Consider the following 72089-nt stretch of genomic DNA (forward strand, 5'->3'; position numbering starts at 1 on the left):
GTTCTTCATCTTCAGTCATTGCAAACTCATCAGCCTCATCTTGCACCACTTCAAAGTTTGAGCGTTGAATGCTTGCGCTTCCCTTGTACAAGGAAACAACATGCTCCCATGCTTCCTTGGCCATGATGAAAGGTCGGAGGTGCGCAATATCTTCAGGAGGAATGGCTTCTTGGAGAATGAAGAGCAGACTCGTTGAATTGATGATCTGCGGCTTCTCTAGGAGTGAAGTTGCTTGGGTCGTGCGGGTAGAAACCTTGCTCAATAATTCTCCAAAGATTAGTAGAACTATGATTTAAATGACGTTTAAAGCGATACACCCAATAGGCAAAATCCTCATTTTTCACAAGCTTAGGAGGAGGACCAACATGATTCATATGCGTGGAGGGAACCGGTCCTCCATAGGTAAGGGGTGGTTCAACATGGGCAATGATGCCACTCCCACTTCTACCACTAGGCAAAGGAACTTGATCACTACTAGCTTCCCCCTTTTTGGAGTTAGCATCCGCCACCTTGTTAGTGGGATCAACCACTTCCAACGGTGCGGTGGATGATTTAAGGTCTTCAAGAAACTCCTTAAACATGACTTTAACCTCGGCCGTCATGGAGGTTTTCAATGTGTCCAAAGCTGCACTGAACTCCTCACGAGAGATCGAGGATCCCCCATCGGCCGTAGACAAGGACAGACTCACACCGGGGTGCTCCCCCCTTGTCTACGGTGTCACCCATACTCTTCGGACGGTAAAGTCCTTAATAAAGAGACCAGGCTCTGATACTAATTGAAAGGATCGATATGGTTGACTAGAGGAGGGGGTGAATAGGCAACTAACAATTTTTTGCTTTTCTTGACCAAATTAAACTTAGCATCAAAATAGGTTGTCTAGATGTGCAACTAGGTGAGCAACCTGTATGATGCAACAACAACAAACATAGAAGCAAGCAAGGGATACAACACAATAAAAGCTTGCACAAGCAGGGGCGGAGCCTGAAATTTTGGCCATTGGGTTCACTCCATGACTCATTATGAGAACTTAGTGCTAATATGTGAAATGTAAAGTCTAATTTTAAATTATCTTACAACAAAATTATAGCACCCAAAAACAGTATAATTAAAGAACACATTCTGTTGCATTTAAAAACTAAAGAATGCAAGACATATGGGTTCACTAAAATTATAAAATCACCTGCTTACAAATTATAAATAGAGTAGTATCGAATAACTTTGTAGCTCTAGACGTAGCTCCTCGTCTTCCTGGCACATTGAGAAAATGACAAGTTAGTTTGAAAAATTTAGAATAAGTACTATCAAGTGAAAGAATCTTGTAAAGGCACTAACATTTTAGAGTGACCCCTTTCGATCCTTCATCGCCTTAAAAAGATTAAACGTTGCATCATTGTTAATGGTAGAAAATATATCTTTCTCCACATCGCAAAGTAAACATTAGATTAAATCTCCGTTGAGTATCTCCAATCTCCCTCTGTGGGCAATCAAAATTAGACGCTGTCCTGTAAGGTCCCCTCGCTAAATTACGCCTAATCTTGTCTTGCTTCTTTGAATTTCTTCTGTGCTGTGTAATTCTCTTCCAATCAACCGAATCATAAGGCAACTCATCTAAGATAATTTATGTATGAATACTAGCGTTCGGATGACTAGACATTTGATGGACTTAGCCTGCATTTAACGGGTGACCTTGATGTGCCTGTATCATTCTCTCAATCTAGTGACCGAGTTTTCTTCAAAATAATACCACTCCATTGCCTAGATGAATCAAAGTCCATGAAAAACAAATCAAAAAACTAGGGCAAAAAATCACTATCGCACTAGGCTATTAAGCTAGATAGAACATACACAAAAGAGAGGAGATGAGGCAATGTAATCTAATTACCTTAAATTTTAGGGTACAATATTGTTGTTGTCGATCTGCCTGCGGCCGGCCGAGAGGCGGCGTCGCAGCAGGCACACGGATAGACGAGAGGAGAGATGCGAATTGGAAAAGGAAAAGACGACGAGGCGTGCGGCCACATATGTGACTAATCACGGTGATTAATTACGGCAGGACTCCTCGTGGGCTGTTCATTTTTTGGGCCCTTTGTTTACTCGCTCACGTCACAACCTTTCGTTGATGGGTTTAGTCACAATTTTTTAATGGGTTCATGCCAAGTAAATATGCACCTGCATGCACGTAAATAGCATAATCCGCTGGGTTCAGTTGAACCCCACGCTTGTACGTTGGCTCCGCCGCTGTGCACAAGTAAAAGTAAGAGATAACCAAGAGTGGAGCCGGTGGAGATGAGGATGTGTTACCGAAGTTCCTTCCCTTTGAGAGGAAGTGCGTCTCCGTTGGAGCGGTGTGGAGGCACAATGCTCCCCAAGAAGCCACTAGGGCCACCGTATTCTCCTCACGCCCTCACACAATGCGAGATGCCGTGATTCCACTATTGGTGCCCTTGAAGGCGGCGACCGAACCTTTACAAACAAGGTTGAGGCTATCTCCACAACTTAATTGGAGGCTCCCAACGACACCACGAAGCTTCACCACAATGGAATATGGCTTCGCGGTGACCTCACCCAAGAGTAACAAGATCCGCAAGGGATTAGTGGGGGAATCAAATTTCTCTTGGTGGAAGTGTAGATCGGGGCCTTCTTAACCAATCCCTAGAAAATCAATAAGTTTGATTGGCTAGGGAGAGAGATCGGGTGAAAATGGAGGTTTGAGCAACAATGGAGTTTGGGGAGGGAAGAGGTGGTCTTCTTGGGGAAGATGACCCCCTTTATATAGTGGGGGAAAAGATCCAACCGTTATCCCCTCACTCAGCCCGCGCGGCGCGGTACTACTGCACACAGTCGCGGTACTACCGCAAAGGGTTGCGGTACTACCGCTGCAGGGTGCGGTACTACCGCTTGCACAATAGTGACCAGACGAGGGCCTGTTGCACAGGGCAACACGCGGTAGAACCGCCGGAGCGGTACTACCGCGCGCCCCTACGGTACTACCGTAAGGCAGGGCTCAACTGGCGCTGGAAATGCACGGAAGTAATAAATTACCTCCGTAACTACTTCCGCTGAGTTTGGAGCTGTACAAAAATCCGGCATGGTACTACCGCTCACAGGGAGCGGTACTACCGCGTAAGGGCGGAAGTAAAAAATTATATCCGCACCTACTACTGCGTGCGTCAGCATCAGAGCTGGAGGCAGCGGTACTACCGCTCACCAAGAGCGGTACTACTGCTCCCTTGAGCAGTACTATCGCACGCCACAAACGCTTTAGCATTTGGCAGCCTTCATATCGCAGAGACATGGATAAACGGACGGTGCTCCATCGAAGCGAAGGAAAGACGGTGCAAAGGAACAGATGTGTACGTGTTGATTCCACCCTAACTTTTTCGAAGCGGACATCCTCTTAATAGTACGTCTTTCCTACGACTCAAATCCACCGAAAAGAAGCGTGGAGAACAACCGTCTTCGATAGGCTCCGAGGGCACCGAATCGTCTTGTGCCTAGACATGAGATATCTGAAATGCTCAATGCACACGATTAGTCCGCAAATGCATTATCACCAATCACCAAAACCACTTAGGAAGAAATATGCCCTTACAAACAATTTATATGAAATACCGATAACATAACAATGAAGACATCTCTTTGTAAATCATAAAGTTGGGTCTATCTAACTCCATTGTTAGCATGAAAACGGTGTTCTCATGTATTGTTAGCATCCTTGTTACACTCACAATGCTCATTATCAGGAAAACAAGATCATCATCATACATGAGCTAGTCATAGAGGCTAGACCAGGGATCAATTGATATTTATATTATCACACATGTATTTGAGTATTACTCTGAATCTCATATTCAAGAACCAATACAACTGTAGCACAAAAACATAAACTTAATAATGAACATGAAAAATATAATAATATATGTATTATTGCATGTAGGGCATATTTTCAACAACGTATCGCCGGAGCACGGTACATATAGCCGCTGCGAGGCGAGGCGAACAAACGACCAGTCCAATTCAATGCAGCACAACGACCAAAGTAGGTTCTTGGGACGACACGTCCGCATTGAAGCGGCGATGCCCGTCTGATCGCGTTGGTCAGCGCCGCCCTCCCGTCCGGTCACATCACGCGGCATCAGTGTCAAGCGCTCTAGGCCGACATGAATGCGGCGTGGGAAGCGACGCGTCCATTGGCAAGAAAGCACGGGAAAGCATTCTGGGTGGGGTCAGGTTGTCATACGTGTGTGTGAAAGTGGTCTGGACATCCGCAAAGCCCCTCTGGTTTGCTTCCGGTTTACGAGAAAAAGGATGCCCGGCCGGTCCGCGGACGGATGTGAGACCGTATTGGATGGCAAAACATGTCCGGACCGCGTGGTCCAGACGAATGCGGAGGTTCGAGGGTCCATGTTGGAGATGCCCTTAAACTCTTCATTAAAACAATGAAAACCAGTATTTTTTTGAAAATAACCCCACTTCAACCCATTGACTCTATGTAATTATTTTATTTGGCTTTATTATCGACTGTTACCACTATAAAATTCGTTAAACATAATCTCATCTCTTTGGATTTTGACTTCCCATTTATTATATTTTACTATACATGCTCACATCACAAAATGCTTGATTTCCACAAATTATAGTAAGAGAACCCCCTCCCTCCCCCCACCCCACACACTTTTAGGAGGAAGTTCCCACTTTTTTTTATTTTGCTAACCACGTGTCCCGGTCCCACTTTCAATCCTTCTTTCATCCGGTTGATATTCTTGTGAAGAACAACACATGGTTACCACCTCCGTCAAGATGGCCTCTAACAAAAACCAACGGCTCTTTGCTAGCTCGGGTGACAACGTGGAACAAGAGAAGATGCATGACGACTTAAGATGCCTAGGGGAGCAGTGTTGAAAGAGGTCCTTTTTCATGGGCACACTCGTGCATGTGCAGTCTGCACACGTAGCAACTCAATGTATTTTTCTTTTGCAAATGAACTCGATGAAAATTCAAAAAAGAAAAGAAATGGAGCACAGAGAACAATGGTCGAAAAACTAACGATACATGAGACACGGGGAATAGCAAGAAAATGCTGTCGATTGTAAACGGGAAATCATACTCCCATCAAAATTTCGTTCTTTTCAGGGGCGGGACATGACGCGAGCCTCGAGAGAAAAGAAAAACAGGTCTGGTCGAACGCGTGCCGTTTCTCGGTCGTTGGTTCGTGTACCCCGGCCCGAGTCCCTCGGCGCAGGCACACTCGCTCACGCACGCACGCACACGGCACGAGCTTCAGCTCACGCCGAGGCAGTCGCGCACACACCAACCAAGCACTAGTCAGCAACGCAGCCCACCCAAGTTGACAAACGTCACTCCCTTGTCTCCCCCACCCAGCAGCTCCCGTCTCCCCCTCTCGCTCTCGCTCACGCTCACGACACAGGTCCGCACAGCCGCACGGAGACGAATCGAATCGAAGCCCGAGCGGAGGACAGGCGAGGCCGTACCTAGGGTTTCGCTCGCCGGCGAGGATCCCGACGCAGCGCCGCCGGAGGCGGCGCCTCCGCTGAGGTAACCGCCCCTCTGTTCCGGGCACCCTCCACGCCGCTGGGTCTAGTCGAGCTCAAGCTAGGGTTTCCGCGACGGAATTCCGGGGGGTTTTCGGCGGGGTTCGCCGGATCTGGAGGGGCTCGGGGGGCCGATTGGGAGCGCTCCTCGCGGGAATTGCGGGCTCCGGAGGCGCCGCATTGGCGGGGGTTGGTGGGGGGTGGAATTGGGGACGCTTCCTGCGCGTAGTGCTTGTGGCGTACGCCACGGGATTCCACTTTCCGGGGAGCTTGTATGCATGTACGAGGCGAATGTTGAAGGTTTTACATAGGGGTTTTGGGTTGCGGTGGCTGCTCTACCTCTCCCCGGAGGGAGCCTGGAGTGATGCCGCCTGCTTAGGAGCTTAGGAGCACCGCGTTGCTGCATGTGATGCTTTAGTTGCCGTCTGGAGTGGTGTTGATTTGGTGGCCATTTGGGGGACTTTGTAGCAAATGACTTGGTTAAATTTAGTTGTCTCTACAGCCTAGACACACTGGGTATAGACATTAGGCTGGTACTGCTTCAGATATAGCGTGGATAAGGTGATCCGGGCAACGGTTGGATTTGGCGCGTTTTGTATGTATCTTTGAATTTGCGAGACGTATCTCTTTCCATTTTTGCTTGCCGGGCAACGGTTGGATTTGGCGCCTACATGACTGATGTGTTAAAAGATATTAATATCCCGAATATTCGGTGTAGCTTAGTTCTTGGTGATTTAGGCTAAGCCTCTGATTTTGGTAATTCTGCATTAATGAGTAATTTTTGGTTGGACTGCTGAACTGGATGTGCTTCAATACATTTTAGAAGCGAATTTCCGTTGGGGTCAATTAGAAGATTCACTGTAGTGATCAAATGTAGTACGCGATGTTAATGGGTTAACTCCAGTTCATTGATTGGACTTCACTGATAGGCAGCAATTGGTCCTGTGATACTGTATTTGTTATGTTTGATGGAATTGGGATTACTTTAGGTGATGACGTTACTACTGGTCCTAGCGCTATTTTTATTTTATTGAATTTTTGGCACTATTCTCACGGATCTAGACTTAGTCTTCACCCGATTGGAGTCGGACAAGTGAGCTGTCCTACTAATCGTCGGGATTTTCATTGGTTCATAATGGTGCTGCTTAAGGGGCAATCATTTATTGGATGTGCGCTACCGTTTCGCTTTTCTAGCTGTCACATAACGGACTCCTTAAAATGATGTTGAAATATTATTTTCCGTTCTTGATGCTTTTCTGGTTTACTAATGAAATCCTGAAGTCATGTCGATATTGTGACTTTGAGGCTGCGATGGTATTGTTTGGTATTCCTACATATGCATCACCTTGTCTCTATGTGAAGTTGTGCTAGCGTAGGGCAGCATGGTGAGACAAAATTTATTCTATGGGCTGTGATTGAATACACTTGAGTGACGTGTAGTAAACACTAAACCTGTATACTCGAGTGACATGTAGTTATTTTTGGCATTGTAATTTCTAATTATTGGATTTATCATGTTCTACTTGTTTGGCAGGTTTCTTCGGGCTTGTACCCATGCTTTCAGCTTTCAGAAGGTGATTGTAGAGGGGGAGGATGGAAGAGGAGGAACATCGTGGAGTTGTTCTGGTATGCAGCGTCTGTGGGTTCCTCTTCGCTGTCCTTGGCCCACTCAGCTTTTGGATTCTATGGGCTGTGAATTGGAGGCCATGGAGGTTATATAGGTATGCTGGTGATTGAATATACTTTTTTGCGAGGATTATGCTTTTATTTGCATGTATCATTTGTTTGGTTCTTACTTGGGATTAACTAATAACCTGCTATGTTAAATTCGTTGTTTGTGCGCTCTATTTTTTCCTATTCAAATTCCATGCATTTTATCTTTGTGTACCATTGAATGTTGCCATTGATATAAAGCTTGACGCACCAGTCTAATCACATGCATCATACGCAAAGTAGCCCCCCGGCCCTCTCCCCAATTATTCTTTACCTCACTGTGATATTTCTAATGTTTTTACGAGTATCCAGCTAGTAGTTTGGTTGTTACATTTGCAGATATTTCACTCAATAAGAATCATTTTTATCCTATTGATATCAAGACAGCAAAGTAGGTAGGTTTGGTATCAGTAACACACTAGCGCATGAAACTATTCTTGCAATTCTATTATATTTCCATTCTAGCTTCATACTTTCTGATTACTTAAAGCCTGCTGTCCATGCATGGAGTAGTGTTTTTTTCTTTCTGATCCTGTGTTTGTGGCAAGTAGCGGATGGGCAAATATGCATCCTTATTTAGGCTCATTGTGTTCACAGTGCATTGACTTCTGGTTTCACTTGTTTGGCTTTCCTAGTTAGGTGTTAATCTTTTTCATCCTATTTTCTTATTCAGCTGGATATACGCAAGGAAATGGCCAGCCTATGCGCAAGGACCTCAGCTAAGCACACTCTGCAGCTTTTTGACCCTTTTTGCATGGCTTGTCGTCATTTCCCCTATAGCCGTTCTGCTAGTGTGGGGAAGCATCCTTATTGCTCTTATGGAAAGGAACATAACTGGTTTAGCTGTTATAATGGTTGGCGTTGCTTTGCTTCTATCATTCTACTCTATAATGCTCTGGTGGAGAACACAATGGCAAAGCTCAAGTATGTTTTCAATCCTTTGTGTTGATTTTATAAATTGGCATTTCTTCCAGAATTTTTGCCCATGTAGTTCTCATTCCTTTTCCAAACGTCATCATGCTTGAGTACGGTTGCTCCTGAAATGCATTGGATTTTTGGTGGGCGTTATAATTATCTCTCTAGAACATGAATAAACCCTCTGTCTTCTGGCTATAAATAAACACTCAATTCTTTTTAGACACTGATAATAATTCAATGTTACTTGCCCCCCATATATTTGCCATGACATGGCGTTTTGTACTTCTGTATCCAATTTGCATGGTGTTTGGTCCCGACATCTAGCATTCTACCCACAATAATTGGCCATACAACCGTGATTATTTCATGTCAAAATTTCTTCCAGAAGGACCTGACTAGTCACATTAGAAAATAAAGATACTATGGGAATTATTTCAAAACATGTTTGACATAAAAGTTTTTAGATCATCACAACCAAAGTGTGGCTAAATCACTTTCGTAGCTAACCACATTGTGCCTAAGCTAAGTTAGCCGTGAACCAAACGGGCGGCTTGCATAAAGAGAAGTTCTAAATCCCTGTGGACCGTGGAGGTTCAAAATGTTATCAGCCGTCTCATCTAAAAAAGTTGCAGCAGTACTTGTTCCAGGATTTCTTCACTTTGTTTTGTATTAGATGTTTCTGCTATTGGGTCAATACTATCTTTTTGTCCTTTAGTGAGCTGAGACACTGTTTTCTTTTCGCTTGATCTATTAAAGATATTAACAAATGGAAATCCCTGTGGGCTGTGGAGGTTCAAAATGTTATCGGCCGTTTCATCTAAAAATTGTTCCATCATTTCTTCACTTTGTTTTGTATTAGTTGTTTCTACTATCGGGTCAATCAACTATCTGTTTGTCCTTTAGTGAGCTTTTTGGTTGATCTGTTAACAATATTAACATATGGATTGTTTGTTGCAGAGGCTGTTGCTTATCTTCTCCTCTTGGCAGTAGGTCTGCTGTGTGCCTATGAATTTTGTGCTGTTTATGTCACAGCCGGTGCTAGTGCTACTGAGATCAATTCTCCATCTGGATTCTTCTTTGGATTATCTGCAATATCATTGGCCATCAATATGCTCTTTATATGTAAAATACTGTTTAATGGTAAAGCCACTCTTCTCTCAGCTTAGTTGAGCCTTATCTTAATATAAAAATTTATGAAACTTTTGAAATTCCATACATATTATCTGCAGGAAGTGGATTCGATGTTGATGAATACGTCCGGAGGTCGTACAAGTTTGCATATTCTGATTGTGTTGAAGTGGCCCCTGTCTCATGCTCCCCTGACCCCCCGGATCCTAGTGAGTTATACATGACAAAATCCAGCAGGTGAGTCCAGCATTTTATATTCTCAAAATATCTTTTACTAACTTAACTAAACTGCGGTATACCAGCTTCAGTAAGTTTTATGATGTTCACTTGGCTAATCTATTTTTCTTTCAAATTTACTAAGATGATGAGTTAAAAATGCAGGGTGTTGCATCTAGGGCTTCTCTACCTTTGCTCCCTGGTTGTGCTTGTTGTCTATTCCATCTTGTATGGTGTGACATCAAAAGAAGCACGTTGGTTGGGCGCTTTAACTTCAGTTGCTGTAGTGATTCTTGGTAATGCTTTTTCTGTGGACTATCGATTGTTTGTGCTCTGTATCTGTTTCTTTGACATCCTGGTTTTCTGTTGTACAGACTGGAATTTGGGCTTGTGTTCATTCAGGTTTGAGCTTCTTAAAAGTCGGACGCTAGCGTTATTTGTGGCTGGAACATCGCGCGTTTTTCTCATATGCTTTGGGGTTCATTACTGGTTTGTATTCATCTTTGTGCTTCTTTAGTTGATCATATTTAAGTCCTAGTACTTCTTCCTACTTACTGACTAAGGTATTAAATTAGGTACCTTGGACATTGCATTAGCTATGCTTTTGTGGCATCTGTTCTTTTAGCTGCTGCTGTCTCTGGCTGGCTTTCTATTTCCAACCCCTCAGTTGCAAGGATTGATGCACTAAGAAGTACAGTTATAAAGCTGCGAGAAGGATTTCGAAGAAAAGGACAAAATAGTTCTTCAAATTCATCAGAAGGTTGCGGATCTAGTGTGAAGCGTAGTAGTGGTAGTGTTGAAGCATGTCAACATGGTAACACTACCGATTCTATTTACAGAAGTAATTCACAGAGTGATGGGGTCCATTGGAATAGTGTTCCTTTTGATCGATCCAACAGTTGTCAAGAAGGCAGAAGCTCTGACAAGAACATAGATAGTGGACGTGCAAGTTTAGCACATCGCAGTAATTCGTGCCTTTCTGCTGTCCAAGACTCTGAAACTGCGATCATTTCTGCAGATAGACATGGGGATACCACTGCTTCACTTGTTGTTTGTTCTAGCAGCGGTTTGGAAAGTCAATGCTGCGGGTCTAGTGGATCAGCCACTGCCTCGGGTAATCAGCAACTGTTGGATTCGAGCTTAGCTGCAATTTTTCAAGACAGGCTGAATGACCCAAAGATCACATCTATGCTAAAAAGGAATGGTGGACTTGGAGATGTGGAACTGGCTAATCTTCTACATGATAAAGGCCTGGATCCTAATTTTTCTTACATGTTGAAAGATAAGGTTATGGATCCACGGATTTTAGCTTTGCTACAGAGAAGCAGCCTAGATGCAGACCGGGAACATCAAGATGATGCAGATGCTACTGCTACTGAGGAATTGGATACGACTATTGCAAACCAGATCTCTTTGTCAGAAGAACTCAGGAGAAACGGGCTAGAAAATTGGCTGAACATTTCAAGACTGATTTTTCATCAAGTGGCTGGTACTCCAATACGGTCCTTTGTTGTATTTACCCTAATATTTATTGTAGAGACAGTTACTGTTGCTGTCCATCGACCAGAGCCCATCAAGGTGATAAATGCAATACATGAACAGGTAATATTTGTCGCAGAAGCACTATAGCAGCTTTGAAAGATTGATTTAACATTGATAAAAAATGTGATAGTTTCCCCCCCTTTATTTGGCAGTTTGAGTTTGGTTTCTCCATACTGCTTTTATCACCAGTCGTCTGTTCCATCATGGCATTCACATGGTCCCTGCATGCGGAAGAGATGATGATGACATCCAAACCACAGAAGGTGATTAGTGATATACAACAAGAGAACTTTTCATTCTTTAGTACCAATTATCATGCCATGTCAGATTATAACCGTCATACTAATACGAGGTTCTTATCACCATATCAGAACAAGTACTTTGTACTATTTCTGTTTTAAAACTTACCATGAGCCAGATGCTATGTAATGCAAAAGGAATATGATGCTAGAGGCAAATTGAAATGCTGTGCAAGAATTTTAGCAATACATGTGCGTGCCTCTGGATAACTCTGGGTATCTTTACTAGACATGCTTTAGTGCATCAAACTCTCTTATGTAAAGGCCATCTGTGCTTATCTTTCGAAAACAAATAAATATGTGCTCACATTGCACTGAGTATGCTGGGTCTGTCCTTTTATTGCACTGAGTATGCCGTTATGTTGCTTAATTTTACTTGAAATGCAACTTCATTCTCAGCTATAATGACTTGCCATTGTTTTCCACATCTTCAGTATGGCTTCATCGCGTGGCTGCTGAGTACATGTGTTGGCTTACTTCTCTCTTTCTTGAGGTACACTCACTGCTTAATATCTGAAATATCAGTAACTATTATAATTTTAACCATATGCAATACTGCTAATTAATTTCTGTGCCTGTTTATTTTCACTTAAGACTAAATATTTTCAGTATAAAATGATAATATGAACATCATGCTAGTCATAACCATTTGTTCCACATATGGTTTTAAGGGCACTTTATTATTTATATACGTTTCATACATCATTTCTTCAAATGGCTTCTTCTGTACAAGAGGATCATTTGTGTATGTGATTTCTCTTAAAGAAACTTATGGCTCTTTATACTTGCGGAAGGGATTAGTGTATACTAGAAATCCTGAGTGCGCCATCCTCAGTTGGCAAGTGACGTGACCTATGTCTATTAGTTGTGTTACATGCATGTTTCACTTTAGGTGGCATGAGGTGATGATACATGCTCAAAAATAGATCTCCACTTTGTTTCTATGTATATCAATTTACATCCGGTTCTACTATGAGGTGCTTTATCCTGTAGGATGTTAGAGAAATACAGATCCGAATTTTCGCGCTCCAGTTATCCAGTGAGCTAAGATATAATGCAATAAAACATGATTCAAGCAAGTACAATAATTATACGGGATTAAGCATTAGGCTAGCACACAGACACCCTTAACAAAGTCTAATGGTGGTGTCACTGCTGAAGGTTTTCTATTGTTTGTCAGTTTGTCTTAGGATGAGCTTCATTATGTGATTGATTAACTAAATTTATTTTGGGTGCAATGTGCAAGACTAAAGCTTTAGGTTGACTGCTATATTTTAGCTGGGTAATGATGATGGCTTGACATATTCAAAATCCGCTGTCTATAGTCAAAACCTGTCTTACACATAGACTCTGTGGCAGCTAGATATCTTCAATGAGAAATTCCTATTTTCATTGGTGAAATGTATCCTTTTTTGGTTCTGAATGTTACCTATGCTATTCTGCAGCAAGTCATCAGTTATATTGGGTTTGTCTCTCACGGTCCCACTTATGGTGGCTTGCCTCTCATTTGCTATTCCTATATGGATGCGTAATGGTTATCGTTTCTGGATTCCGGGAGGGGAACTTGATAATCGTGAAAATATTCGTCAATCTCCAGGGAAGAAAGAGGTTTGTTTCTCGTATCTTCTTAAAATTTAGCAATGGGTATTATTTATATATGTGCTAACCAACATGCAACGTTCATCTATCTAAGCTCTTTGCATACCTGTACTTATAGTGTATGCCACACCCTGACCCAGCTTCGTGTTATGTCCTGAGCTGTAGTTTTATTGCATGCAACATGTTCTGCAGTATATATATCCAAACATGAACAATTTTTTGTCCTATTTTACAGTATTACTCCCTCTGTATCATATTAATTGTCGCTCAAACGGATGTATCTAGCACTGAAATGCATCTAGATACATCCATTTCAGCGGCAACTAATATGGGACGGAGGGAGTATTATTATTCTAGATACCTTCCAGTCCAACAATGGTATTTGAAATTATGTTCATGTTGCTCATTATTAGTCTTTTGTTGTCAGGGGACTCTCTTCGCAATCAGCATAGTTGTTTTCATTGCATCAGTTATTGGCCTTGGTGCAATAGTATCAGCGAAACCTTTAGATGCTTTGGGCTACAGAGGATGGGACGCTGATAAAAAGAGTTTTTACTCTCCCTATGCAACATCTATGTATCTTGGATGGGCATTATCTTCCACAATTGCGGTGCTTGTTACTGGGGTGATACCTATTGTTGCTTGGTTCGCCACATACCGATTTTCGCCTTCATCGGCCATATGTGTTGGCCTTTTCGCAAGTATGTCGTACTTGATCTTTTCTCAATTTGATATTGAAGCTGATGCTTTCAGATATAACTGACTCCTGAGTTGTTACTTTTTGTAGCTGTTCTTGTATCCTTCTGCGGTGCATCCTATTGGGGAGTTGTAAATTCACGTGAGGACGGGATTCCTCTTAAGGCTGATTTCCTGGCAGCACTACTCCCCTTACTTTGCATTCCTGCAATGTTTGCTCTGTTCACTGGGCTGTATAAATGGTATAAAGTCCACCTGTAGCATTTTCATTTCTACTCATATTTTTGTTGTGCTGAGATGAAACGCACAAAATTGCAGGAAGGATGATGATTGGAAGATCTCCCGAGGAGTTTACCTTTTCGTCGGCATGGGAATGTTGCTATTGCTTGGTGCTATAGCAGCAATTATTGTCACAATTAGACCTTGGACTGTAAGTTAACCTAAATCATGGAGAAATCTTCATATACATGTTTAATTCATCTGTGTATAAGTTATAACGGAGTATAATTGACATGCCATCTTTATACAGGTCGGAGTCGCATGCCTCCTAGTTATCCTGTTCCTCGTATTTGCTATTGGGGTCATTCACTACTGGAAATCTAATAACTTCTATTTAACAAGAACACAGATGCTACTTGTCCGTTCCCTTGCTTTTCTCCTCGTGCTGGCTGCCTTCCTTATGGGTCTGTTTCAGGGTGAGTACAGGTTCTCCCTTCGCTGTCTTCCATTCTGCTTTCACTAGTTTAGCGGTTTGGTGCACTGTACTACTGTCATCATTTCATATTAAATGTGAATATCTTTTACAGGCAAACCTTTTCTTGGAGCATCTATTGGTTATTTCTCATTTCTGTTTCTTCTCACTGGAAGGGCTTTGACTGTAAGTTTGATTTATGTTACTTACTTGCATAACTATTAGCCATCAGATGCTAGTTTTGATGTTTGCTGATCATCTCGTAACACTGAATGAATATAACCTTCTCAGGTCCTTCTATCTCCACCAATTGTTGTTTATTCACCACGGGTATTACCCGTATATGTTTATGATGCTCATGCAGACTCTGCCAAAAATGTTAGGTATGGCAAACAACCTTCATACCATAACCTTCTGAGATGAACCTAATCTTTCTTATGTTCAGTATTGATCATAATTTATTTTTGTTTCTGTTGTGTCCTATCCTATAAGTGCTGTTGTCATCTGATAAAATACCCTAACACCACTCTCTTTACAGTTACGCCTTCCTTATCTTGTATGGGATTGCATTGGCAACTGAAGTTTGGGGTGTTATCGCCAGTCAAATAATGAATCCACCGTTTGTTGGGGCTGCTATTTGTGCTAGCACTCTTGTAATTGCCTTCAGTTTCGCTGTTTCTCGTCCATGCCTAACTCTTAAGGTTGGTACTTTTGTACAGTATAAGCAAACACTGAACATTCTTTGTTTTTGTCCTTTTTTCATCTGTCCATGTAATAATCTCTATGAAACTTGAATCAGATGATGGAGGATGCCATTCATTTTCTCAGCAAGGACACAGTTATTCAAGCAATGTCACGGTCTGCTAACAAAGTAAGTCGATTTATATCCTACTATGAAGATGCTACTTAACAAACTACTGATTTGAAAACTGGTCAATATAGCAATTTTTTTTCTGCATACCACTGTTAAGCCTGTCTGAACCATCATTTCCACTTTCTTTTCGTTAACAACATTTGTTGAGAACTATCACCAAATTTGTGCCTAGATAGTGTGTATTCTATCCCGTTGCATACCTTTCCTACCCGCGAACTTTCAGAAGTACATAAATGTTACCGAGATGGCATCCTTTTGTAATTACGTGCCAATAGTTCTTCCGAAGTAGGCATGGTTATCTATCAGCTGTCAGTCTAGATGAGAATCTTGTTAGTGAGTCCACCAATTTCCAGGATATGCACATAACAATAAGAGCACCATATAACAATATAATATTGTTGTTACTGTATCATTGACCATATGTTCTTTGTACAACTCAGACAAGAAATGCTATATCCGGGACTTACTCAGCACCTCAGAGGTCCGCAAGTTCTGCTGCTCTTTTGGTGGGAGATCCTGCTGTTACTCTGGATAGGGCTGGGAACTTTGTGCTTCCTAGAGCTGATGTTATGAAACTGAGGGATCGTTTGAGAAATGAAGAAGTCACTACAGGATCTTTCTTTTGTGGAGTAAAAAATTGTTTCATGGTTTGCCCTGGATCCCCAGCAGACGTTGATTATCGGAGGAATATGTGTGCCCATGCACGCATCTTGGCTTTGGAAGAGGCAATTGATACTGAATGGGTTTATATGTGGGACAAATTTGGTGGTTATTTGCTTCTGTTGCTTGGATTGACTGCCAAAGCTGAACAAATACAGGTAAACTCAATATTTTCTGCCATTCTTGTCTCTCCCTAATTCATGAGCATTTTTAATGCTGTATATTTCTGTTTGTTTCAGGATGAAGTTCGTCTTAGGCTATTTTTGGACAGCATAGGCCTTTCTGACTTAAGTGCTAAAGAAATTAAGAAATGGATGCCTGAAGATCGAAGGCAATTTGAACTTATTCAAGAAAGGTAATAAGTGATATTTTTACATGATACCATAGTTATATGTAGGGCTCCCTGGAAGTCATGAGCTCATCATCAAAATTTTGCTTTTATTTGTGTCTGCAGCTACATAAGGGAGAAAGAAATGGAAGAGGAGGTCTTGATGCAAAGGCGAGAGGAAGAAGGGAAGGGAAGGGAAAGAAGGAAGGCATTGTTGGAGAAGGAGGAACGCAAATGGAAGGAGCTCGAAATATCATTGCTGTCTTCTATACCTAATGCTGGAAGCAGGGATGCTGCGGCTATGGCGGCAGCTGTCAGAGCTGTGGGAGGTGATTCTGCTCTGGAAGACTCTTTTGCCAGGGACAGAGTCTCGTCAATAGCCCTTCACATACGAAAAGCACAATTGGCACGACGAGCAGAGCAGGTGCTATTCCCATTATACTTATATTTATTTTTTATGGTGCTATACGCAAAATATGTACTTTTTGGGTGCACAATTGCGGAGAGCCATCCTTTGTGAGTTTATTGAATGTTTCGTGGTTCACCTTGAACTGGTAACCTGACAACACAACAGTTTAATGACTTCATGATAAAAAATAGCATCTTTAAATAAATTATATAGCACATGCTACATGCACATTTCCTTTAGTTACAGTTCCTGCTGATACTACCTAGATACCCTATACTGTTGTGAACTGTTGAATAGACTAGCATTCCTGTTCTTGCTGATACTATTTAGATATCTGACATTGTTATGAACTGGTGAACAGACTAGCATTCCAGGTGCTGTATGTGTACTTGATGATGAACCAAGGAGTACCGGACGCCATTGTGGAGAAATTGACCTGTGTCTTTGTCAAAGTCAAAGAGTGAGCTTCTCCATTGCAGTAATGGTTCAACCGGTATCTGGTCCAGTCTGTCTTTTCGGAACCGAATTTGAGAAGAAGGTTTGCTGGGAAATCTTGGTGGCAGGGTCAGAACAGGGAATGGAAGCGGGGCAGGTTGGTCTTAGATTAGTAACTAAGGGTGAAAGGATGACCACTGTTGCTAAAGAGTGGAATATTGGTGCGTCAAGTATTGCAGATGGCAGGTATGAACTTTCACCACTTTTATATTTTGTGTGGAAACAAAAGAAAATCAAAAGCAGCTAACCTGTTCAACTTTTCCTTGCCACTGCAGTGACCGCAAGCATTTACTGTCTGTTACAGACTTACCGTGTTGTTTTTCTGTGGGGTTCCACCTTTTCTTCTACTAGTATCTGTATAGAAAGAATGTAAATCTTAACATCTGTGGTTCAGACCAGACCTGTTAACTCCTGCTACATTATTAGTGGTTTTCCCCTATATAGTGTTGCTTTAGTTGTAATGTTTTCAATGAATAAGTAGGCGGTAGTTCCACTGAAAAATCTTTTGATGCAGATTTAGTTTCCTCTACTTTCTTTTACTAGTTGTCTCATAGTCGCCGATTTGATTTTGCAGGTGGCATATCGTCACAGTGACTATAGATGCTGACCTAGGTGAAGCAACTTCTTTCATAGATGGAGTTTATGATGGATATCAGAATGGATTACCGTTGCCTAGAAACAACGGCGTATGGGAACCTGGGGCAGATATTTGGGTTGGTGCGCGGCCACCCACAGACTTGGATGCCTTTGGTAGGTCAGACAGTGAAGGTACAGACTCAAAGATGCAGATAATGGATGCTTTCTTATGGGGAAGGTGTCTGACTGAAGATGAGATTGCTGCGCTATATACAACCATGAGTCCTGCGGAGTATGGCTTTTTTGACCTTGCAGCTGAAGATGCTTGGCATGGAAGCTATTCTGCTAGGGTATATTCTAGTTTCTAATTCTTTATTTGTACCCTTTTGTAATGTCATGATTTTGAAGGTAATATGAAATTACAAATGACATTTTCTTAAATTTACTGTATTTTCATTCAGGTGGATGACTGGGAGAGTGAAGAAGCAAACTATGAGCTATATGATCAAGAGGATGTTGAATGGGACGGGCAGTATTCAAGTGGTAGGAAACGTCCGGTGCGCGATGCAGTAGCTATTGACATTGATTCCTTTGCTAGAAGACCCAGAAAACCGAGGTTTGAGACACGAGAGGAAGTCAACCAGCGTATGCTGTCTGTTGAAAGGGCTGTCAGGGAAGCTCTTAGTGCAAAAGGGGAGAGGGCATTTACTGATCAAGAGTTCCCTCCAGATGATAGATCTTTATACGTGGATCCAGGGAACCCTCCTCTAAAATTGCAGGTACTGTTCATGCATATATGTGCTCTTGTGCACTAAATATTGTTCAAGTCTTTACAATTGATTATTGTATGAGTTCAGGTTGTTTCTGAGTGGACGAGGCCTTCTGACATAGCAAAGGAGATATCTATTAGTTCTCAGCCATGCTTGTTTTCTGGTTCCGTGAATTCCTCGGACGTATGCCAGGTATATAGTTTTTGGTTTGTGCCGGTCTGGTATTTTTCCCTACAGTAGAACTTTTTAGCAAGATTAAACCATGTTTTGATAGTACTAACGAATTTCCCTAACTGTTCTTTTCAGGGTCGGTTGGGAGACTGCTGGTTCCTGAGTGCAGTTGCAGTTTTAACTGAGATGTCTCGTATATCTGAAGTTATAATCACTCCAGCATACAATGAAGAAGGGATTTACACTATCAGATTCTGCATTCAGGTATTCGATATTCTGAACCTATCTCTGATACCATGTGAGGAAATATTCAGCTTCTATTTCCATGAGGCCATAGACCGGTATATATACGCGCACATGTGAAGTAAATAGATGGGATATTACACCACTCAGATTATTGGCGTTTCTCCTAAACCTAGAGATGTTAGCAAAAGTCCCATATTATATTTGATGCCTCTTTGTTATCATATACTCCAACAAACTAACAAATATGAATTACCTTGCTGCCCATGTGGGCTAGCTGTCCCAATTTACATATAGTACATTATGCATGTATTGCAGTAAAAAAGATACCAAAATTATTCATTAGTGCAGTTTAATCAATTTAGCACATGCCTGCAGTCCTGCACAGTTCTGTTCCCCATTTAATTTAGTAGATTATGCATACATGTATTATAGATCAATTCATTAGTGATCACACAATTTCCCGATCAAACTCAAAAGTATCGAAGAGAACGAACTAGTGCACACAGAGATTTGTCTAGGGTGCATCATAGTTTCTCTAGGGTTTATGCATTATTTTCCACCAATAATCTAATTCATTTTATGAGCACTAGAGCATATGCATTATCTTCTGACTTCCGCTAACTTGACTCTTTCTTGATCACGCTTTTCCACTAGGGTGAGTGGGTGGCTGTGGTCGTGGATGATTGGATTCCCTGCGAGTCTCCTGGAAAACCAGCATTTGCTACGAGTCGGAAACAAAATGAGCTATGGGTATCCATTCTTGAGAAAGCTTATGCAAAACTTCATGGCTCTTATGAGGCGCTAGAAGGCGGGCTTGTGCAAGATGCTCTAGTAGACCTCACAGGAGGAGCTGGCGAGGAGATTGATATGCGGAGTCCCCAAGCACAGATCGATCTTGCTAGTGGAAGATTGTGGTCTCAGTTGTTACATTTTAATCAAGAAGGTTTTCTTCTTGGTGCTGGAAGTCCCTCTGGCTCTGATGCTCATATTTCATCAAGCGGCATTGTTCAGGGACATGCTTACTCCATTTTGCAGGTTTGCTCTCGTTTGTTTGTTTTAACTTTTGGCAGTCTCCATTCTACGTTGATACATTTATACTGTATTTTCAGATAAGAGAAGTTGATGGCCACAAGCTTGTCCAAATTAGAAATCCTTGGGCAAATGAAGTTGAATGGAATGGGCCATGGTCAGACTCGTCACAGGAGTGGACTGAACGAATAAAGCATAAGCTCAAGCATGTTCCACAGGTACTAATCTTTTCGCGGCTATAATTTTGAGTGAGTAAATTGTACTCCATTAGCTTTCATCAGAAAGGATTAACATTGATTTTTTTTGTATTACCAGAACAAACAATATATTTTTATTATGAAAAAATGTTCCACACAATTTTTACCATCTCAATGTCTAAGCAATCAAGTAAACAGAGTGCAGTTTATTTTAAAATAGTTTGAAAATTAAAAATATCTTATTTATCAGTACTTCAATAGCCACCCCCTGCAATCTTTGGTTATAAATTGTCTCTTTCGAAAAATAGGCACCTGCATTTGAATTTATAACCCTCACCACTCACCACAGTATCTTATTGTCTATTACTGTTGTTGCAGTCAAAGAATGGTGTATTCTGGATGTCTTGGCAAGATTTTCAGATCCACTTTCGATCAATATATGTTTGTCGTGTTTATCCACCTGAGATGCGCTATTCTGTCCATGGGCAATGGCGTGGCTACAGTGCAGGTGGTTGCCAAGATTATGACTCGTGGCATCAAAATCCTCAGTATCGACTAAGGGTAACAGGACGTGATGCACTGTATCCTGTCCATGTGTTTATTACCCTTACACAGGTATGTGCCATCTGCATGTTAATATAAGACTTGAAGAAAGCACTTTGATGCTGATTTTGACACGGACTTCTGCTTGTCAGGGTGTTGGTTTCTCTAGAAAGACAAATGGTTTCAGGAATTACCAATCTAGTCATGATTCTTCCATGTTTTATATTGGAATGAGGATACTCAAGACAAGGGGCTGCCGTGCTGCTTACAATATCTACATGCATGAATCCGTTGGCGGGACAGATTATGTAAACTCAAGGGAGATATCGTGTGAATTGGTCTTGGAACCTTATCCGAAAGGATACACAATTGTGCCAACAACTATCCATCCAGGGGAGGAAGCACCTTTTGTTTTGTCAGTTTTTACAAAAGCACCAATCAAACTAGAAGCTGTTTAGGGCAAGATTGAGACTCCATGCGATTGCTACTGGTTGCTGTGCCTCACAGCTGTTTGGGGCCGAGTGACACAGAGTCCCAGCTGTGGGTTCAAGAAGACCAGGAAATGGGTAAGTGCTTAATCCTTGCAGTTGTCTATGTTCCGATTTTGCATATTTCCACCGGCAGTATGGTCTAATGCTGCAGTGTTCTCCAAACTATAAACAACCTAGGTGTGCTGCTACATGCTGCTGCATTAATTTAGATAAAAAGATGGAATTCAGATAACTGACGAACCTTATAACCATTTCAGGGTATTTGCTAAGAGCATTACACCTATAGCTGGGATTTATGATGCAGCAGCTCTGCACTTGGACCTGAATGTGCTGGAATCCATCAGGGCGCTCTACTTGCAAGCTGATGAGAGAAGGCAATGTTTTTGCTAGCAAAGAAAGAGGAGGTAACGTTTCCAGTCAGCAGGTTGCATGGCGCGAATTGATCGGTGCATGTGCCGGATGAGAAGAATCGTGGCGTTTTGTGTCCATGCTTGTAGATAGCGGTGACAGCTGACATTTAGACCTAGTAGCCCAATCCTGTGTATACCTGTCCGTGTTACCCCTGTACATACTATAGAGTTAGATGAGTTTAACCTTGCGCCTGTCGTTCTTAAGCGCATATCGCTCTTGTGCAGCTTGGAAATGCCGTTCTAGCAAGCTGCAGTTTTGCTGATCCATAACCTGAGGGTAGTCTGGCCATAGTTGTTTTCATTGATTGCCTGTATGTAATCCAAATCTGATCTCATTGAAAGGAAGCGATTTTTTGGTATATGATGTGAAGCCTCTGTTCCTGTGCTCGTCATTCACCCAGTGTTGCAATGACTAAAGGGATTCTGCTTTTCCCCTACTAAAATGGATTCGGACACGAGCAGTATTACTGTACTATTTAGACTTCAGAACTTGTAAGGGAGGTTCGACGATGTGGATCATGAGCAGCTGGGCAGAGCACGCACGCCGTCTTGATCTCAAAACTCTTTGAGGTGCTCCTCGTCTTTACGCCAATCTGGCAGTGGCCGGCATGCAATGATCCGGCGCCGTAGAGGTGGGTGCTTCTGGGGGACCGCCACCTGAGTCAGTGAACATAGCCTGAGCTGCGTATACGTGCGGGAAGCAAATCGTCCGTAGTAGGTACGTACACGTGCAAGCAACGGTTTTACTCACGCGCTAGTGGTTTCTTGGTAGTCGCTGCGCTACTTTGGTCGGCACGGTCGATCTACGGGGTGAGCCCTGGGTCTCCGAACCGATAAACATTTCCATTGTTCATGTCACAACCGTTGTCCCCTTCAACAAGCTGCACGTTTGTAGGCAACAGCGATGATTATCAGGCCAGAAAGGAAAAAGGTGCCATGGACTTTTACTGACGCCGAGCCCCGGTATCACGTCACCTATCGGTGTCAACCATGGAACGTCGACACATGTACGCTCACGCCCTGTGGCCTGTGTGCTGTGCCCTCTCACATCCGCCGCCCCGAGACACCTGCGCGACGCCCGTACGTGCCCTGCCTGCCCGTCCGGTTGCTCGGCCGGCCGGTCGGTCCGTCAGGCGGCCGTGTTAATCGCATCGCACCGCACCTCACCGGTCATTCCCCCTCGTCCTCTCGTGCTGGTATTTACGCCGCGCCGGGCAGGGTGTTCCCCGCGCGAGCCGCTTTGCGGAAAGCGTACCGCCACCACCCCTGCCGCCCCCCTGCCAAGTGCTAACCACCTTAAAGCAGGCGGCTTTGCCACTAAAACCCCGTCAAATACTCCACCCAGCGGCCACGAATCATTAGCATCGCGCACGCACGGACGGGCGCGGCAAAGAAAGGCAGAGAGAGTGCGCGAGCTTGCCGGCGCTGGCTATCATGGCGAGGGCCTTTCGCGCGGCATCCCCGCTGCCCCTCCCCTCTTCCAGCTCCAGGAGCGCCACCGCACCGAGCGGCGGCGGTGGCAGCGGGAGCTTCACCTGGCTGCTCAAGAAGCGCTCCAGCAAGGCGCCGCAGCGCAGCGGGCCGAGCGGCCAGGAGGCGGAGGACGAGGGAGACGAGGAGGAGGCTGGAGCGGCCGCTCTGTCCACCGCGCAGTCGTCTTCCACCGACGAGCAGTCCTCCTCCTCCTCCTCCTCGTCCTCGTCGTCGAGGAAGAAGCGCGCGGACGCGCTGGCGCGTCTGCGGTCGGTGTTCCTGGCGGCGATCACGCACCGGCGCCGGCGCCGGCAGCTCGGGTCGTGCGTCACGGGCACCATCTTCGGGCGGCGGCGCGGGCGCGTGCACGTAGCGCTGCAGACGGACCCGCGATCGGCGCCAGTGCTGCTGGTGGAGATGGCCGCCTACTCCACCGGCGCGCTCGTCAGGGTGTCCTCGGGCCTCGTGCGCCTCGCGCTCGAGTGCGAGAAGCCGCCGCTCAACGCAGGTACGTCCGCCGCCCGTACAACCACAGCGAGGGCAGCTCAAGCGCCAAAGCTACAGATTAACACCGGAGGCACGTGCAGGGGAGAAGCGGCGGCCGCTGCTGGAGGAGCCGACGTGGCGCGCGTACTGCAACGGGCTCAAGTGCGGCTACGCGGTGCACCGCGAGTGCGGCGCCGACGAGTGGCGCGTGCTGGGCGCCGTGGAGCAGGTGTCCGTCGGCGCCGGCGTGCTCCCGGACGACGGTGCCGCAGGCGGCGCCGGCGAGGGCGATCTGATGTACATGCGCGCCAAGTTCGAGCGGGTCGTCGGATCGAGGGACTCGGAGGCGTTCTACATGATGAACCCCGACGGCAGCGGAGGGCCCGAGCTCAGCATCTACCTGCTCAGAGTCTGACGGCCGGTCGAGCAAAAAATTCTTCCTGTATGGACTTTGTACACGTCCTTGTGCATGCATATGTTTTTTTTCTTTCTTTCTCTTGGGTTCCATGTATTCCGGTGCAGGAATTAATTGGCTGGCCTTGTACAGTATGTAGTACGTACAATAGTATCATTGCTCACTCTAGTGCTTAATCAAAATCAATATTGATATTTCCTCCATTTTAACATGCAGTGCACATTAGAGCAAAGCTTAACCAAATTTGTAGAGCAAAATATAATCATCTACAGAACCAAATCAATATTATTAGACTTCATGGTATTGTGGACGCAATCCCATCCATTCGATCAACCCCTTCCGCTCTCCTTTTTCGAGAGCACATAAATTGTGTGCCCTTTGTTTTATATTATAAAAGACAGAAGATAAAATACAGAAAATTCAGGCAAACTCTCACCACAACCGGGTGAGAAGTAAACACACACACACACACGCACGCAAGCACGCGCACACACACACAATACCACCCCAACACATGAGGGTCTGTCCTAAATTGACCAACAAAGCCGCGTCTTGACCAGCACTGTATGGACTTTGTACACGTCCTGATCAACTCGAAAGAGCGGCAACTACAAACGAACTATCCTTGCCGATGCACCAACTATGCTTGAGTGCCTAAAAGAGTTGGCAGGTGGGTGATAGGACTCAAATAACCCCGGAAATGTCATGGTCTTGGACTCATCCATGATGGCGTACATAGCTCCCGTGAAGAACAATCCAGAACAGCGGTGAGCACCAGCAGAGGAACAATGTCGAGGGCGTCGCCATTACCGATCTGGAACCGAACCTGGGCAGAGCAAAGCTGATGACTACTCGATAGTTCAGTGTGCCATGCTTTACGGCTTAGAACCGAGACTTCAACGACGTGCAATGACGTTTTGAACGTCATGGAGCATATGAGATGTTTCAGGAGTTGAAGTTAATATTTCGAGCAAATGCCTGAATTAAGAGATATGAAGTCTCCAATAAGTTCTACAGCTGCAAAATGGAGGAGAATAGTTCTGTCAGTGAACATATACTCAGAATGTCTGGGTACCACAACCACTTGACTCAACTGGGAGTTAATCTTCCTGTTGATAGTGTCATTGACAGAGTTCTTCAATCACTGCCACCAAGCTACAAAAGCTTCGTGATGAACTATAATATGTAAGGGATGGATAAGACAATTCCCGAGCTCTTCGCGATGCTAAAGGTTGCAGAGGTAGAAATCAAGAAGGAGCATCAAGTGTTGATGGTTAACAAGACCACTAGTTTCAAGAAAAAAGACAAAGGGAAGAAGGGGAACTTCAAGAAGAACGGCAAGCAAGTTGCTGCTCAAGTGAAGAAGCCCAAGTCTGGACCTAAGCCTGAGACTGAGTGCTTGTACTGCAAAGGGACTGGTCACTGGAAGCGAAACTGCCCCAAGTATTTGGCGGATAAGAAGGATGGCAAAGTGAAAGGTATATTTGATATACATGTTATTGATGTGTACCTTACTAATGCTCGTAGTAGCGCCTGGGTATTTGATACTGGTTTTGCTGCTCATATTTGCAACTCGAAACAGGGGCTACGGATTAAGCGAAGATTGGCTAAGGATAAGGTGACGATGCGCGTGGGAAATGGTTCCAAAGTCGATGTGATCGCCGTCGGCACGCTACCTCTACATCCACCTTCGGGATTAGTTTTAGACCTGAATAATTGTTATTTGGTGCTAGCGTTAAGCATGATCATTATATCTGGGTCTTGTTTGATGCGAGACGGTTATTCATTTAAATCAGAGAATAATGGTTGTTCTATTTATATGAGTAATATCTTTTATGGTCATGCACCGTTGATGAGTGATCTATTTTTGTTGAATCTCGATAGTAGTGATACACATATTCATAGTATTGAAGCCAAAAGATATAAGTTTAATAATGATAGTGCAACTTATTTGTGGCACTGCCGTTTAGGTCATATTGGTGTAAAACGCATGAAGAAACTCCATGCTGATGGGCTTTTGGAATCACTTGATGCTTGCGAACCATGCCTCATGGGCAAGATGACTAAGACTCCGTTCTCCGGAACAATGGAGCGAGCAACAGACTTATTGGAAATAATACATACTGATGTATGCGGTCCGATGAGTGTTGAAGCTCGCGGCGGGTATCGTTATTTTCTGACATTCACAGATGATTTAAGCAGATATGGGTATATCTACTTGATGAAACTTAAGTCTGAAACATTTGAAAAGTTCAAAGAATTTCAGAGTGAAGTGGAAAATCATCATAACAGGAAAATAAAGTTTCTACGATCTGATCGTGGAGGTGAATATTTGAGTTACGAGTTTGGTCTTCATTTGAAACAATGCAGAATAGTTCCGCAACTCACGCCACCTGGAACACCACAGCGTAATGGTGTGTCTGAACGTCGTAACCGCACTTTATTAGATATGGTGCGATCTATGATGTCTCTTACTGATTTACCGCTATCGTTTTGGGGTTATGCTTTAGAGACGGCTGCATTCATGTTAAATAGGGCACCATCTAAATCCGTTGAGACGACACCATATGAACTGTGGTTTGGTAAGAAACCCAAGTTGTCGTTTCTTAAAGTTTGGGGCTGCGATGCTTATGTGAAAAAGCTTCAACCTGATAAGCTCGAACCCAAATTAGAGAAATGTGTCTTCATAGGATACCCAAAAGAAACTGTTGGGTACACCTTCTATCACAGATCCGAAGGCAAGATATTTGTTGCTAAGAATGGATCCTTTCTAGAGAAGGAGTTTCTCTCGAAAGAAGTGAGTGGGAGGAAATTAGAACTTGATGAGGAGTTGTACCTTCTCTTCAATTGGAAAGTAGTTCATCATAGAAATCAGTTCCAGTGATGCCTACACCAGTTAGTGAGGAAGTTAATGATGATGATCATGAAACTTCATATCAAGTTACTACCGCACCTCGTAGGTCAACCAGAGTAAGATCCATACCAGAGTGGTACGGTAATCCTGTTCTGGAGGTCATGTTACTTGACCATGACGAACCTACGAACTATGAGGAAGCGATGATGAGCCCAGATTCCGCGAAATGGCTTGAGGCCATGAAATCTGAGATGGGATCCATGTATGAGAACAAAGTGTGGACTTTGCTTGACTTGCTCGATGATCGGCAAGCCATAGAGAATAAAATGGATCTTCAAGAAGAAGACTGACGCTGACGGTAATGTTACTGTCTACAAAGCTCGACTTGTTGTGAAAGGTTTTCAACAAGTTCAAGGAGTTGACTACGGTGATACCTTCTCACCCGTAGCGATGCTTAAGTCTGTCCGAATCATGTTAGCAGTTGCCACATTTTATGATTATGAAATTTGGCAAATGGATGTCAAAAGTGCATTCCTTAATGGATATCTTAAAGAAGAGTTGTATATGATGCAACCAGAAGGTTTTGTCGATCCAAAAGGTGCTAACAAAGTGTGAAAGCTCCAGCGATCCATTTATGGACTGGTGCAAGCCTCTCAGAGTTGGAATATACGCTTTGATAGTGTGATCAAAGCATATGGTTTTATACAGACTTTTGGAGAAGCCTGTATTTACAAGAAAGGGAGTGGGAGCTCTGTAGCATTTCTGGTATTATATGTGGATGACATATTGTTGATCGGAAATGATACTGAATTTTTGAATAGTATAAAGGATACTTGAATAAGAAATTTTCAATGAAAGACCTTCGTGAAGCTGCTTATATATTGGGCATCAAGATCTATAGAGATAGATCAAGACGCTTAATTGGACTTTCACAAAGCACATACCTTGATAAAGTTTTGAAGAAGTTCAAAATGGATCAAGCAAAGAAAGGGTTCTTGCCTGTGTTACAAGGTGTGAAGTTGAGTCAGACTCAATGCCCGACCACTGAAGAAGATAGAGAGAAAATGAAAGTCATTCCCTATGCTTCAGCCATAGGTTCTATCATGTATGCAATGCTGTGTACCAGACCTGATGTGTGCCTTGCAATTAGTTTAGCAGGGAGATACCAAAGTAATCCAGGAGTGGATCACTGGACAGCGGTCAAGAACATCCTGAAATACCTGAAAAGGACTAAGGATATGTTTCTCGTTTATGGAGGTGACAAAGAGCTCGTCGTAAATAGTCACGTCGATGCAAGCTTTGACACTAATCCGGATGACTCTAAGTCACAAACTGGATACGCATTTATATTGAATGGTGGAGCTGTAAGTTGGTGCAGTTCCAAACAGAGCGTCGTGGTGGGATCTACGTGTGAAGCGGAGTACATAGCTGCTTCGGAAGCAGCAAATGAAGGAGTCTGGATGAAGGAGTTCATATCCGATCTAGGTGTAATACCTAGTACATCGGGTCCAATGAAAATCTTTTGTGACAATACTGGTGCAATTGCCTTGGCAAAGGAATCCAGATTTCACAAGAGAACCAAGCACATCAAGAGACGCTTCAATTCCATCCGTGATCAAGTCAAGGAGGGAGACATAGAGATTTGCAAGATACACACGGATCTTAATGTTGCAGACCTGTTGACTAAGCCTCTCTCACGAGCAAAACATGATCAACACCAAGACTCCATGGGTGTTAGAATCATTACTATGTAATCTAGATTATTGACTCTAGTGCAAGTGGGAGACTGAAGGAAATATGCCCTAGAGGCAATAATAAAGTTGTTATTTATATTTCCTTATATCATGATAAATGTTTATTATTCATGCTAGAATTGTATTAACCGGAAACATAGTACATGTGTGAATACATAGACAAACAGAGTGTCCCTAGTATGCCTCTACTTGACTAGCTCGTTAATCAAAGATGGTTATGTTTCCTAACCATAGACATGAGTTCTCATTTGATGAACGGGATCACATCATTAGAGAATGATGTGATGGACAAGACCCATCCGTTAGCTTAGCACTATGATCGTTTAGTTTATTGCTATTGCTTTCTTCATGACTTATACATGTTCCTATGACTATGAGATTATGCAACTCCCGAATACCAGAGGAACACTTAGTGTGCTATCAAACGTCACAATGTAGCTGGGTGATTATAAAGATGCTCTACAGGTGTCTCCGATGGTGTTTGTTGTGTTGGCATAGATCGAGATTAGGATTTATCACTCCGTGTTTCAGAGAGGTATCTCTGGGCCCTCTCGGTAATGCACATCACTATAAGCCTTGCAAGCAATGTGACTAATGAGTTAGTTACAGGATTATGCATTACGGAACGAGTACAGAGACTTGCCGGTAACAAGATTGAACTAGGTATGATGATACCGACGATCGAATCTCGGGCAAGTAACATACCGATGACAAAGGGAACAACGTATGTTGGTATGCGGTTTGACCGATAAAGATCTTCGTAGAATATGTAGGAACCAATATGAGCATCCAGGTTCCGCTATTGGTTATTGACCGGAGATGTGTCTCGGTCATGTCTACATAGTTCTCGAACCCGTAGGGTCCGCACGCTTAACGTTCGATGGCGATTTGTATTATGAGTTATGTGTTTTGATATACCGAAGTTTGTTCAGAGTCCCGGATGAGATCACGAACATGACAAGGAGTCTTGAAATGGTCGAGACATAAAGATTGATATATTGGAAGGCTACATTCGGACACCAGAATGGTTCAGGTCATTTCGGATATGTTTCGGAGTACCTGGGGTTACCGGAACCGCCCCCGGGAAGTTAATGGGCCATCATGGGCCTTAGTGGAGAAGAGAGAGGGCCGGCCAGAGGCGGCGCGCGCCCCCACTGCCCAGTCCGAATTGGAAAAGGGGAGGGGCGGAACCCCCCTCCTTCCTTCTCTTCTTTTCCTCCTTCCCTTCTTCTCCTACTTGGACTAGGAAGGGGGGGGGCAAATCCTACTTGGACCGGGAGTCCAAGTAGGACCCCCCCATGGCGCGCCCCCTTAGGGCCGGCCACCTCTCCTCCCCCCTTTATATACGTGGGAGGGGGGCACCCCAAAGGCACACCAAAGTTTCTCTTAGCCGTGTGCGGTGCCCCCTCCATAGTTACACACCTCGGTCATATTGTCGTAGTGCTTAGGCGAAGCCCTGCGCCGGTAAACTTCATTATCACCGTCACCACACCGTCGTGCTGATGGAACTCTCCCTCGGCCTCAACTGGATCAAGAGTTCGAGGGACGTCACTGAGCTGAACGTGTGCAGATCGCGGAGGTGCCGTACGTCCGGTACTTGGATCGGCTGGATCGCGAAGACGTTCGACTACATCAACCGCGTTACTAAACGCTTCCGCTTTCGGTCTACGAGGGTACGTAGACACACTCTCCCCGCTCATTGCTATGCTTCTCCTAGATAGATCTTGCGTGATCGTAGGAATTTTTTTGAAATACTACGTTCCCCAACACCACGTACAGAGAGGTGGCGATCGTGTGAGATCGTGGGTGAATAGATAAGTCTTATCGTGGGATATGGAACGGTTTGCGCGGCAAAAGCCGAAAATTCAGATAAGAATATTTTAAGGTTTGGTTCATAAATTCTTCAGCTGGCAAGGACACAGTGAAGATTTTGAACGGGTTTCAAATAGAACGCACATGAAGAATTTGTGAACAGAGTAGGTTGAGTTTAGCATAGACGGGGAAGGGTCCGATCACATTCACTTAGTGGAAGAGTCAACTTGAAGAAATAGCAATAAGTGAATGCTGTAGAGGACTAAAAACTCAAATATATATAGCCAATGAAGAACAACGTCGGAAAGAGTGAAGACAATGCAAAGTTGAAGAATTTGAACAACTGGGGAATTTCAAAACTGAAGAAAAACTCAAATTGAAGATTTTCAACTTTTGTTGGTGGCGTGACCCACCGTATAAGAATGATGATTTTAGACGCCGCATACAATTGTCGTAGGGCTTTGAGAATCAAATTCTTCATTAATTTCTTCACACTTAGAGGGTTAGTCTTCATTGATTGAATAAAAACGTTACTTCGTGTGTTGCACATCTAAGTCATCAATTTTGCATAAGTGTTAGGATGTGTGTCCTTTTCAAAGAACATTCAAAGATTCAAAGATATTTAGCTCACGCCGCAACTTGCTAAATCTCTTCTCATCCAAGGGCTTTGTGAAGATATCGGCTAGCTGTTCTTCAGTCTTCACGTGCTCGATAGAGATGTCGCCCTTCAACACATGATCGCAAAGAAAATGATGATGAATCTGGATGTGCTTTGTCTTCGAGTGCTGAACTGGGTTATGAGCAATCTTGATGGCGCTCTCATTGTCACAGTAGAGAGGCACATTCTTCACATTGATGTCGTAGTCCTTGAGGGTTTGCTTCATCCATAGCAATTGAGCACAGCACGAACCAACAACAATGTACTCAGCTTCAGCAGTAGAGAGTGATACGCAGTTCTGTTTCTTCGGGGACCAACATACCAAGGATCATCCGAGGAAATGGCATGTGCCTGATGTTGACTTGCGGTCCACACGATCACCGGCATAGTCAGAGTCAGAATATCCAATGAGATCAAAAGCTGAGCCCTTGGGGTACCATAATCCAAGTGTTGGAGTGTGAGCTAGATATCGAAGAATATGCTTCACAGCCTTATGGTGTGATTCATTCGGTGTAGCTTGAAAATGGGCACACATGCAAACACTAAGCATAATATCTGGCCTAGATGCACATAGATACAATAAAGAACCAATCATGGAGAGGTATACCTTTTGATCGAAGTCAATACCATTTCCATCAGTGCATAGATGGCCATTTGTGGGCATAGGCATTTTTACGCCTTTGCAATCTTGCATGCCGAATTTCCTGAAAACATCCTTGAGGTATTTCTCCTGAGATATGAAGATGCCGTTGTGCTGTTGACGTATTCAAAGACCTAAGAAGAATTTCAATTCTCCCATCATAGACATTTGATATTCTTCACTCATCATATAGGCAAATTCATCACTGTAACGTTGGTCAGTACAGCCAAAGATGGTATCATCAACATATATTTGGCACACGAATAATTCATCATCATAGGTTTTGGTGAAAAGAGTTGGGTCAAGTGAACCAGATTTGAAGCCTTTCTTCATGAGGAATTCCTTCAAAGTATCATACCATGCCCGAGGGGCCTACTTGAGGCCATAGAGGGCCTTATTGAGTCTGAAGACTTTGTCAGGATGCTTTGGATCTTCAAAACCTGGGGGTTGAGCAACATATACTTCTTCCTCAAGCTTACCATTGAGGAATGCACTTTTCACATCCATTTGATATAAGATGATATTATGATGGTTAGCATAAGCAAGTAATATGCGAATAGCCTCAAGTCTAGCAACAGGTGCAAAAGTTTCGTCGAAATCAATTCCTTCAATCTGTGTGTAGCCTTGAGCTACAAGCCGTGCCTTATTCCTCACCACAAGGCCATTTTCATCTTGCTTGTCGTGGTAGATCCATTTTGTGCCGATGATATTGTGCTTGCGTGGGTCTGGTCGCTTGACGAGTTCCCACACATTGTTGAGGTCGAGCTGAGGTAATTCCTCTTGCAGCGCTTGAATCCACTCAAGCTCCAGAAATGCCTCAGCTACTTTGGTGGGATCTATGATAGAGACAAAAGCAAAGTGCCCACAAAAGTTAGACAAATGTGAAGCCTTTGAGTATGTGAGAGGACCTGGTGCGTTGATGTCGCTGATGATTTTCTCGATCTGCACTTCATTTGCAACGCGAGGATGAGCGGGTTGACGACGCTGAGTTGGCTCAGCATTTTCTTCAGAGCCATTTTCCTTAGGTGCACCAGCATGAAGTTCTTCACGTTCTGGAATGACTTCTTCAGCAGATTCTTCGGTAGGAATGACATCCTCAATAGCCTTGAACTTTATGGATTCCTTAGGTGACTTTTCATCTAGCACATGAGGTAGGTGCTCTCTTTGCGAGCCATTAGTTTCATCGAACCACACATCTATAGTTTCAACAACCTTGTGATGAACGGTGTTGAAGACTCTATAGGTGTGCGAGTCCTTTCCGTAACCAAGCATAAAACCTTCATGTGCTTTCGGTGCAAATTTAGAATTGTGATGAGGATCTCTAATCCAACATTTAGCACCGAAGACTTTGAAATAACTTACATTGGGTTTCTTGTCAGTGAGGAGTCCATATGAGGTCTTTTTGAAGAATTTGTGAAGATATACCCTGTTGATGATGTGGCAAGCATTATCAATTGCCTCAGGCCATAAATGACGAGGCGTCTTGTATTCGTCAAGCATGGTGCGAGCCATCTCAACAAGAGTCCTGTTCTTGTGCTCCACGATGCCATTCTGCTGAGGAGTATAAGGAGCAGATAACTCCTGAGTAATACCAAGTTCATCAAGATAGTTATCAAGACCAGTATTCTTGAACTCGGTCCCATTGTCACTTCTAATGTTCTTGATCTTCACACCAAAGTTGGTTGAAGACCTCGAGGAAAATCGTTTGAAGACTTCCTGCACTTCATATTTGTAAGTGACGATATGCACCCATGTGTAACGAGAATAGTCATCAACAATAACAAAGCCATATAATGATGCAGCATTGGTGAATGTGGCATAATGCGTAGGGCCAAAGAGATCCATGTGAAGCAATTCAAATGGATGAGTGGTAGTCATGATAGTCTCTGAGGGATGCTTGGCCTTGGTCATCTTTCCAGCTTCACAAGCTCCACACAGGTGATCCATGAGGAATTTGACATCCTCGATGCCAATGACATGCTTCTTCTTTGCGAGAGTGTGCAAGTTCCTCATGCCAGCATGACCAAGTCGTCGATGCCATAGCCAGCCTTCTGAAGCTTTTGCAAGTAGACATGTAGCAGGTTGTGGTCCTATAGAGAAATCAACAATATACAAGTCTCCTCTCCTAAAGCCTTCGAAGACTTTGGAATGGTCAGCTTCCATGATCACAACACAACGGTACTTGCCAAAGACAACAACCATATCAAGATCACAAAGCATTAAGACAGACATGAGGTTGTATCCTAAGGACTCGACAAGCATGACTTTGTCCATGTGTCGATCCTTTGAGATCGCAACCCTACCTAGACCCAATACCTTGCTTTTTGCCTTTGTCAGTGTAGGTGATATGCTTTAGATGCGATGGAGATAAAGCAGTGTCCATCAATAGATTCTGGTCACCAGTCATGTGATTTGTACATCCACTGTCGAGGACCCACTCAGTGGCTTTGGGTTGATCATCCTGCAGATGAATTAGTGCATCTTACGAACTCATATACTTCATCAATGAAGAATATGATATCAAATTCATCAGATCAATTTCATCAAGCAATAGAACAGAGATAACAGTATGAGGACGAGAGAAATGCAAATTCATTTCTTCATGATTAGCTTGCGTCCTATCAAGCATTATTCAGGTGAAAGTGCGTTATATCGACTAGAGGGGGGGGGGGTGAATAGGCGATTTTTATGAATTCTTCACCGAGGAATTTCAGGGTGAGGAAATTCCTAAGAGAAGAACTACTTGCAGCGGAATAAGTACTCAGATGTAAACATAACAGAACATAGGCATGGTCATCATGATGAAATGAAGACAAGCACAGAGTACAGAAAGCGTAAACACAGGATAAAACAGGATGAAGACAAACAGACTGAAGAAATTGAACTGAGGAAATTGAGAAAGTCTTCAGTAAAAGTCTTCAAACAAATATGAACAAGCACACAACAACTGTAATGAGGAAATGAAAGAATTGAGGAAATAGAACCAATAGGCTTGGTGAAGACAATGATTTGGTAGACCAGTTCCAACTGTTGTGACAGTTGTACATCTGGTTGGAGCGGCTAGGTATTTAAACCTGAGGACACACAGTCCCGGACACACAGTCCTCACCGTATTCTCCTTGAGCTAAGGTCACACAGAGCTCGCCCAATCACTCGTGGTAAGTCTTCAGGTGACTTCCAAACCTTCACAAACTCGGTCACTCGGCGATCCACAATTTCTTCTTGGATGCTCTAGACCATGATGCCTAACCGTCTGGAAGATGCACAGTCTTCAAAGGTAACAAGCGTCGGATCTACGCAAGATCAATCTCTTCAGTGATGCTCAATCACTTTGGGTTTGTAGGTGTTTGGGTTTGGGTTTTCCTCACTCGATGATTTTCGCTCAAAGTCCTCGGAGGATGGGATGCTCTCAAATGACAAGTGTCAGTTTCTCTCGGAGCAGCCAACCAGCTAGTGGTTGTAGGGGGCGGCTATTTATAGCCTAGGGAGCAGCCCGACATGATAAGGCATAAATGCCCTTCAATGATATGACCGTTAGGTGGGTAGATATTTTGGGACAGCTGGCGCGTAGCACAGCAACGGTCGGAAATTTGAGTATCAAATTCCTCAGGGCTATCATGTTCCTCACTGTGTAGGCAATCCGCACTGCGAATTCCTAACTCCTCAGTCAGAACAAATTCCTCAGAGACCAGAAGAACTTCGTCTATGTCACTGAAGAATATGACTGAACTGTATGAGATTTCCAATGGCTTCACTCGAAGGGATTGATAGGTGTAGGATTTTGAGTTGAGCATCACATGAAATTTTTTCCTTTGTATTTCCTCGACCCCTTTAACAGTACGGTGTTTCCTATGACTCAAGAAAGAGAAAATGAAACTACGAAAACAATAGTCTTCACGCTTCATGTTCCTCGTATGAATACCAAGTCTTCAGGGTCACACCAATTTCTTCACTTTCAAAGTCTTCAGAAAGTCTTCAGAAATCCAAAGTCTTCAGTCGAAGAACTTCATTTTTAGGGGTCGACTTTCTCTGTTAATATCAAACTCCTCATAGACTTATAGACACGTGTACACTCATAAACACATTAGTCCCTTAACCTATAAGTCTTCAATACACCAAAATCACTAAGGGGCACTAGATGCACTTACAATCTCCCCCTTTTTGGTGATTGATGACAATATAGGTTAAGTTTTCAACGGGGATAAACATATGAAGTGTAAATACAGATATTGAGGAATTTGATTACAAGATATAGAAGAACTCCCCCTGAAGATGTGCATAGTGAGGATTTTGCTTTTGAAGCAATGCACACTTGAAGAGTAGAATCATGGAGATCTCCCCCTATATCTTGTAATTCATACACGCATTTGACATATAATATGAAGAATTTGAAATGCATGATGAAATATGGTGACTGATGTAATTCAGCATGCGTGCATTAACATTAATGAGGAATAAGCATGCAGAAAAACACAGCAAAAGTATCAGGCCACCATAGAGTTTAAGTTTACAACTCGATCCAGCAAAGTCATCAAAAGAACGAGAGTTGTAACTTCGCAAAAAACGCCCATATAAGATAGACCCGCTTGAAGACTAACTCAAATTTCTCCCCCTTTGTCATCGAATGACCAAAAGGGTTGAAAATTAGGACTAATGCCCCTGAAGAATATCATGTTGATGGAGGAGCGCCAGCGTTGTTGGGGTCGGTTGTTGTAGTAGGGCCTGCCGCAGTGTCGTCCAAGTCTTCATGCTCGTCGGTTTCGCGCGATGAAGAATATGAGCTGGCCACCAAGGAAGGAACCTTGACCTTCTTATATTTCTTCGGTGGAGGTGCAGACCAGTCAAAGTCCTCCTTGAGACCCATTTGCTTCAGATCTTCTTCACCATATAGACGAGATAAGATAGCCCAGGTGCGACCGAAGACTTCATGGAGGTAGTAATGGTTTTTCTTCACTGCATTATGTGTAGCAGTCATGTTGTGAAGAATAGAACCAAACTGACGCTTAACCCATTTATGGTTTCGATCCACCTTCTGGTGAAGACTAAGAAGCAGCTCACGGTCAGTCATCACTCTTGGAGCTGTGGCTTGAGGATTTGGCTTGGATGCATGGGCAGCAGAATCATGAGTGGCAGAGTCATCATTGGTGGAATAAGATGCAGCTTTGCGAAATTGACCATCCAATGGACGAATGCCTTCATCAATGACAGCAGGTGCCTTGTCCTTTTCATCAGCTGAGGAATATGTCCGCTTGAGGACTTCAATTGGGGGCAAGTAGCTGAGGTGATTCTGAAAATCAGCCTTGTAGTTGAGTGAAGACCTTGTTCTGAGGAATCTCATAATCCAAGGAGCATAAGGCTTCAACTCAAACGGAGAGAGTGCAACATTGGCTAGAGTCCTCATGAAGATATCATGATAATTGACAGGAATGCCATGCATGATGTTGAATAGCAGATTCTTCATGATGCCAACGACTTCTTCATCAGACGAATCGTGACCTTTGATGGGACTCATTGTCTTCGTCAGAATGAGATAGACTGTTCTTGGCACATATAGCAATTCCTTCACGAGGAATTTGGTCCTTGGGGCTTGACTGGGCTTCAGAGGCTTCATAAGCACTTGCATGTAATGAGCAGTGAGCTCAGGCTCTTGGTACAGGCAACGAGCACCTTCAAGGGGAGGACTGATTGGCAGGGCATGAAGTAATTCAGAGGCCGGTGCTTTATAATGAGTGTTTTCGGTCATCCAGTCCAATACCCAAGAGTTCACATCGTCAGCATCTCCTGTGATGTGCAGCGTTGCATAGAATTGAAGAATAAGTTCTTCATTCCAATCAACAATGTCAGAGCAAAAGTTAAGGAGGCCTGCGTCATGAAGCACACTGAGGACAGGTGAGAAGCATGGTAGTGATTCCATGTCCACATGAGGAATATGCTCGTGGTCGAAGACTTTGTCCTTGTTGAAGAGTAGTGAAGAATAGAAATTGGCCTGGCTGGCAGTCCAGAAACGCTTCCTTCTAAGACGAGCAGAGTCATAAGGATTATAATCAGTGAAGAACACGTGCTCGCTGAAGAAGTCATCAGCCTTGAATTTCTGCTTCATCGAGAAGGGATCCTTTGGCTTGGGCTGAGGAGTATCGGTCAATTGCATCACCACCTCAGGAATTGCAATCTCAGGATCCACAGGCTGAGGAATTTCAGGTTCTTCTTCAGTGACAGCCTGGGTCTTCAATTCTTCATTTACATTTTCATCAGCACTAGTGGCTGGAATTTCTTCATGGACAGATGGGGTTGCACGTGGTTCTTCAGATCGCATTTGTACTTCAGTAGTGACAGGGGACTGAGGAATTTGTTGCAGAGGTGTGAACATAGGAGAATTGGGGTGCTGACTTTCCCAAAAGTCATCATTCATCACTGGAGTAGTGCTTCCAATGTCCACATCTTCCTCTTCTTCGCTCATTTCCTCAACGCCGGCCTCTTCAGCAGTGAACTGAGGCATGGGCGATGAGACTATTGGGGTTGAAGGGATTTCATCCACTTGAATTTCTTCATCCAACTACTCTGAAGAAGCAGCAGAAGGAATGCCATCATCAGATTCACTTGGAATCACATATTCTTCATCAAAAAGAACAAGGTCCTTTGATGGCATGGATGAGACAGGAATAGCATCAATTGGGTTGTCAAATGAACTAGTCAGCGGCTTCATCTTCTTTGGAGCTGAAGAATCTGATGAAGTTGATGCCTTCCTTTTCTTCACCGCTGCACGCTCTGCAGCCTTGGTCTTCTTCACATCTGATGCATATGGAAGGATTGGAGTTGGGGTAGGTGCAGGAGGAGCAGAGGAATTTGGTTGAATTTCTTCAGGCGCAACTGATGCAGTTGCCCTGACTTCTTCATTTTCTTCAGGCACAACCATTGAAGCTTCAGCTGTCCTGACATTTTCTTCAGGCGCAACACTAGTGGTTGCCCCGGCAATTTCTTCAGCGGCTAGAATGCAGTCATCAGCCCTAGTGCTCTAAGTTTCTTCAGCAGACTGAATGTCATCAGCGGTGCTGGCATTTTCTTCAGTCGACTGAGCAGATGCCTCAGCCTGAGGATTTTCTTGTTGCGTTGGGGCTGCAACATTGGAAGTAAACTTTTCAGTCAAATTCACAAACCTGACTTTTGCTCCAAGCCAGTCAGCGCGGTATACGTCAAATTCATCACTGAGTTTCTCGATCTCAGATTGAATATTGACAAGTTCTTCAGTTGTCATAGAGACAACGTGTTTCTTCAGGAAACACTCTTTCTTGTACTGCACTTTCTTGATCTGCCTGGCCTTTTCAAATTTCCATTTTTCTTCTTGAATGAAGGCAGTCAACATATGACTTTGGCGAGGAGTCAGTTTGAAATCAGGCATAGGAGTGTTTGGGTCCTTGTGCCAGAGATCAATGTAATCAAGGATCAGTTTCGGATCCAAAAGCAGAGGCACATTTGTGCCCTTGGCTCTAGCGGCCGTGAGCTGCCTGTCTCTGATGATTTCGGCAAGTTCCTCATCATCAGCTTCGTCTTCATTAGACGGTACTTGTAAGGCGACCTGCTTCTTGTGAGGACTTGGTCGAGAGCCTCGTCCAGCAGTGGCCTTTTTCTTCAGCAGAGAGGGGCCAGTTGATGAATTTGGTGCAGCTGAGGAACTAGCAGATGCTCCTGAGGCAATAGAGATGCCTGTTGTCCTTTGGCACGTGGCGAGATGCATAGGTGCTGAGGATTTGGTCGGAGTAGCAGTGGACTTTGGCGGAGGAGCTGAGGACTGTGGAGGAGCTGGAGCAGGTTGAGGAGTTGGCCGTGAGGGCTTTGAAGAATCTGGCCGTGAGGGCATTGCTGAGGAACTTGGCCGTGAGGGCATTGAAGATGAAGCACTTGGCTTGTGTGCAGGCTTCTTTGACATGACCTTCTTCGGCTTGCTTGCAGAGGCCTTAGCAGTGGTAGCAGCGGCAGAGTCTTCATTAAATTTCCTCACTGCTTCCTTAGCCATTTTGGCTAGCTTGGCCTGGCGCTTGGCCCATTCGTCAGGATAGTCCTCACCACGCTTGAGGCTGGTGGGAAGCCACTTGGCCAGGTGCCCATGGAGGTCTTGGGCATGGAGGATTTAGAGCGAATTTCTTCATATACTTGGAAGTAACATATCTGTACTCCCTCCACTCTCTTGCCCATCTCCTCTCTATTCTTTGAATGCGCACCTTGCGCTGATTTTTGTCCTCCTTGCCAAACTTGGCCTCATCAGGAGTGCAATAGTCCTTGTATATGTCATCAGGGATCTCGAAAGCAGTATTGATTTCAGGCCTCTTTCCTCCCTTCTGTGGCTTCTTTCCATCAGCCATTTTCTTCAGCTGAGGAATTTGAACAATAGAATTCTCTGAAGAGGTGTGCAACTTTTCTTCGAGGAACGCTGCAAATGAGTTAAGTTGATGAGAACCTAGTGATTCAGCAGCGGACATGTGTACCTGTGAACAGAGTATAGTTGTGAGGAATTTAGAGAGGTCATATGCGTTCTCAGAGGTTTTTCAAAAAGAACAAGTTTGAGGAATTTGACCAGATGAGTCTTGAAGAATTTCACTAAGCGTTCATGGTCTTAGGTTCCAGAGTTGTATAGATTGAAAATCCACACAATTGAGGAATCTTGAAGAAAAATGTAGCTTAGAGAAACGAATCAAGAACAGATGACATGTGAGGTGTTTAGTGTGTGAAGATTTGAAGAATAAACACCTTTTGAAGATTTTGAAGAAAACAATTGAATCAAAGAGGGCAGTAAAAGTAACTTTTAATTACCCTGGACGAAGAACATGACGAACTGGGAAGTGTAGATGTGAAGTTCGTCAGTTCAGATCTTCCACGCCCTAACTTAGCAGAGGAAGAGAGCTACGGCGGCAGCAGAGTGAAGAAATCCGCGGCCGGCGCGAGTACGACGACGACGAGGTCGAGGCAGTGAAGCTTTTCCTCACCGGCGACGATGAAGTAGCGGCGGCGCTAGGGTTGGAGAAGCTCGAGTGGGAGAGAGATCGAGCGGAGTAAATGTGAAGTGAGGAAGGGGAGGGGTATATATTGCCACGGTGAAAAACTGTTCGCCCGAAGAAATTGGACGAACGTGCCCCTGGCCCTTCTCATTCGCTTGACATGTGTCACCCACGTACTGAGAGGTGGCGATCATGTGAGATCGTGGGTGAATAGATAAGTATTATCATGGGATGTGGAACGATTTGAGTGGCAAAGCCGAAAATTTAGATAAGATAAGTTAAAGTTCCGTTCGCAAATTCTTCAGCTGACAAGGACACAGTGAAGATTTTGAACGAGTTTCAAATAGAACGCACATGAAGAATTTGTGAATAGATTAGGTTGAGTTTAGCATAGAGGGGGAAGGGTCCGATCACATTCACTTAGCAGAAGGAGCAACTTGAAGAAATAGCAATAAGTGAATGCTGTAGAGGACATTAACTCATATACATACATATATATATATACATACATATATATATATATATATATATATATATACATATATATATATATATATAGCCAATGAAGAAAAACGATGGAAACAGTGAAGACGATGCAAAGTTGAAGAAAATGAACAACTGAGGAATTTAAAAAAAACTGAGGAAAAACTCAAATTGAAGATTTTCAACTTTTAGTGGTGGCGTAACCCACCGTATAAGAATGATGATTTCAGACACCGCGTACAATTGTCGTAGGGTTCTGAGAATCAAATTCTTCATTAATTTCTTCACACTTAGAGTGTTAGTCTTCATTGATTGAATAAAAACGTTACTTCGTGTGTTGCACATCTAAGTCATCAATTTTGCATAAGTGTTAGGATGAGTGTCCTTTTCAAAGAACATTCAAAGATTCTAAGATATTTAGCTCACGCCGCAACTTGCTAAATCTCTTCTCATCCAAGGGCTTTGTGAAGATATTGGCTAGCTGTTCTTCAGTCTTCACATGCTCAATAAAAATGTCGCCCTTCAACACATGATCACGAAGAAAATGATGACAAATTTGAATGTGCTTGGTCTTCGAGTGCTGAACTGGGTTGTGAGCAATCTTGATGACACTCTCATTGTCACAGTAGAGAGGCACATTCTTCACGTTGATGCCGTAGTCCTTGAGAGTTTGCTTCATTCATAGCAATTGAACACAACAAGAACCAGCAGCAATGTACTCAGCTTCAGCAGTAGACAGTGACACGCAGTTCTGTTTCTTCGAGGACCAACAGACCAAAGATCGTCCGAGGAAATGGCATGTGCCAGATGTTGACTTGCGGTCCACATGATCACCAGCATAGTCTGAGTCTGAATATCCAATGAGATCAAAAGCCGAGCCCTTGGGGTACCATAATCCAAGTGTTGGTGTGTGAGCTAGATATCGAAGAATATGCTTCACAGCCTTATGGTGTGATTCCTTCGGTGTAGCTTGAAATCGGGCACACATGCAAACACTAAGCAAAATGTCTGGCCTAGATGCACATAAGTACAATAAAGAACCAATCATGGAGCGGTATATGAGGGAGTCCTGGACTAAGGGGTCCTCGGGCGTCCGACCTGTTATCCGTGGGCTGGACTGATGGGCTGTGAAGACATGAAGACCGAGGATTGAACCCGTGTCCGGATTGGATGCTACATGGCGTGGAAGGCAAGCTAGACGACCGACTATGAAGATTCCCTCTTATGTAACCGACTCCATGTAACCCTAGATCTCTCTGGTGCCTATATAAACTGGAGAGCATAGTCCGGATAGAGACATTCATTACCATATTCACATAGGCTAGAGTTCTAGGGTTTAGCCATTACGGTCTCGTGGTAGATCAACTCTTGTAATACTCATATTCATCAAGATCAATCAAGAAGGAAGTAGGGTATTACCTCCATAGAGAGGGCCCGAACCTGGGTAAACGTCGTGTCCCCCGTCTCCTGTTACCATCGATCCTAGACGCACAGTTCGGGACCCCCTACCCGAGATCCGCCGGTTTTGACACCGACATTGGTGCTTTCATTGAGAGTTCCACTGTGCCATTGCCAGAGGGTTGATGGCTCGCCTCGTTGTCAAGGATAATATCATCTCTGGAGGAGCCCTGGCCCCAGGCCAGACCCTCCGGCTCGGCGGCTTCATCATGACCGCCAGCTAAGCCGACAATGACCTCTCAAGTCATCGAAAATCGCCTCCACGTTGATCCCGAACACTCCGTCCGCATGGATCCAATGGAGTTATCGTCGTTGAGCGAACTCCTGGATCGCATGACCGCCTTGGGGGTCGCTACAGACTACGATCGGGTTGGGCTTAAACCTGACCAGAGAGAAATTAAAACTCCACCGATCACCCATCAGATAGCGGTAGTCGAGGAGTGGAGCAACTTTTCCACTATATTGAAGACGAACTATGTTCGAATCTCCGATCTTGAAGAGCCGGATACTCTCTGGCAGAAAGGCATGTCCCTCCCTCCGAACATAGAGTCGGATGATGATCCTAAGAAATTAGTCGATATCCCGGAGCCCGAACTGTCAGGCCCGGTAGATCTCCAAACTCCGGATCCAAAATCGGGTCAGGGTTCAGATTCAATTCCACCCACCCACCCGGAAATAGACGCTCTCAGGAGCACCAAACAACAATCTCAGGAAACGGTCCACCACTTTTGGGCCAGATTCCTCCTTGTCAAAGATAAGGTAAAAGACTACCGCGATGAAGATGCGATAGCAGCATTCTGCAACAACTGCGCGGACAAAGGTATCCTTAACGCCATTAATCGCCGCCGCATACCAAAGTTCGCTGACTTAGCAACTATCATACAAAAATACAGCGCGATGGAAAGCGCCTGGAAAACTCAGGCAGCTTGCTGGGAACCACCTCGACTCCCCCTACAGGCGAAAAGGATGCGCCCACGTGGCACGCCCAACCGAACAGTCAAAAAACATAAACCCATGACGTCGCGCGGCACCGTTCTGGAGGGATGGCTTAATGGCCCATGCAAAATACACACGACGCCGGATACCGTGGCAACCCACAGCCTTAGAGCATGTTGGATACTTCGGTAGGTAGCCAAGAGCGGCGAGGACATCCTTATCAAGGACACCCCAGAACAACACCCTCCAGCAAACGACGACAATAGAGTATTGACAGTCTTCGAGACATTCGCTTCAAACAATAAGCGTAAAAGGGCCTTGCGCGATCTCGCCAAAGTTCGCCAGGTCGCTGCAATTGACCCCTGGAACGACACGGCCATAACCTTTAATGCCAGTGACGAACCTAAATATAGAACAGTCCGAGCGCCAGCTGCATTAGTCCTCAGCCCCATCGTGGACGGTTTTCGACTTACAAAAGTCCTCATGGACGGCGGCAGCGGACTAAACCTCATTTACGAGGACACGCTCCACAAGATGGAAATAGACAGGAGCCGCATCGAGAAAAGAAGCACAACCTTTTGAGGTATCATTCCCAGCCGGGAAGCTCGGTGTGCAGGAAAAATTACACTTGATGTGGTGTTCGGCACGCCGGAGAATTATCGGTCCGAAGAAATAACTTTCCAGGTGGCCCCTTTCAACAGTGGGTACCACGCCCTGTTAGGGCGAGAGGCCTTCATGCGCTTTCAAGCCATACCTCATTATGGGTATATGAAGTTAAAAATGCCTGGGCCTAATGGAATGATCACCCTCGTCAGCGATCCGGACATAGCTCTCCGCGCCGAGAACAAAACCGCATCCTTGGCCCTCGAGGCATTGTCTGAGGCCCTTGCGGCCGAAGAACTAATCGCACTACGCTCCACTGTGGATAAGGACGATGTGATCCTGGACAAACGACCCAAATCCACTTCCTTCAAGCCAGCAGAAGAAATAGTCAAATTTCAGGTCCATCCAACAGACCTAAAGAAGACAGCGTCTATCGGAGCGCAACTCAGCCCTGCAGTCGACGCTGCACTACGAGACTTCCTGCGCGAAAACTGGGATATATTCGCCTGGCACCCTTCCGATATGCCAGGAATCCCGCGCGAGTTGGCCGAACACAACCTCAACATACTAAAGGGATATAACCCGGTCAAGCAAACTCTGCGGTGCTTTTCTGAACCCAAACGACAAGCTATGGGGGAGGAGCTAGCCAAACTCATCGAGGCCGGATTCATCAAAGACATTAAACATCCGGACTGGCTAGCAAACTTGGTAATGGTACCAAAGAAGGATAAATCCTGGCGCCTATGCGTCGATTTCAAAGACCTTAACAAGGCTTGCCCTAAGGATCCCTTCCCTCTTCCCCACATTGATCAAATCAGTGACGCTACCGCAGGTCACGACTCGCTGTGCTTCCTTGATGCATATTCCGGATACCATCAAATCAAAATGAAGGAGTCCGATCAAGCCGCAACATCATTCATTACACCATACATGCCGTTTTGCTTCAATACCATGCCTTTCGGGCTCAAGAACACCGGCGCCACCTACCAGCGCATGATCCAAACATGCCTCGAGAAACAGATCGGCAAAACAGTGGAGGCCTACGTGGAAGACATTGTCATCAAAACTAGACACGTCGAAACACTAGTAGACGATTTGCGTCTCACATTTGACAACCTCCGCACATACGACATCAAGCTTAACCCGGAAAAGTGCGTCTTCGGCGTCCCCGCCGGAAAACTATTGGGCTTCATCGTTTCCAACAAAGGAATTGAAGCAAATCCAACCAAAATCCGAGCTCTGTCACAACTGGCTACGCCAACCGAACTCAAGCAGGTCCAAAAACTCGCTGGGTGCGTGGCAGCTTTAAGCCGCTTTATCTCTAGGTTGGGAGAAAAGGCGCTGCCGCTCTATCGCCTTCTACGGTGCACCGATAACTTCGAGTGGATAGACGTGGCGACGGCCGGACTGGAAGAAATAAAAGCCCTTCTGGCAAGCAACCCTATCCTGGCCGCGCCAAACGTCGGTGAACCAATGCTCTTATACATATCGGCAACACACCAGGTGGTGAGCGCCATACTCGTCGTCGAACGAGAACAGGACGGACACAAATTTCCTCCAGAAGCCGGTATACTACGTATCCACCGTCCTCACACCGTGCAAATCCCGGTACCCTCATTATCAAAAAAAATAGCATATGCAGTCTTCATGGCATCTCGAAAATTGCAACACTACTTTCAGGAGTGCTCTATCACGGTGGCCTCTGAAGTGCCCCTCAATGATATAATTAACAACCGGGATGCAACGGGCCGGATTGCCAAATGGGCCATTGAGCTCCTGCCATTCGACATCACGTACAAACTACGTCGAGCCATCAAATCCCAGGTGCTGGCTGACTTCGTCGCCGAATGGACAGAAGCCGAACTCCCTAAAGAGTACGGTGCGTATTCCAACTGGGTTATGCATCTTGACGGCTCCAAAATGTTGGCAGGGCTGGGGGCGGGCGTCGTATTAACGTCCCCCACAGGAGATATCATCCAGTACGTACTCCAAATATTATACACAGGCTCCAACAATGCAGCCGAATACGGGGCCTTGCTACATGGCCTTCGGATGGTCGTATCAATGGGCATACAACGCCTAGAGGTGCGCGGGGACTCGAACCTCGCGATATCCCAAATTAATGGAGACTTTGATGCCAAAGATCCAAAGATGGCAGCTTATCGCAATGCCGTCTTGAAGATGTCGGCTCGGTTCGAGGGACTCGAATTCCATCACATCGCCCGCGAAAGTAATTAGGCGGCAGACGTACTTGCTCGCATCGGTGCTAAGCGCAACCCCGTCCCACCTAACATCTTCCTTGAAAGGCTCTTCAAGCCCTCTGTGATGTGGCAAGGGGGAGACAGCAACGACAGTCCCGTTCCAAACACAAACACAGATAACGAACACGCCGATATCATTGGAGGCTCAGCCACCGAAATAACACCCTCGGACCACCTCATTATGGCAGTAATTGCCCCGTGGACCGAACCATTCTTGGCCTACTTTAATAGGAAGGAGCTCCCAGAAGATCAAAACGAGGCTTGCCGCATCATCCGGCGTTCGAAGGCCTATAAAGTACACGAAGGAGAGCTCTACAAGAAAAGCACTACCGGAGTCCTTCAAAGGTGTATCTCCGAGGAGGAGGGGCGGCAACTCTTGGCAGAAATTCACGCTGGTCTCGGTGGGCACCACGCCGCAGCCAGGGCACTTGTTAGCAAGGCCTTCCGTACAGGATTTCACTGGCCTACGGCCCGTGCAGACGCACATGACCTCGTCGAGCGCTCTGTTGGATGCCAACTCTTCGCCAACCAAAGCCATATGCCCACAACCGCTCTACGAACAATCCCCATTACATGGCCCTTTGCGGTCTGGGGCTTGGACATGGTTGGACCCCTTAAAGGGGGAAGCCATAAGAAAAAATATCTGCTGGTCATGGTGGACAAAGTCACCAAGTGGATAGAGGCTAGATCAGTTAAAACGGCCGGGTCCGGACCAGTGATTGCATTTATATCCGATGTGGTACACCGTTATGGTGTACCGCACAACATCATCACCGATAACGGTTCGAATTTCACAGCTGATGAGGTGAAAAACTGGTGTGCTAATCTGGGCATTAAGCTCGATTACGCCTTTGTCTACCACCCGCAAACAAACGGTCAAGTCGAGCGAGCTAATGGTCTTATTATGAGCGGCATCAAACCCAGACTAGTGCGGTCTTTGAAAGAGTCAGACAAACACTGGGTCGAGGAGCTCGACTCCGTACTCTGGGGGCTACGGACCACGCCCAACCGTACTACCGGATACACACCGTTCTTCATGGTGTACGGTGCAGAGGCTGTATTGCCCTGCAATATTATACATGACTCACCTCGAGTGCGTATGTACGAAGAGAAAGAGGCCGAGTTGGATCGGCAGGACAACCTAGACGCCCTGGAGGAGGAGCGCGACGTCACCAAAGCCCGTTCAGCATTTTATCAACAGCAGGCTCGAAGATATCAAAGCAGAGAAGTACGGGCCAAGACTTACAACGTTGGCGAACTCGTTCTACGCTTGCCGGAGAAGAAAAAGGACAAACTCAAGCCCAAATGGGAGGGTCCCTTCATAATTGACGAAGTTCTTACCGGAGGAGCATACCGTCTTCGTGACGCATCAGACAATCGCCTAGAGCCGAACCCCTGGAACGCGGCCAGACTCCGAAGGTTCTATGCCTAGCGCCGAACCCTTTGTTAGTCTCCTTCTACCTTATAGTTTCCATAACTCCTTCCCCCTTTTTACACAATTTTTTCGCTTTAAAGCTCTCATTCGGCTTGACCGAACAGTGCTAACGTACACTTTTTTATATACGTACGCCCATTATACCTGGGGGGCTTCTTTAACAGAAGCTTGTTAATATTACTTTCCGAGCAGCAAGCTCACCACACATACGCATTTTTTCCCGTATGTTTTTTCTTCACCATTATATGCATCGATATGACTTAAGTTTTGGCCAAGATGGGTTGCCTGGCTCCTGTGCTTACCCCTACGTTCCCGATTGTTCGGCTAGGTGGTAAAGGGAGCACCTTTGCGATTGTTACTGCCGGATCATCTGGATATGTACCTCAGACTGGGTGAAGCCGAAAGCTAGCGTTCTTAAGGGAATATTCGGTCGGTGGATGAAAAATATTTTTTGCACTCACTCTATTGTGAACCCCCAGAAGCTATACACACTGTGATTTTCACATCACAATTCAGACATGTCTACTAATGCATGCACACCCAGGGAAAGGAACCCTTAACGGAACTATTCTCCCTGGAAGATGTTTCTTACAATCTCAATGTAATATAACATAACTAGCCGGATACAACTTGTCTGTTCAAACAACTATGACCCTTACGCTTAGTTTTCCACGCATACCCCGGCCTATTCGGCCGTGACGGTATTCGGAAACACTCCGCACCTTCGAGTCCGGAGGTTGAAGCGAAAAGGTCTGCCATGACAAATGATATACAATTCAGCTAGAAATTCCACATGGTGAGGGAAGTACATAGTCACTTGGACTCAAACACTTCTGCCTCTATACCATCTAACAGGCAGTCTAATTTACAATCCTGTTGGGAATATTTGGCGGCCACCTCTACTTGGTCATATACTAAACTAACGGGAATTTCTTCCCCATTCGACCATACCGGTCCGACCCGCGCCATGTGATTAGGATCAAGCTTGGTATACCGAGTTTTCACCATGGCCCAAGCCTCTTGCGCACCCTCTCGGCAGGCCGATATCTTCCATAGCCGGATATGTCGCCGCGCTCCTTTAAACAGCTCTGCAATCTCCTCCATACCTCCTAGAGGGGAGGTGGATGGCCATAGAGCCTTGGCAACACTCTGCATCGCCAGCCGAGCCTGTTCGTGCACTCGCGATAGCCCTTGCAGCAGATCACTCGATGATCCGGACACCTCCTCTTCAGGACGGCCCGTCAATATACCTGCGATCACAACTATATCAGTTTCATCCACCTCCAAACTACTTTCCAAATAGTTTAGATACATACTGAATATGCCACCCCGCAGCTTCTTGTTCTCCTTCACGGAATCGGCTAGCTGGGCCCGCACATCTTTCAGCTCTTCGCCTAGCTGGGTCTTGCAATCCTGGAGCTGGTTTTTCTCAATAATTGCCTACTTCAACACACGATCGCCCGTAGCTTGTAGCCTTTTGGCTTCTTGCTCATTCACTTGCGCGGCTTCCAATGCCTCTTTAAGTTCCCCTAACAATTATGTCATGGTATAGGCAAGACTGTTAGCATTCAGGGCATACAAGTATATTTTCTCGATAGAGGGGAATATTACCAGGTGACGCCTTCTTGGACTTTTCCAGTTCGGCGGTAGCAGCATTTAGCTACGTCCGACATTGTTCCAGCTCTTGGGATAGCAGGTTGTTCTTCTCTGTAAGAACCTGGCCATACAACGGTCCTTAAATCAGTTGTACCAACTGCTTTCAGTCCCGGGGGCCGCTGGCATATGGCTATCCTATTTGGACAAAGAAAACTTACCCGCACATCTGTTAAATACTGCTTCGTGGCTCTACTAAGCCCGTTTCGAGCAGTTCGGATGTACGCATCAGCCGAGCTGAAGGCATTGAATGCCTCTTCCGAAAACTCAGGGTCTCGTAAAACAGCCCTGCAGCGCCGATGGTTCATGGCGCTCTCCACTTCCGAGTTGGTAACGGACATATTCTCCGAACCCTCGGCCGAAGGACAGTCCGGCACTGTTCCTATGTCGGCTCCCGCCTCTCCAACGGGGTCTAAATCCCGGGCGTTGGGAGTACGGCTGGCCGGACCCTCGGATTTAGTCCGGTGAACCTTTTTCCTGGTATCAAACAAACGTATAAGTTACAGTTGGATGTGACTGCTAAAGTATACCTTTAAATCCTTACCTCTTTGACGAGGGACCGGTCGTGACTTCACCGACCTTCCTTTTAGAAGCCTTGCTCGGCACCGGAGCCGCTCTCTTTGGAGCCGCCCTTGGAGTAGCGTGACGCGCTGAACGCCTCCCCTGTGGAGCACGAGACAGTGCGATGGGTGAGGCAGTACGAGGAAGCTCTTTCGAGAGAGATTTTTTCTTGATGACTTACGTGGGAAGCAGGAAGAAGACCAGGGTAATCGGCGATAATGGCCACTTCCGTGCCATCGTAGCTCGCCTGGTAAAACACCCCTTCCGCGAGTACCACGAATATATCCGGATCTTCTTTGAACTTGGGATCCAGCTCCCGGCTGTGGTTCTCAGGCTGTGGGGCGGGGCTATAAAACCCCTCGATGATTCTTCGCCAATGCTATTATAAGCGGATTAGAAATTTATCAAAGGTAATCTGGGAAGCGGAATAAAGCAGAAGGATTGGGGCTTACCCAACTGGGAGGATTATACATAGAATATCCATCTCTGCGATTGATGCAAAGAAATTCCTCTTCCTCCCCTTTGAATAGCTCAACCAGTATTTTGGCCAGAGCGGCGGGGGTGCCCGGACCTTTTCGACTGCAGCGGGAGGCGTCGTCCTCCCTGTTGTAGTGCCACATTGGGAGCCCTCTGTATTGAAGCGGCTGAACCCCTCGCGTTATGGAGGTCGCCATTACCTCAACCATTGTTAATTCGGACTGGGCGAGCATCTTTATCTTGCCCAAGAGTTGACGAACCTCCGCACTGTCATCCTCCTCAAGGCTCCGGGGGCGCCAACTGTGGTGTTTCTTTAACGGAACGCTTGCAAATTCAGGGAGACCCTTTCGAACTGGGTCGGGAAGCGCAACGTCCTCGATGTAGAACCATTCGGAAGGCCATTCTTTAGATGCCTTCCTTGGTGTGCCGGACAGGTATCCGGTATCGGCAATGCGCCACACGTCGGCTCCGCCCACTTCAAATATTGACCCCTCATGGTTATGCGGGACCAGACAGAACAATTTTCTCCACAGTTCAAAATGGGCTTCGACACCCAGAAATAACTCGCATAAAGCAACATAACCTGCGATGTGCAGGATAGAGGCGGGAGTGAAGTTATGCACCTGAAGGCCATAATATTCCAGAAGCCCTCGGAGGAATGGATGGACTGGAAATCCGACGCCTCTTATCAGATAGGGGACGAAGCACACTCGCTCCCCCCGGACGGATTGGGGGAGTCCTCCGCCTGAGTCACACCATTGAAGGAAGCCAGCCCTGCTCGAACAGGGACCAGATCCGCGGGAGGAAGAAATCCCTGCGTTTGCAACTTTGCTAACTGACTGTGAGACACATAGCACTTCTCCCACTCGCTTTTCTTTGGGCTGGAACGGGAGGAGGAGCCGGGAATGCTAGCCATACTAGAATGGTTTCTCCTAGCAGTCTCCGGGGATCTTCTCGGTGTGGTGTCGCATGGATCTGAGATCCAGTATCTTTAATAGGCGTGCTCCCTTGCATGGACGGGGTGTTATTTGCAAAAATACCCCGACTTTTCGCATTCGCTCAACACGTGGAAGACGAAGTTATTAGCGTGCAGAAGCCGAGGGGAACAATATTGAGTCAACGGCCGAATACATTACTTGGAGAAGGGAACCCGCCTTGCAATGCCGAAGACAATCCGAACGCCGAACACCTCGTCATTGAAGCCTGGTTCGGGGGCTACTGAGGGAGTCCTGGACTAAGGGGTCCTCGGGCGTCCGGCCTGTTATCCGTGGGCTGGATTGACGGGCTGTGAAGACATGAAGACCGAGGATTGAACTCGTGTCCGGATTGGATGCTACATGGCGTGGAAGGCAAGCTAGGCGACCGACTATGAAGATTCCCTCTTATGTAACCGACTCCATGTAACCCTAGATCTCTCCGGTGCCTATATAAACCGGAGAGCATAGTCCGGATAGAGACATTCATTACCATATTCACATAGGCTATACTTCTAGGGTTTAGCCATTACGATCTCGTGGTAGATCAACTCTTGTAATACTCATATTCATCAAGATCAATCAAGCAGGAAGTAGGGCATTACCTCCATAGAGAGGGCCCGAACCTGGGTAAACATCGTGTCCCCCGTCTCCTGTTACCATCGATCCTAGACGCATAGTTCGGGACCCCCTACCCGAGATCCGCCGGTTTTGACACCGACAGTATACCTTTTGATCGAAGTCAATACCATTTTCATCAGTGCATAGATGGCCATTTGTGGGCATAGGAATTTTGACCCCTTTGCAATCTTGCATGCTGAATTTCCTCAATACGTCCTTGAGGTATTTCTCCTGAGATATGAATATGCCATTACACTGTTGACGAATTTGAACACCTAAGAAGAATTTCAATTCTCCCATCATATACATTTCATATTCCTCTCTCATCATATAACCAAATTCGTCAGTGTAATGTTGGTCAGTACAACCAAAGATAATGTCATCAACATATATTTGGCACACAAATAATTCACCATCATAAGATTTAGTGAAAAGAGTAGGGTCAAGTGAACCGGGTTTGAAGCCTTTCTTCATGAGGAATTCCTTCAAAGTATCATACCATGCCCGAGGAGCCTGCTTGAGGCCGTACAGGGCCTTATTGAGTGTGAAGACTTTGTCAGGATGCTTTGGATCTTCAAAACCCGGGGGTTGAGCAACATATACTCCTTCCTCAAGCTTACCATTGAGGAATGCACTTTTCACATCCATTTGATATAAAGTGATATCATGATGGTTAGCATAAGCAAGTGATATGCGAATAGCCTCAAGTCTAGCAACAGGTGCAAAAGTTTCATCAAAACCAATTCCTTCAACCTGTGTGTAGCCTTGAGCTACAAGCCGTGCCTTATTCCTCCCCACAAGGCCATTTTCATCTTGCTTGTTGCGGTAGGTCCACTTTGTGCCAATGATATTGTGCTTGCGAGGATCTGGATGTTTGACCAGTTCTCAGACGTTGTTGAGCTCGAACTGATGTAATTCTTCTTGCATAGCTTGAATCCACTCAAGCTCCAGAAATGCTTCATCTACCTTAGTGGGCTCTGTGATAGAGACAAAAGCAAAGTGCCCACAAAAGTTAGACAAATGTGAAGCTTTTGAGCATGTGAGAGGACCTGGAATGTTGACGTCGCTGATGATTTTCTCAATTTGCACTTCGTTTGCAACGCGAGGATGAGCTGGCTGTCGTCGAGGAAATTGATCAGCATTTTCTTCAGCACCATTTTCTTCAGCACCATTTTCTTCAGGTGCATCAACTCGACATTCTTCACGTTCTGGAATGAATTCTTCAGCAGATTCTTCGGTCGGAATGACATCCTCAGTAGCCTTGAACTTGATAGTTTCCTCAGGTGCTGGTTCATCTATCACAGAAGGTAGGTGCCCTCTTTGCGAGCCATTAGTTTCAACAAACCACACATCTACAGTTTCAACAACTTTGTGGTGAACGTTGTTGAAGACTCTGTAGGTGTGCGAGTCCTTTCCGTAACCAAGCATAAAACCCTCATGTGCTTTCGGTGCAAATTTAGAGTTGTGATGAGGATCTCTAATGCAACATTTAGCATCGAAGACTTTAAAATAACTCACATTGGGTTTCTTGTCAGTGAGGAGTTCATATGCAGTCTTCTTGAAGAATTTGTGAAGATATACCCTGTTGATGATGTGGCACGCAGTGTCAATTGCCTCAATCCAGAAACGATGAGGCGTCTTGTATTCATCAAGCATAGTGCAAGCCATCTCAACAAGAGTCCTATTCTTGCGCTCCACGACGCCATTCTGCTGAGGAGTACAAGGAGCAGATAACTCATGAGTAATACCAAGTTCATCAAGATAGTCATCAAGACCAGAGTTCTTGAACTCAGTTCCACTGTCACTTCTGATGTGCTTGATCTTCACACCAAAGTTGGTTGAAGCCCTCGAGGAAAATCGTTTGAAGACTTCCTGCACTTCATGTTTGTAAGTGACAATATGCACCCATGTGTAACAAGAGTAATCATCAACAATAACAGAGCCATATTGAGATGCATCATTTGTAACTGCGGAATAATGGTTAGGACCAAAGAGATCCATATGAAGCAATTCAAATGGTCGAGTGGTAGTCATGATTGTCTTCGCTAGATGTTTGGCCTTGGTCATCTTTCCAGCTTCACAGGCTCCACACAAGTGATCTTTGAGGAATTTGACATTCTCAATGCCAATGACATGCTTCTTCTTCGCTAGCGTGTGCAGATTCCTCATGCCTGCATGACCAAGTCGTCGATGCCATAGCCAGCCTTCTGAAGCTTTTGCAAGTAGGCATACGGCTGGTTGTGGTCCTGTAGAGAAATCAACAATATACAAGTCTCCTCTCCTAAAGCCTTCGAAGACTTTGGAATTGTCAGCTTCCATGATCACAACACAACGATACTTGCCAAAGACAACAACCATATCAAGATCACAAAGCATTGAGACAGACATGAGGTTGTATCGTAAGGACTCGACAAGCATGACTTTGTCCATGTGCCGATCCTTTGAGATAGCAACCTTACCTAGACCCAATACCTGACTTTTGCCTTTGTTAGCGAAGATGATATGCTTCAGATGCAATGGAAATAAGGGCGCATCCATCAATAGATTCTTGTCACCAGTCATGTGATTTGTACATCCACTATCGAGGACCCATTCATTGGCTTTGGGTTGATCATCTTGCAGATGAATTAGTGCAACTTACGAACTCATATACTTCATCAGTGAAGAATATGACATCAAATTCATCAGTTCAATTTCATCAAGCAATAGAACAGATAAAATAGTATGAGGACGTGAGAAATGAAAGTTCATTTCTTCATGATTAGCCTGCGTCCTTTCAGGCATTTTCAGGTCTCCAGGAAATTCTTTAGACGTTTAAGCACGTCTGGAGACTTGACCCTGCATAAGAGATTAGTTCTTTTTCTTCACCACCCACATCTGAAGGGGTGGCAAAGAGTTCATCACTCTGCGAGCTCCATACGAGAAAGGTGGCATAGAAGCCAGTCCATTTCGTTTCACATAAGAGGAGTTAGGGTAAGCATATGAATAAGCAGAGAAATTCTTCGAGGACTTATGAACATAATGGTTAGAAGAATAATGCTCATATTCATAGCCCTTAGCCCTTCCCTGCAAAACAGAGGTGTTAGCACGATGATGATCATATGAGGACTTTGATCCTCTTTAGGAATTTGATCCACGTGAGGAATTTGGTCCGTATGAGGACTTGGATCCATATGAAGAATTTGGTCCATATGAAGAATTTGATCTGGGGTTCCTATTCTTCACTGGTGGTGTCATGAGGACATTCACCTGAAGACTTTCAAGGCACCTTTTGTGAACCCAGATTTTCTTCATAGGGTAACCATTCCTGCAGTTAGTGCCAACATATCTAGCAAATACTTCACCATTCTGATTTTTGAACAGTTTATAGTTGGAGTCAAATGACTCATCAGAAGAATGAGGAGATTCACATGTAAAGCCAGATAGATTAGATGGATCTACTGGAGGTCCCTTTGCAGCAACCCATGAGGTTTTGGGGTACTGCTCAGGCTTCCAATATGTACCATCAGCATTGAGTTTCCTCTCAAAGGCAATACCCTCTTTCCTAGGGTTCCTATTGAGGATCTGCTTTTTAAGCACATCACAAAGTGTCTGATGCCCTTTGAGGCTTTTGTACATGCCTGTCATGTACAATTCCTTCAGCCTTGCATCATCAGTGATACTAGCAATGTCCTCAGGTGAGGAATTAGTGATAGCAGAGACAGGTGAAGAATTTGTAACATTAGAAGCATTTGAACATTCAGGTGAAGAATTAGCAGATTCACGCTCAATGCACTTCAAACATGGAGGAACAAATTCTTCCTGAGTAGCGCTGATTTGTTGAGCAAGTAATGAATCACGCTCCTTCTGAAGATCTTCATAACTCACTCTTAGCTTCTCAAGATCTTGCTTTCTTTGAAGAAATTCATAAGAAAGCTTCTCATGATCAGATAAGAGAGTGTTATGATCACTTTTAAGGGTGTCAAACTTAGACTGAAGTCTCTGAAGACTTTCAGCCAAAGCTTTTGACTGATCCATTTCTTCACCCAACATATCATCGCTCTTATTTAGCATGTATTGAACTTTTTCCAAAGCTCTTTGTTGTTTAGTGGCAAGGGAAGCAAGTTTGACATAACTGGGTCCAAATTCATCTCCAGATTCATCATCACTGGACTCGGATAGGTAGCATTCAGTTACCTTAGCACCTTTTGCCATAAGGCATGGTGTAGAAGATGATGATTCTGGTTCGAATGTCATTGCTTTGAGAGATTCCTTGAAATCCTCAAACCAAGGATCATGACGGGTTCGATGACCTTCATAGACCTCAGAGAGACAGTCCCATATAAGCTTTGCGTGATCGAGATGCATGATGTTCCTGAACTGATTTTGAGACAGACAAGAGCAGATGACGTCCTTCGCCGTGAGGTTGAGAAGAGTGTACTTGCGAATGTCATCAGCTTCCGCCATCTTGCACGGATCGGTAAGACCAATCTCAGTGACGGTCCATAGCTCGCTGTTCATCGCCATGAGACGCTTCTTCATCATGGCCTTCCACTTGGGGTACTCGTGACCGTCAAAGATGGGTCATGACACAGTCTTCATTCCCGTGGTCGACATAACTAAAACTCTAGACGGTTAAACCAAAATCACACAGAATAAGGGAGTACCTTGCTCTGATACCAATTTAAAGTGCGTTATATCGACTAGAGGGGGGGGGGGTGAATCAGCGATTTTTATGAATTCTTCACTGAGGAATTTCAGGGTGAGGAAATTCCTAAGCGAAGAACTACTTGCAGCGGAATAAGTACTCAGATGTAAACATAACAGAACATAGGCATGGTCATCATGATGAAATGAAGACAAGCACATAGTACAGAAAGTATAAACACAGGATAAAACAGGATGAAGACAAACAGACTGAAGAAATTGAACTGAGGAAATTGAGAAAGTCTTCAGTCAAAGTCTTCAAACAAATATGAACAAGCACACAACAACTGTAATGAGGAAATGAAAGAGTTGAGGAAATAGAACCAGTAGGCTTAGTGAAGACAATGATTTGGTAGACCAGTTCCAACTGTTGTGACAGTTGTACGTCTGGTTGGAGCGGCTAGGTATTTAAACCTGAGGACACACAGTCCCGGACACACAGTCCTCACCGTATTCTCCTTGAGCTAAGGTCACACAGACCTCACCCAATCACTCGTGGTAAGTCTTCAAGTGACTTCCAAACCTTCACAAACTCGGTCACTCGGCGATCCACAATTTCCTCTTGGATGCTCTAGACCATGATGCCTAACCGTCTGGAAGATGCACAGTCTGCAAAGGTAACAAGCGTCGGATCTACGCAAGATCAATCTCTTCAGTGATGCTCAATCACTTTGGGTTTGTAGGTGTTTGGGTTTGGGTTTTCCTCACTCGATGATTTTCGCTCAAAGTCCTCGGAGGATGGGATGCTCTCAAATGACAAGTGTCAGTTTCTCTCGGAGCAGCCAACCAGCTAGTGGTTGTAGGGGGCGGCTATTTATAGCCTAGGGAGCAGCCCGACATGATAAGACATAAATGCCCTTCAATGATATGACCGTTAGGTGGGTAGATATTTTGGGACAGCTGGCGCGTAGCACAGCAACAGTCAGAAATTTGAGTATCAAATTCCTCAGGGCTATCATGTTCCTCACTGTGTAGGCAATCCGCACTGGCGAATTCCTAACTCCTCAGTCAGGACAAATTCCTCAGAGACCAGAAGAACTTCGTCTATGTCACTGAAGAATATGACTGAACTGTATGAGATTTCCAATGGCTTCACTCGAAGGGATTGGTAGGTGTAGGATTTTGAGTTGAGCATCACATGGAAATTTTTCCTTTGTATTTCCTCGACCCCCTTTAACAGTACGGTGTTTTCTATGACTCAAGAAAGAGAAAATGAAACTACGAAAACAAAAGTCTTCACGCTTCATGTTCCTCATATGAATACCAAATCTTCAGGGTCACACCAATTTCTTCACTTTCAAAGTCTTCAGAAAGTCTTCAGAAATCCAAAGTCTTCAGTCGAAGAACTTCATTTTTAGGGGTCAACTTTCTCTATTAATATCAAACTCCTCATAGACTTATAGACATGTGTACACTCATAAACACATTAGTCCCTTAACCTATAAGTCTTAAATACACCAAAATCACTAAGGGGCACTAGATGCACTTACATCAGGCCTCCAGCAAATTCTTCAGACGATTAAGTTTGTCTGGAGACCTGACCCTGCATAAGAGATTAGTTCTTTTTCTTCACCACCCACATCTGGAGGGGTGGCAGAGAGTTCATCATTTTGCGAGCTCCATAAGAGAAAGGTGGCATAGACGCCAATCCACTTCGTTTCACATAAGAGGGGTTAGAGTAAGCATATGAATAAGCAGAGAAATTCTTCGAGGACTTATAAACATAATGGTTTGAAGAATAATGCACATATTCATAGCCCTTGGATCTTTCCCGCGAAACAGAAGTGTTAGCATGATGATGCTCATATGAGGACTTTGATCCAGATGAGGAATTTGATCCACGTGAGGAATGTGGTCCATTTGAGGACTTGGATCGATATGAAGACTTTGATCGGGGTTCCTATTCTTCACAGGCGGTGCCATGATGACATTCACCTGAAGACTTTCAAGGTACCTTTTGGGAACCCAGATTTTCTTCATAGGGGGACCGTTCCTGCAGTTAGTGCCAACATATCTAGCAAATACTTCACCATTCTGATTTATAACAGTTTATAGTTGGAGTCAAATGACTCATCAGAAGAATATGAAGACTCACATGTAAAGCCAGATAAAGTGGATGGATCTACGGGAGGTCCTTTTGCAGCAACCCATGAGGTTTTGGGGTACTGCTCAGGTTTCCAGTAGGTCCCATCAGCATTGAGTTTTCTCTCAAAGGCAATACCCTCTTTCCTAGAGTTCTTGTTGAGGATCTGCTTTTTAAGCACATCACAAAGAGCCTGATACCCTTTGAGGCTTTTGTACATGCCTGTCACATACAATTCCTTCAACCCTACATTGTCAGTGATACTAGTAGCATCCTCAAATGAGGAATTTGTGATAGCAGAGACATTTGAAGAATTTGCAGCAATATAAGCATTTGAACTTTCAGGTGAGGAATTAGCAGATTCACGCTCAATGCATTTCAAACATGGTGGAATGAATTCTTCCTGAGCGACACTGGTCTGTTGAGCAAGCAATGAATCACGCTCCTTCTGAAGATCTTCATAACTCACCCTTAGCTTCTCAAGATCTTGCTTTCTTTGAAGAAATTCATAAGAAAACTTCTCATGATCAGATAAGAGAGTGTTATGATGACTTTGAAGGTTGTCAAACTTAGACTGCAGTCTCTGAAGATTTTTAGTCAATGTTTTAGTGCGATCCATTTCTTCACCCAACATATCATCGCTCGTGTCTAGCATATTTTGAAACTTTTCAAAAGCCTTTTGTTGTTTCACAGCAATCTTAGCAAGTTTAGAGTAGCTAGGCTTGAGGTTTTCATCAGATTCATCCTCACTTGATTCAGAGGAGGGATATTTGAGTACCTTGGCACCCTTTTCCATGAAGCAATAGGTGGGAGCGTAGTCATCATCGCCGTCGTCAGCCGTGTTGGGGAATTCATTCTCCTCGGAGTTGAAGATGGACTTGCTGACGAAAGCAGTAGCGAGGGCTAGGCTCGCCACACCAGATTCTGACTCCTCAGATGCCTCATCTTCCTCATTTTTCTCAGATTCAGCTTCATAGTCCATTTCCTTGCCAATGAATGCCCGAGCCTTCTTGGAGCTGCTCTTCTAGTGAGATGAAGACTTCGAGGATTTTGATGATGAAGACTTTGAAGATTTCTTCTTCTTCTTTGAGTCATCGGAACTGTAATCCTTGTATTTCTTCTTGTTTGATTCCTTTTCCCACAGAGGACAATCTTGAATGTAGTGTCCAGGTTTCTTGCATTTGTGGCAAGTTCTCTTCTTGTAGTCACGGGATGAGGAATCTGATCTCATGTCATCACTTCTTGAGGATTTACCAAAGCGACCACATCTTGAGAATTTCTGGAATTTCCTCACGAGCATTGGTAGCTCCTAGCTCAGTTCTTCAGTATCACCAAGGCTTCTACCAGAATCCTCACGTTCAGATTCAGAGATTGCCTTGGCCTTCGAGGCGCATGTTCTGCCATAGCTTGATCCATAGAGATCTCTCTTCTCAGCAAGTTGGAACTCATGAGTGTTTAGCCTCTTGAGGATATCAGCGATATCAAGTGCCTTGTAGTCTCCACATTCTTGTATCATCAGTGCAACAATGTCAAATGAGGAATCAAGCGATCTCAGCAATTTCTTCACCACCTCATGGTCGGTGATGTCAGTGGCACCAAGTGCTTGAAGCTCATTTGAGATGTCAGTGAGGCGATCGAAGGTTTGCTGAACATTTTCATTGTCGAGTCTTTTGAAGCGGTTGAAGAGATTGCGAAGAACGTCAACTCGAGAGTCACGTTGTGTTGAGACTCCTTCGTTGACCTTGGACAGCCTATCCCAAATAAGCTTAGCTGTCTCCAAAGCACTCACTCTGCCATACTGCCCTTTGCTCAGATGGCCACATATGACATTCTTCGCTTGAGAGTCGAGTTGCTTGAATCTCTTCACGTCAGCAGCATTGATGGTAGGAGTGACATAGCGAACACCATTTTCCACAACATACCAGAGATCGTTGTAAATTGCCTCAAGATGCATTCGCATCTTATTCTTCCAGTAGGGGTAGTCCGTCCCATCGAAGGTAGGACACCCAGCAGAGACCTTGATCATGCCTGCGGTCGACATAACTAAAACACCAGGCGATTAAACCAAAATCACACAGAACAAGGGAGTACCTTGCTATGATACCAACTGAAAGTGCGTTATATCGACTAGAGGGGGGTGAATAGGCGATTTTTACAAATTCGTCACTAAGGAATTTCAGGGTGAGGAAATTCCTAAGTCACGAACAACTAGAAGCGGAATAAGTACTCAGATGCATGCATAACAGAACAGAAGCACATACATCATGATGAATTGAAAAACAAACAATGAGTACAGGAAGCGTAAACACATGATAAGCAGGATGAAGACAAACTGACTGAAGAAATTGAACTGAGGAAATTGAGAAAGTCTTTAGTCAAAGTCTTCAAACAGTAACGATCAGGTACAACAACACAGTAATGAGGAAATGAAAGGGTTGAGGAAATAGAACCAGTAGCTCGGTGAAGACAGTGATTTGGTAGACCAGTTCCAACTGCTGTAAAAGTCGTACATCTGGTTGGAGTGGCTAGGTATTTAAACCTGAGGACACACAGTCCTGGACACACAGTCCTCACTGTATTCTCCTTGAGATGAGGCCACACAAACCTCACCCAATCACTCGTGGTAAGTCTTCAGGTGACTTCCAAACCTTCACAACTCGGCCACTCGACGATCCACAATTTCCTCTTGGATGCTCTCGACCATGACGCCTAACCGTCTAGAAGATGCATAGTCTTCAAAGGTAACAAGCGTCGGTTCCACACAGGAACAATCTCTTCAGTGATGCTCAATCACTTTGGGTTTGTAGGTGTTTGGGTTTGGGTTTTTCTCACTTGATGATTTTCGCTCAAAGTCCTCGGAGGATGGGATGCTCTCAATGACAAGTGTCAGTTTCTCTCGGAGCAGCCAACCGGCTAGTGGTTGTAGGGGGCGGCTATTTATAGCATAGGGAGCAGCCCGACATGATAAGACATAAATGCCCTTCAATGATATGACCGTTAGGTGGGTAGATATTTTGGGACAGCTGGCGCGTAGCACAGCAACGGTCGGAAATTTGGCTATCAAATTCCTCAGGGCTATCATGTTCCTCACTTGTAGGCAATCCGCACTGGCAAATTCCTAACTCCTCAGTCAGAACAAATTCCTCAGAGACCAGAAGATCTTCGTCTCTGTCACTGAAGAAATTGACTAAACTGTATGAGATTTCCAATGGCTTCACTCAAAAGGATTGGTAGGTGTAGGATTTTGAGATGAACTGTTGGGGAACGTAGTAATTTCAAAAAAATTCCTACGCACACGCAAGATCATGGTGATGCATAGCAACGAGAGGGGAGAGTGTTGTCCACGTACCCTCGTAGACCGAAAGCGGAAGCGTTAACACAACGCGGTTGATGTAGTCGTACGTCTTCACGATCCGACCGATCAAGTACCGAACGCACGGCACCTCTGAGTTCAGCACACGTTCAGCTCGATGACGTCCCTCGAACTCCGATCCAGCCGAGTGTTGAGGGAGAGTTTCGTCAGCACGACGGCGTGGTGACGATGATGATGTTCTACCGACGCAGGGCTTCGCCTAAGCTCCGCTACGATATTATCGAGGTGTAATATGGTGGAGGGGGGCACCGCACACGGCTAAAATATCGTATATCAATTGTGTGTCTAGAGGTGCCCCCTGCCCCCTAGGAGGTGTGGCGCGCCAGGAGGAGTCCTACTCCTACCGGGAGTAGGACTCCCCCCCTTTCCTTGTTGGACTAGGAGTGGAAGAAGGGAAGAAGTGGAGGGGAGGAAGGAAGGGGGGCGCCGCCCCCCCTCTCCTTGTCCTATTCGGACTGGGGGGGAGGGGGGCGCGGCCCTGCCCTAGCCTCCTCTCCTCTCTTCCACCTAGGCCCACTAAGGCCCATTAAGTTACCGGGGGGTTCCGGTAACCTCCCGGTACTCCGGAAAAATCCCGATTTCACCCGGAACACTTCCGATGTCCAAACATAGGCTTCCAATATATCAATCTTTATGTCTCGACCATTTCGAGACTCCTCGTCATGTCCGTGATCACATCCGGGACTCTGAACAACCTTCGGTACATCAAAACATATAAACTCATGATATAACTGTCATCGTAACTTTAAGCGTGCGGACCCTATGGGTTCGAGAACTATGTAGACATGACCGAGACACCTCTCCGGTCAATAACCAATAGCGGAACCTGGATGATCATATTGGTTCCCACATATTCTACGAAGATCTTTATCGGTCAGACCGCATAACAACATACGTTGTTCCTTTTGTCATCGGTATGTTACTTGCCCGAGATTCGATCGTCGGTATCTCGATACCTAGTTCAATCTCGTTACCGGCAAGTCTCTTTACTCGTTCCGTAATACATCATCCCGCAACTAACTCATTAGTCACAATGCTTGCAAGGCTTATAGTGATGTGCATTACCGAGTGGGCCCAGAGATACCTCTCCGACAATCGGAGTGATAAATCCTAATCTCGAAATACGCCAACCCAACAAGTACCTTTGGAGACACCTGTAGAGCACCTTTATAATCACCCAGTTACGTTGTGACGTTTGGTAGCACACAAAGTGTTCCTCCGGTAAACGGGAGTTGCATAATCTCATAGTCATAGGAACATGTATAAGTCATGAAGAAAGCAATAGCAACATACTAAACGATCGAGTGCTAAGCTAACGGAATGGGTCAAGTCAATCACGTCATTCTCCTAATGAGGTGATCCCGTTAATCAAATGACAACTCATGTCTATGGCTAGGAAACATAACCATCTTTGATTAACGAGCTAGTCAAGTAGAGGCATACTAGTGACACTGTGTTTGTCTATGTATTCACACATGTATTATATTTCCGGTTAATACAATTCTAGCATGAATAATAAACATTTATCATGATATAAGGAAATAAATAATACTTTATTATTGCCTCTAGGGCATATTTCCTTCATGAACATCACTTGGAAACTTTTCCTTAGTTTTACCTTGACCCCCTTTAACAATACGGTGTTTCATATGACTCAAGAAAGAGAAAATGAAACTACGAAAACAAAAGTCTTCACGCTTCATGTTCCTCACGTGAATATCTAGTCTTCATGGTCACACCAATTTCTTCGCTTTCAAAGTCTTCAGAAAGCCAAAGTCTTCAGTTGAAGACATTCATTTTTAGGGGTCGACTTTCTCTGTAAATATCAAACTCCTCATAGACTTATAGACCTGTGTACACTCACAAACACATTAGTCCCTTAACCTATAAGTCTTCAGTACACCAAAATCACTAAGGGGCACTAGATGCACTTACAAGTACTGTAAACATCTCTAAAGCTCTACTTCAAAGGAAAACTTAACCCCCATGTAGGTTTTGGTGGTAATGACATGTAATTAGGGGACCAATGACATTCATGAGTTATATTAGGTATTTGTCACATGGTTATGAAAATATGGCTGAGGACCCACTAAAAAAAATAAAATAAAATAAAATGGTCAATTTTATTTGTACATATTTTTCTTATGCTTGAGTTGTAGGAAAGTACCGTTGCATTCACCTCAAAGCTTCGAGTGTTGTGCATTTACTCCAGGAAGTTTGTGAAAGTTGGTAAGTCACCTCAAGATCTTCTTTTTAGTGAGTGAGCTCCAAAATTGTTTTCGAAGCTCAAGGAGAAGGTGAGGCATTGTCCCCCACCCCATGAGTTGAAATTTAGGATACCTCATCGCATTCTGTGCCTTTGGTTATGTTTTTCCTAAGCTTTAATACAACTGCTTTGACTGTAGCTCTTAGTTCCTTGGGTACATATTTTGCAGATTAATAGATGGGCTAACAACAACGAGCATGGACAAAATCATGTGTTAACTTAATCCAGCTTACTAATCTTATGCATTAGCTGGAACATACTACTACTTAGGATTAAGCACTAAATCATCACAAATGGACCAAAAGAAGTCTCAAATCCGTCACAAAAAAACCAAAATAACAGATTCATCAACAGTTTTGCAAAACTGAAATTCATTGTATCGAAAAATGATTCATCAACAGATCGATGGACAGAAGTATCCCGCATGATGTTTACTAAATTTTTAGTCGAAGATGTAATATGGTTTCATGCTCATACACCAAGAACATAAGAAAACATCCCGGTCTCAAAGGATAATAGAATCACAATCTTCTACACAAATACATCCTTTTTATTTGTACAATCACCAGGATTTTTTTGCTGATAGATTCATATATCATATGTACAAACCCACACAAACAAGATCAGAAATTTGGGCCAACAAAAATAATAAATGAAAATCCACCGACGCAAGTACCTTTCCATAGAGGATTATGCTGGATAGAACGATCCATCATAAATTACCCAATTATTTTTAAAAGTCACCACAATCTAAAAAATCATCCCAAATCTCAAGCAATGCAATAGGAAAACCAAAAATACACATACAAATCCAATGGGAAGTCCCGGCCACATCCAATCAGATCAAGAAAACAAGGCAAACAAGAAGAAGCAGATGCAAAGATTCAATGGAGGAGGCAGAAGTTTCCTTGGAGGAAATCGTCGGCGAGTGCCAAGACATTGATCCAGATCGATCTCGTCTCCACCCCTCATCCCGATCTGGATGCAGATCACTTTTAAAGCACTAGAAAAGGTTGCTGGCGACTCACACCCCCAAACTCGACATTGCCAGTGGTGTCAACCGAGATGAGCGAGCGGTGAGACAGGAGCGGCGGAGAAATAAATGACGAGAGAAAAAGTCGATGTAGGTGGTGCACATGAATTCGGCCGAGGTACTTCACCAACATGGGCCAAGTGTAGACGGTAATGCTGTTCAAAATTGTTGTATTCTAATCATGTATTGTCATAGTAAATCTTATTGTCTAGATCCCAATGAGCAAACACATGTCAGGATACCGAGCGTCGGGTAGCTCGTCCTCCAAAATGTCTCTCTCCATATTTTGCCCATATTAGTCAAGATATCAGGCCAAAGGCTGGTCATATTGTCCCATATATCGGTCTATATCAGTCAATATGTGAGAAATTAATTTATGATACGATATGCTAATCAGTATTAGTAGGATGTTAAATGGATATGTTGGTTGATATATCAGTCACATCGGCCTATATTGATAACCTTGAGTGATGCTATTACAATACCTACTGAGTGTACGTTGTTAGGACATAAAATACAATGACTTGACCATAGAAGATTCAATAAACGAGCAATACCAAGTATTCAAGGACAAGCCCTTGTAAGTACACCTCATACACTCTATATTTTTTATCCACTCACACCTAAGATAGAAAGTGCTTTACTCTTTTATTTTGTGGATGAGACAAAATCTTATTTTAGAAACCTCTTTCATGATATTTTTACTATCTCATTCATGATATTTGTTAGATAAAAGCATATTCTAGAAACCTCTCTAATGCCTTTTTTTTACTATTGTTTCATGATATTTGTTGGAGAAAAATTAGAGTTCTTCCCAAGATATTTAAACATGCTAAATGAAAGTAAATCAAACACATATTTATATACACTACAATTCACCTAAGTGGCAGAAACTAATCCATGGAGGAATGCAATTTTGTGATTCTTTTATTTCTTTTTAGAATCCATGAGAACATGATTTGAAGAATGGTTTCGAGGGGCAATATCTCGAAAAGAATTGGCAGATGTAATTATCCTTGGAAGATATGACTTAAAATTAGTGGTAACTATGTGTGTAATGATGGATACATCAAAGTTGTATATAAGAATGTCTTACCTATCCGAGGTGGTTAATTTTTGCTAGGTTTAATAGCAAAATATAATAGTTAAACTAGTATGTTGATAGAATAAGTTATAAAGAAGTAAAAAATGTGATTAACTTTGCTGAGTGTAATAGAAAAATATACTACTTAAACTAATATGTTGATAGAATGACTTATAAAGAAGTAAAAAATGTAATTAATTTTGCTAAGTGTAATAGGAAAGTATCCTAGTGAATATGTGCATTGATAGAATGAGTTATAAGTAAATACAAAATGTAACTAATTTTGCTAAGTGTAATGAAGAAATATAGATTTTATTTGACTAAAGTTTATAGAGACATTTTTTAGTTAGTAGATTATCCAAAAAAAAACTTGAGGAAGATATGCACAATTTGGTGGGTGTAGGTTGGGATGAAAATTATTTATTTTCATGCTCGTGCAATATAGCATATTAGAAGAAATGGCATTGCCTCGTTAACCCGCTAGAAGGTGGCCGTACCATAAATTAGCATGACATGGCTACAACCTTTCCGCTCATGTTTTATTATCCTAATGGGGGTCTCTTATTTTAATCTTTTTTTGCGGGTAATCTGATTTAGTCACTTGACTAGAAGGACTTGAAGCATTGTTAGTATACTATTTACTTAAGAGGAGTCTGCCAGAAAATATTTGCATAATCCTCCAGACAAGGCCATGAGACTGGACGGTTTTAATGGGTTGTTCTTAAAGGTACTCCCTCTATCCGATTTTATAGAGCGTGCACATGTTTTTAGGTCTTTTATTTGACTAACACATATGGGTTCTATGGCATAAAATATAAATTATGAAAATCCACTACAAATTCAATGAAATGCTTTTAGTGATATATGACACATATTTTTTGGAAAAATTGAGTTACTAAAACATGTGAATGCCTTACAAACCCGGGTGGCAGGAGTATGCTGGAACATTATTGGTCCATATTTTTCTCAACTTCTTTGAAGAAAGAATAAACAAGTGTCTTAATAGCTCCTTGATTACACCGACCCCCAAAAGGATTGGATCTAAGGCAGTTAAGGACTATCATTCAATCTCACTTCTTAATTTGTATCTTAAAGTTTGAATCAAGGTCTCTTCAATTCAGAGGATTTCGTAGGAATTCGAGGGATTGGAATCCTCAGAATTCGTTCCTATGTCGGTTGTTTGATTCGTAGGATTGAATTCAATAGGAATTCCTAAGGATTTCTTTGTGCTATATTCCATAGAAATTTTAGCATCCACTCAAACCTCTGGAAATAATTACCTAGTTTTCTTGCGATGCCATTGTTGGGAAACGTAGTAGAAAATAAAAAAAATCGACCTATGAATCTAGTTCACATGATCACTATGAATATTATGCATACAAGGTTAGATATGAACTCACTAACAAACAAGTTGCACCGGAAAAAGAGTTGATGAAGATCATGTTCTTGACGTCCCTCGGGTCTTCCCACGATCAGTTCCCTCAACAAGAATCAAACATACGATTCCTCTGTCGGATTGCACATGTACGAATCCTTTGATCCAGCAGGGGTACGCCGTCCAGAGCTAAGCCGTGCTGGAGTAAAAGTAGAGAGTAGCCCTATGGGGAGGGTGATGGTGGAGAACTACAGAGAGAGGGAGAGTGCAGCCACGGGCACGAAGAACTTGTGTGTTTGGGGCTGCCCTCTCTCCCTCTATTTATAATAGGCCGGGGAGGGGCCAACTTGCAGAAGGAGGCAGCAACCCCAAAGGGGGGGGGGGTGTCCATGTAGGGTTGCCTCCAAGTGGTGCCCCCTCCCCAAACCCTAGGGCGCCACCAGGTGGCTTGCCCACCAAGGCTAAGGGGGCGCCCCACTATTGGGCCCCTAGGGCCCATGCGGCTGCCCCCACCTTGGACCTTGCCATGGGACAAGCCCATGGCACCACTACGACTGTTCTAAGGGTTCTGATAAATCCTGGACCCTCCCATATCCTCTGGTGGACTTTCTACGGTCTCAGGAACTTCTCCGATTCACCAAAACTTCTCCCGTTTTCCTCCGAAACACTTCTGGTTTTCACGAAATGATTTTGATTCTGCCTCGAAACAATCTTTTTATCCTTGAAACTTTTCCAGTGACATTCTCCAGTACTCCTAACTCAGTTACTACCCAACAGATCACATTCATCTTAAGTGTGTGACCCTGCAGGTTCGGTGAAATATATAATGAACAAAACTTCCTTTTGTTCAGTGATCAACAACGGACCATGGACATTCATGTTGACCCCTATACTCACACAAATGATATTCGAGTGAACATGTGGTTATCTTATGTTTTTGACACTAGTGTAGTGTAAACACGCTCTTATATTATGGGACGAGGGAGTACAGTACTTCTACCTCCGTATGAGTTTATTAGTCCTCATCGTATTTTAGGTCAAAGTTTGACCATATATTTGACTAGCAAAGTATTAATGCATGTCACCAAACATTATATTGTTGAATTTGTATTTGAATGTAGTTTCTAACAATATAATTTTTGCTACATGTCACTAATACTTTATTAGTAAAGATTATGGTCAAAATATGACCCAAAATATGACGGGACAAGTAAATCCGGACGGGGTAACAGTGATCATTCATGTGCTTAATTTTCTTTTGCGATGGCATTCATGTGCTTAATTAATTATAGTATCAATTTTTTGAGCTTAATAATAGTATCAATTTGATGTGGTGCTAGTGTAAACGTCTAAACGGGACACGTTGAAGATTAGTACCCCTGCAATTCACCGTTTGCTATTCTATCTAGATCTAATGGTAGGTTAACTCGCCGCCATTATGCATACACGCCAGTTTTTGCACTAAACATATTGGACAGGCGCACACCGTACGTGCATGCAAGTGTTGCTATGCAAAAAAAAAAAGAGTCGAAACTGTACAACGAAGCAGACCAGTTGGTAGGATGCATCCTATTATTGTGATCGCAGCTTTGGGGAAGTTTATTGTTGAAAGATATAGCTGCCAATAAAATTATGAACCAAAGAACCTAACGCATGCATGGGACCTTTGATCAGTTGATTCCCATTCGTGAATCATGATTGATATGCACTATTATTCTCTCATCTTTATCTTTGTCATCATTATATTCATCCTCAAGAGCCAAGGTGCATCGCCTAAATGATTAATCTTTCACGACCCAAGTTATAACAACGACCAACGAGATTGATAAAAAAATTAGCAGGTCGCCAAGCCATGCAGATATATAAGGTTTTTAAACGATAATATATAATGAACTTATTAAGACTCTGGGCGCATTAAGCTGTAGTTTGTTTGTTAGTTTTATAAAAAAAATCATTATCTTCTAAGAGAATAATACAAAGTGTCCGTATACCACATTTTTTTTGAAAAAAGATTGAAACCCCTGAACTTTGCATCATTGTGATGCACACAACCATTGTTATTTGTTATTAAGCAAAGTACAAAACCAAGGGTAACTACAACAAACCATTACAAGAAAAATGAACAGAACACCTATGCCTAAGTCGACATCTTCTGCACCAGCACCTTCAAGATGGAACAAGGACCTCAACATTAGCATAGAATATTCGCTCCAAAAGCTGGAACAAGGACCTCAACATTTTCATATTCGCAACTAATAAACCCACTTAGTTCGTCATCATTAGACATTTAGGGGTGAAGAGTGGACCATGGACCTTTTTTTAGGGGCGAGTGGACCATGGATCTTTTCCGTTCTTCTTTATGCGTGGACCAGGTGGGCCACACTAGGTGAATAGGAGCGGGCCATGTACAGCTAGGTGCGCGCATGGCATTTGTATGGTCCAATTTGTCTCAAAAAAAATTGTATGGTCCAATGAGGGCGCTCAGGTTGTTTGTTGGGCCATAGGATCGTAAAGTTGCTGCAACCTCCAGCCCAGACTGGCCAGGCGCCAACTAACACGGCCGAGATGTTCCGCGCCCGAATTCTCAAAAAAAAGAAAAAGGTTCCGCGCTCGCCCGATTGCATCATTGCCGCGCTTAAAGTTGTCGCCGGCTCGCTGGCTGTCTGGGTTGACAGAACGTCGTGATACTTCAGGACTGGAGAGGGACAGAATACTGTCGTGGCCGACCACTCTAGTGATAATCACAGTGTTATGAAGGGAGTGGGCTCGCGTCGAGGCTTAGCCTACTCACAAGTCACAACTCGTCCAGGACAATGTGCTGAGTGTAAGCTAGTGGAAGAAGGCTTTTCGTAAGATAAAAGTTATATCGCGCCGTCTAATCTTGGCCTCAAGATTCCACGTCAAAAATATGGCAAACAATTTCTATCTATAGTCTGATCCGAGGCCAACGTCAGACTACTCGACTGCAGTTGATCCCATTAGAATCTCTGGTCCTTGCTTCACGAGAAAGGGGTCGCGTCCACCGAGGTGCTAACCTCCCGCACCTGTAACTCCCTCCCTAATCACTCGCTTATATCCCATCTGCCCTCACCCCGTACCCCCCTCCCCCTCAAATCCGTGATTTGGTGCTTCGCCGTGTTAGAGCATCTCCACTCGACTGCAGTTGATCCCATTAGAATCTCTGGTCCTTGCTTCACGAGAAAGGGGTCGCGTCCACCGAGGTGCTAACCTCCCGCACCTGTAACTCCCTCCCTAATCACTCGCTTGTATCCCATCTGCCCTCACCCCGTACCCCCCTCGCCCTCAAATCCGTGATTTGGTGCTTCGCCGTGTTAGAGCATCTCCACTCGCCTCCCCCCCAACATGCCCCCCAGGGCTCTTTTTTAGCGCCGGCGCCAAAAAATTGGCCCAGTCGTCACGTCCCGAGGACCTTGTTTATCGCCGGTTTGGGCCGAAATAACAGCCGGCGGCCTCGAGCCGAACCCAAGCCCGCGGGGGCCGCCTGGGGGCGCCGGCCGAAGTAAAAAGGCGTGTGGGTCCGCTCTGTCGGCGAGAGACGGCCTTTTCCCGCCGATCCCCCGCTTTTCCCTTCCATTTCCCTCCATTCCCCCTTCCGCCCCTCTTCTCCCACCATTCTCCTCCCTCTCCCCGCCATCCGGCCGCCATGCCGCCAAGTATTCGGCCCCTCGCGCCGCTGCCATTGCCGATGCCACCCAGCCGAAGCAGAGGAAGCCGAGGGCGCCGCCGGCAAAACCACCGGGCATGTCGACCGCCGACTGGAAGGCGGAGGTTCAGCGCCGGGAGGCTGTCACCACCGACCGGCAAAACAGGCTCAACGCCAATAGGGCCCAGGACACGGCGGCGGCGGCGGAGCAGGCAGAGGCGTCTCACGCGGGGCTGATGAATCCACCAGGCGGCCACGGCCCGCAGGCTGCTTGGAGCCAGCAAAGCATCTGGTCGCCGGCCAGCTTCTCGCCATCGCCACAGCCCTGGGGGTGCGCACCCTCGCCTGGCTACGCCGACGCCGACACGCACATCAGATTCAACCCCAACATCACCTTTCCGCATAGCCAGCGCGCCTCACCCTCCGG

The 72089-nt window shown here is 44.5% G+C and overlaps 2 protein-coding genes across 2 annotated transcripts; both read left to right on the forward strand.

The window, feature by feature from the left end:
- Positions 1-5265: 5265 nt before the first annotated feature.
- LOC123145251 (calpain-type cysteine protease ADL1) lies at positions 5266-21913 on the forward strand. The gene is made up of 32 exons (XM_044564620.1): positions 5266-5557; positions 7088-7274; positions 7940-8190; positions 9142-9324; positions 9414-9549; positions 9694-9824; positions 9903-10017; positions 10104-11130; positions 11223-11333; positions 11804-11862; positions 12815-12977; positions 13396-13669; positions 13756-13906; positions 13983-14094; positions 14194-14359; positions 14471-14541; positions 14647-14738; positions 14894-15056; positions 15155-15226; positions 15670-16047; positions 16129-16244; positions 16344-16641; positions 16988-17307; positions 17696-18047; positions 18159-18476; positions 18555-18659; positions 18774-18902; positions 19539-19919; positions 19994-20131; positions 20489-20725; positions 20806-21219; positions 21402-21913. The coding sequence occupies exons 2-31, from the start codon at positions 7147-7149 to the stop codon at positions 21109-21111; spliced, it is 6483 nt and encodes a 2160-aa protein (XP_044420555.1). The 5' UTR covers positions 5266-5557; positions 7088-7146; the 3' UTR covers positions 21112-21219; positions 21402-21913.
- Positions 21914-22658: 745 nt separating this feature from the next.
- LOC123145252 (protein MIZU-KUSSEI 1) lies at positions 22659-24069 on the forward strand. Its single transcript, XM_044564621.1, has 2 exons — positions 22659-23535; positions 23615-24069. The coding sequence occupies exons 1-2, from the start codon at positions 22989-22991 to the stop codon at positions 23926-23928; spliced, it is 861 nt and encodes a 286-aa protein (XP_044420556.1). The 5' UTR covers positions 22659-22988; the 3' UTR covers positions 23929-24069.
- Positions 24070-72089: the final 48020 nt, after the last annotated feature.

This window comes from Triticum aestivum, chromosome 6D, assembly GCF_018294505.1.
Source record: "Triticum aestivum cultivar Chinese Spring chromosome 6D, IWGSC CS RefSeq v2.1, whole genome shotgun sequence".
NCBI lineage: Eukaryota > Viridiplantae > Streptophyta > Magnoliopsida > Poales > Poaceae > Triticum > Triticum aestivum.

What these genes read in the sequence shown, in the direction of transcription:
- LOC123145251 (XM_044564620.1), top strand. Translation starts at nt 7,147, where the DNA reads ATGGAAGAGGAGGAACATCGTGGAGTTGTTCTGGTATGCAGCGTCTGT. An exon ending in TTACTTCTCTCTTTCTTGAG is followed by an intron (nt 11,863 to 12,814) that starts GTACACTCACTG and finishes GCTATTCTGCAG; the next exon opens with CAAGTCATCAGTTATATTGG. An exon ending in ATTCCTCGGACGTATGCCAG is followed by an intron (nt 18,660 to 18,773) that starts GTATATAGTTTT and finishes TGTTCTTTTCAG; the next exon opens with GGTCGGTTGGGAGACTGCTG.
- LOC123145252 (XM_044564621.1), top strand. Translation starts at nt 22,989, where the DNA reads ATGGCGAGGGCCTTTCGCGCGGCATCCCCGCTGCCCCTCCCCTCTTCC. An exon ending in GAAGCCGCCGCTCAACGCAG is followed by an intron (nt 23,536 to 23,614) that starts GTACGTCCGCCG and finishes AGGCACGTGCAG; the next exon opens with GGGAGAAGCGGCGGCCGCTG.